The sequence below is a fragment of the Helianthus annuus genome, chromosome 13 (genome assembly GCF_002127325.2).
Source record: "Helianthus annuus cultivar XRQ/B chromosome 13, HanXRQr2.0-SUNRISE, whole genome shotgun sequence".
Lineage (NCBI taxonomy): Eukaryota > Viridiplantae > Streptophyta > Magnoliopsida > Asterales > Asteraceae > Helianthus > Helianthus annuus.
This window is the reverse complement of record NC_035445.2, coordinates 169526625-169598713: the sequence shown is the minus strand read 5'-3', so window position 1 is coordinate 169598713 and position 72089 is coordinate 169526625. Positions and strand designations below refer to the sequence as shown.

The following is a 72089-nucleotide window of genomic DNA, read 5'->3' as shown; positions in this document are numbered from 1 at the left end:
GAAACCTTCACTACTGAATTATAAAATTGTACATAAAATTTGACATCAGTTTGAGGTCTAGGTTAGGAGTTATGCTCAATAGCGTAATTAGAAGCTTCTTTAGTAATTAAATAGCGTAAATTGCATATAGCCTATCTAAACCAAAATTTTTATACAAACCTTTGTACCTACTGTATTAAAATAATATTTTGGGATTTTTAGAAATTTTTATTTAATTTTAGGCTGAGCATAACTTAGTGTTCTAAGCTTAATTCGGCTAATGCCGGTTTTGCCCTTTTGGGCTATAAAATGAGTTTTATAAATCCGATTGACTTTTCTACTTATCTAATATGTTAAATAAATTATTTTGAGCCTTCTGGAATTTTAAAAAATATCAGCTTTTTATATAAAACCCAGAAATGGATCCAAATCGCCTTTTTAAGCGTTTTTAACGCATAAGTATGTGCTAGAACCTATTTAAGCATATGAGGTTGAAACCTACTGATGTATTCAGTAAAATTTTATATTTTAAACAGTAGGAGAATATCTTAAGATCAGAATTCCAGTTTTGACCTTTTAAGCATATGTGAAATTACCAAAACGCCCCTGCAGTGTCTAGAATGATTAAGATTGATAAATTTCACATAGGATTAATACCCTACTGTTATAACTTAGTAAATTAAGTATATTTACTGATTTAATCAGACCTGTAACTCAGGTTATTATTTAAACCCTTTTACAACCTTTAAAATGACCAAAATACCCCTTCGGGGCATAAAATGGTCTTAAACTCGTTTTGGGCATAACGGAAGGTATCCTACTGATATCACAACATATTTAAGGCATATTAACTTATGAAAATTGTTCATAACTCTTATGGTTACTTGTTACGCATGTTTCGCGTTCGGATCGGTTTATGTAACTAGTTTGCATAAAATAACCGAAACGGGTCAAACCTTATCATTTTCACTTCAAAATCCAGAATGTGTTTAGTTTACCCATATTATACAAGTCTCCAAACTTTTAGGGTCTAAATCACATTCTAATACGGTCTGCGCTTAATCATGCGTTTTGAACCGTATCCTCCTTTAAAACTAACCGGTCTAAGCATAGGCTTAAATAAGACCCGTTAGGAATCTAATAGGTTATTAAAACCTTCGTTCCAGATTATGAGCCCAGTAGAAGTACTTGTGCTTGCTGATTTGATATACGACTGGAAATGAATTTATATTTAGCTCAGGTAAATATTTTTAACTTATTTTCCATTATACGGGCTTCGGATACGGTATATAAAATACCTCTTGGTCGGGTGTAGAAACCTTTTAATCGGAGATGATTAAATTGCATAATCCTGTTTTAATATGTATTGCTTGATAACAAATAACATTGGGGGTTAATGACCGTGTCCTGGATATCCTTGGCTCATTTAAAAAGTGAATGGCCACAACGTAAGCACAAGGTGTAGGCATAACACCTCCTGTTGCTTATGTAAAGCATATACTCACTCGTAAGGGTGTCTTCTTGTGAGATTATATTTGTGGTGTGTCTATTAATTTTGACCGGCTTGTATTATCACCGGCCCTAAATGTTGGACAAACATGTAAATCAGATACAAGATTTTTATTAATAAAATTATCCCAAGTTATAAAAATATTTTGTGCCTTGTGCATTCAAATCAATTTTCTAAACGTTTTCAAAATGAGTCAGTTAAATTGTATTTACCAGTAAAAACTGACGTATTTTCCAAAAAGGTTAAGTGACAGGTACTGTACGTAATTGGCTGGGAGCTCAGGGCGTCAATAGGGAATCTTGCAAGTTCTAGATGCCAAAAGTCTGTTGAACAGTTTCCTTTTATTTTGATCCGCGTGTGGATCGTTTACATACCGTTTGTAATACTTTGATATTTTCAATCGGTTGTAATATAATTATCTTTTGCTTCCTCTGTGCATTTAAATTGTGTGGTTTGACTATGATGATATCAACTACGTCACGATACTCCCCACCGGCCCCACCGGTGACACGTGGAAATTTGGGGTGTGACAGGTTGGTATCAGAGTCAACATTGAGTGAATTAAACACTAGCCTTTTGTGTTTAGTCTCAATGACACAGTAGCACATTCCTTGACCTTCTGAGTCTAGACTTAACATAGGAATACCCTCATCCTTATTAGGAAATCTATTGCTTCCAATTTTATATATATTCTGAATATGTCACCAAGCGAAGAAGCCGTATTGGAAATCCTCTACAACTGGAGCCTAGAAATGCTGAGCTTTGTACCGCGGCTAGAATGAAACGCGCATCCAGGGAGAAAACATTCAGAAATAAGGTGAAGAAGAAAACTCCTTTTGCTACAGATCGTTTCTTTAATAGTCCTTATAAGGACATATATATATCTTCCAGTCCCTTCGAGGACAACATTATTCCTTTCAAGTCCCGTTTAGGGCAGATCTGTACTCTAATTCTATATAGTGGTATGATTAACTTTAAATTTTCATGCTAAAACATGAAATATGAAATAAATAAAAATAACATTCTTTTTATAAAATCTACCATTTTAATAGAATGGCAAAAATCTAAAAAAAAGGACAAGACCTAGCCACGTATCATGTAAGGACAGGGCCAAGATGGTAGTTCCTCAATCAGATTTAGATCCTCGTTAATATCTCGAATTAGGATTGTTCTGCGCTTTATATTAAAAAGAATCTCAAAGGTGAAACCTAGCCTGCATGTCATTTCAGACCTGGCCAAGACGGTGAAATCTATCCAAGAGATTCAAATCCTTGTTAACACCTAAGAACGTGTTAGCACTCTTGACAAAAGTGATTCGAGAAAATCACAATAGTCACCCCTATATTAGAAATTTTTCAAATTTCCTGATTTGGCCTAATGATCCAGAAGTCATGGCTTGTATCATTCTATAAGATGATCATATTATAAACATCCGTTAGTGATGAAGTGCCTACGGGCTAAACTTGTTGTCCGATAAGACAACGACAGTGGTGGTCTTTACCCCCTGTCTAAAGATGTTGGATTGTGTCCAAGCATAATAGTCGGTAGGATCCATACGATCTCGACTAATAGCATCTGAGAAGATGATTATACCATAAACATCCCTCAGAAGGGAAATGCCTACGGGCTACATCTATTGTCCCAAAAGACAAAGTACAGTTGTAGTCTTCGACTCTCTGTCAAGAAAAGTAACTAACTATGTTCAAACCCTAAATGCCTCGATCCCATACGATCATGGCTTATAAATTCAAAACTATCCTTGTGATTAGGCCTTTCGTGCCATTTTAATATCCTTAATGTTTTATAACTAGGATAAAATATAATGAAAATACTAATTAAATATAATTAATAAATTAACCCATATGGTTCATATTACCATGGTTAATGTGTCAAAAAAATGATAATTCCGTAATAACCTTCGAATAAATCATTGTCAATATTTATGTAGCAATCAAGGTACATGGCTGGGTCGGACGAGGTTAACAGCCACCCGAAGGAGAACCCTAGATACTAAGTGTAAGGTAAAACTTACAGACAAAATTATAGAAACCATTTCTTCTGTTCCGTCAGAAATCTTCAGTCATAAGGTTCTAGGTGTACTCTCGCTCCTGAAGAAGTGTGTTAGAATATGCGGATGATATCTCTTGATCTCTATCGATTAAGAATACCAGATGGTATGACAAAAAGCGCCATATGAGGGTTGGTATATTTTAATAAGTTCCATAGATTGCTCCCATGCCTGATCAACATGGAGGTTTAATGCACGGAACCCCAAAGATATTCCAATAATCGTACGATACTAAAAGTCAACTAATGGTATTCAAGGAAGATACCCAGAATGGGATTGTCCAAGTAAATGTTCCCGATTAAGAAATTCGTGGACATATAACCTAAATGTGTCGCTTATTTGACACAAGCATTGATGGATGAACTGGAGCCTGAGATATGGAAAATCTCTATAACCTCCTTGTATCTTGATTATCTTTACCTAAGATTACCCTGTTTACCTCCTTAGAGGCAAGTAGAGTTAAGATCAACATCCCGCTTAGGGCTGCATTATTGCGAAATCTCCATGATGACTGGTACCATCATTGGAAGAATCGGAACCCTGATTAAGTGAGTTTTAAAATACAGGTTCATATAGCCTAACTCGATATTCTGATGTTTGATTCGGTTAAGTAAGAAAGACGGTTCATTTGCTTATACATTTGATTACCGCAACCCTATTTAGGCAACGATTAAGAATCGTCGTTAGCTACCCAGGATCGTCGATTTGTTCGACTAGCTGTGAGGATTAGCTATTCCTTAAGATTGGTTTTAAGTGGTTGGAATAACCATCTCACCTTAAAATAAGCTTTTCTATAATAGTTGTTATATAAAGGTTGCTCCTTTGGAGACCTTGTATAGATGGAATGTTAAACATCTGTTGTTAGAACAATAGATTGGTAGGTCCAATTATCAGGATCTGAAAGTTGCATTGGAAACAAAAAATAACATCATTCGAATTCATAATCATCTTAAAGTCGCGAGTAATCGGCAGAAAATTTAGGATTTATAAAAAGTTGCAACCCTCTTGAGTCCTTAATGAGGAATAAGGTTCAATCGAAGGTATCACCCTTAGAAGGGTGTGCAAAATTTTAAATTTCTCAGGAAAAGTTAAGTCCTGGATATATAGGAGCATTCGGAAATTGAATGCAACAAAGGTCAATAGCCTGTAAGCTAAAACCTATGTAAGGAGCCTAGTGGAGTTCGCAATGTGAACCACACTGATAATTTAAAGATAGGTTTCGCCGATAAGTCGAAACACATTATCGCGTAATGATAGGCAGATTAATGAACCTTATGATATAATAAGAACCCGTATCGATCAAGGATCGGTAGGTTAAGAATGCTCTAAGAGGATACATGTACCTATTAAAGAGGTCAACTTGGGTGCTTGGAGAGGCCCCAAATACGCTATGAAAATTAAGTCCAATATAAGACAGAAGGTACTTCCATTACTTTAGCAAATATCGAGGTCAAGATTTATTTTAAGGGGGTGAGGATGTAACACCTCGTAAAATCACGTCCAATGATGTATTGACGCGTGTAATAAACCCTAATAAAGTCAAACCTTGGGATTTAGGGACTAGTTTTTCGAAAAATCGAAAAACTTTAATTAAAAACAAACTAGAAGTATTAACAAAACTTAGATAAGTTTTAAATAACCTTTTATGGTTTTATATTCACAAATAAGCCACTTGTTGATCAAGTGTAGCCGTTTGTGTATTTAATTGAAAGTTTGCGCAATAAAGGGTTAAAAGCGTCAACATGTTAATTCTTACCTCTGAGTGACCTTTTAACAATCCGAGAGCTTCATGATATTTGATTATGCTCTCGGGAATGCCAATCGTTGGCCGTCCAAGGCTTTTGTGCCTTTAAGTGACGTTACGCGCAACTTTGTAAGTATAAGGGACTAAAAGTGTCAATATGTTTAATTATACCTCTGAATGACCTTTTAGGGAACCCGAAGCATTGTAATATTTAATAATACTCCTAAGAATTTTTAATATGGGTTAAATAAGGCTTCGATACTATTAAACGATGATATACGCAAGTTCGCGCATAAAAGGGGCTATTTGCGTCAAACTGCAAAAGTCTATCGATTCGTATTGTATCGGACCTCCCGGAATATGACCATGAGTTAAACATACCCTATTTATCGTTTATATATATTAGATATAGGCTTGGAGGTGTTTGGTGCGCAAAAAAAATGAACTTTTATGTCATGCAGGGACTAAAAGTGTCAAAAAGTGCACAAGTTTGCACTTTTGCGCATATCCCGCATTCTGAATATCCCCGGACACCCAAAAATTTATGTATGCACTAAAATATTTTATTTTAGTGTGTGGCATGATAAAATTCCTTTTGTCGCGTAATTTGGATCGTTTTTCGTGTCTGTTCGTGTTTCGTCGTATTTAGCCGAACAACGTGACCGTACGACCAAACGAACCGACATCCGAGATATTTTTTAGCATATTTTAAGTTCCCTATACTTTAACTTCTTTTTAGAGCCTTGAAATGAGGTTAACGGGGCTTAAACGTGTCAAAAATGCATCGAAATCAAGTTTCTGGGCTGCAGGGACTAAAGTTGACAAATCTGTCAAACTTTGGCCAGGCGGGGCGCGTAAGACTCCCATAACTCTTACGTGGGCCGCGTGAACTCCCCAGAACTGCAAAAATTGATTTCCAGCTTGTTCCAGCTGTTCCCCATGTTTGCAAATGGTTTTGAACTATCTATGGGCTGGTTTAGGGGTGCCCAAGGTATTACAAATCAGGGGGCACACTTGGACGGCTTAGATCGAAGCTCGTTTGTCGAGGAACAATCTTAACGGTTGTGTGTTTCCTATATAAACCCAACTCATTTCATTTTCAACCCACACCTTGATCTTGAATTCTCTAAGTTGGGGACTTTGTTCCTTATACCTGAGAAATTAGCATCAACCCTCCATGCTTGGACCCTTTGTAAGTGTCCTTTCGTGCCTAGTTTAAATTTTTAGCGATTATAGCCGAAAGGTCAAACATTTCGATAAACGCTTTGACTTTTAATCGGTTGAGCCATGGTTCGTAACGAACATGGCTACGTGACCGTAATTAGGCAGGTGATTAACCCTTAAAAGGGCGCCTCCTAATTACCACGTTTACTTAGTTTAATTGTCGGGTCAAATTAAAGTCAAACGGTTTAATTTAAATTAAATTCATAACTATTAGTTATCCTATTCGTTGCAAGTTTCCGTTATATGCCGAACTGTTGACCGTTATGCCCTTTGACCTTAAAACGATATTTTTGAAATTTGAGAGGATAGAAACCTTCACTACTGAATTATAAACTTGTACATAAAATTTGACATCAGTTTGAGGTCTGGGTTTGGAGTTATGCTCAGTAGCGTAATTAGAAGCTTCTTTAGTAATTAAATAGCGTAAATTGCATATAGCCAATCTAAACCAAAATTTTTATACAAAACTTTGTACCTACTGTATTAAAATAATATTTTGGGATTTTTAGAAATTTTTATTTAATTTTAGGCTGAGCATAACTTAGTGTTCTAAGCTTAATTCGGCTAATGTCGGTTTTGCCCTTTTGGGCTATAAAATGAGTTTTATAAATCCGATTGACTTTTCTACTGATCTAATATGTTAAATAAATTATTCTGAGCCTTCTGGAATTTTAAAAAATATCAGCTTTTTATATAAAACCCGGAAATGGCTCCAAATCGCCTTTTTAAGCGTTTTTAACGCATAAGTATGTGCTAGAACCTATTTAAGCATATGAGGTTGAAACCTACTGATGTATTCAGTAAAATTTTATATTTTAAATAGTAGGAAAATATCTTAAGATCAGAATTCCAGTTTTGACCTTTTAAGCATATGTGAAATTACCAAAACGCCCCTGCAGTGTCTAGAATGATTAAGATTGATAAATTTCACATAGGATTAATACCCTACTGTTATAACTTAGTAAATTAAGTATTTACTGATTTAATCAGACCTGTAACTCAAGTTATTATTTAAACCGTTTTACAACCTTTAAAATGACCAAAATACCCCTTCGGGGCATAAAATGGTCTTAAACTCGTTTTGGGCATACGGAAGGTATCCTACTGATATCACAACATATTTAAGGCATATTAACTTAGGAAAATTGTTCATAACTCTTATGGTTACTCGTTACGCATGTTTCGCGTTCGGATCGGTTTATGTAACTTGTTTGCATAAAATAACCGAAACGGGTCAAACCTTATCATTTTCACTTAAAAATCCAGAATGTGTTTAGTTTACCCATATTATACAAGTCTCCAACCTTGTCGGGTCTAAATCACATTCTAATCCGGTCTGCGCTTAATCATGCGTTTTGAACCGTATCCTCCTTTAAAACTAACCGGTCTAAGCATAGGCTTAAATAAGACCCGTTAGGAATCTAGTAGGTTATTAAAACCTTCGTTCCAGATTATGAGCCCCAGTAGAAGTACTTGTGCTTGCTGATTTGATATACGACTGGGAATGAATTTATATTTAGCTCAGGTAAATACTTTTAACTTATTTTCCATTATACGGGCTTGGGATACGGTATATAAAATACCGCTTGGTCGGGTGTCGAAACCTTTTAATCGGAGATGATTAAATTGCATAATCCCGTTTTAATCTGTATTGCTTGATAACAAATAACATTGGGGGTTAATGACCGTGTCCTGGATATCCTTGGCTCATTTAAAAAGTGAATGGCCACAACATAAGCACAAGGTGTAGGCATAACACCTCCTGTTGCTTATGTAAAGCATATCCTCACTCGTAAGGGTGTCTTCTTATGAGATTATATTTGTGGTGTGTCTATTAATTTTGACCGGCTTGTATTATCACCGGCCCTAAATGTTGGACAAACATGTAAATCAGATACAAGATTTTTATTAATAGAATTGTCCCAAGTTATAAAAATATTTTGTGCCTTGTGCATTCAAATCAATTTTCTAAACGTTTTCAAAATGAGTCAGTTAAATTGTATTTACCAGTGAAAACTGACGTATTTTCCAAAAAGGTTAAGTGACAGGTATTGTACGTAATTGGCTGGGACCTCAGGGCGTCAATAGGGAATCTTGCAAGTTCTAGATGCCTAAAGTCTGTTGAACAGTTTCCTTTTATTTTGATCCGCGTGTGGATCGTTTACATACCGTTTGTAATACTTTGATATTTTCATTCGGTTGTAATATAATTTCTTTTGCTTCTGCTGTGCATTTAAATTGTGTGGTTTGACTATGATGATATCAACTACGTCACGATACTCCCCACCGGCCCCACCGGTGACACGGGAAATTTGGGGTGTGACAATTAATTTGTGAAAAAAATAAACAATTTAAAAATTCAGGTTGAACGGGTTGTGTTCGGGTCAACCCGCTAAAATTCAGGTCGTGTTTGAGTTCATATATGTGACAAGATTTTCCGGTCAGGTTCATCTAAAATTTTCAGGTTCAGGTCGGGTTGAACCCGCAAACCCCACCCGTTTAGCACCCCTAATTTGATGGTTCTTTTTTAAACAATAAAAAGGTTAAAAGTAATACAAAGAAAAAACATTAAAATAGTTCTTTTTAAATATATTATTAATATATCATATTGTTTTGTTTAGGTCAAAAGAAATATTATATAAACATGAAGAAATTATGAATGTTTAATTTATACGATTTTACGAATATATAAATAAGAAAGCTTTATTCAACCCGTGTGATACATGGACCTGTAACATATTTACTTACATTGATTAACGCACGTTTGATCAATACACAATTTGCTCACCAACCCTTTGTTGACCCAAAAACTACTTTTACACGTGATACAGGTGAACAAGCATGAAGAGAAGATTTGGACATAGGATGAGCCTTAGTTAACAAGAAACGGATAAACGTAGTTTAGTTGTTATGAACGATGTCTCATATATTTGAATTGTTTTATTTGGATTATCTGTTTTGTGGAACATTCAATATGAATTAATGATTATTTAAACTAATAGCAAGTCATAAGTTTTGGATCAACTAATAATGCACTGATCACCTATTCCGCTACAGATAGGGTGTGACACTTGAAGATTTGCTTTGATTCCTAATACTTAATTCCTGCTTATATTTTATCTATGTTCTTGCTTGGTGAACATTTTTTTAACAATTCTTTTGTAAAGTATAGCTGTCAACCACATTACACCGTCTTGATTATTACTTTTAATAATACTTAATGGATTAAATTAATGTCAAGTTGCCAGTGGTTACTTTACATGAACATGCTTTCCCGTGTATTATGGCTGAATTTAAGCTCATCGATTTTTTAAGGCCCCCCTTATTTCCACACCCCCTAAATCTTATTTTCACATCCCTAGTGTATACGGGTCGTATACAAATATACGGCCCGTATAGAATGTTTTTGAATAGGAAAATGCGCAGAGAATGTTTTTTTATTTGATTTTATTATATACGGCCCGTATATAGTTATACGAGCCGTATACAAATGTATACGATTTATAAAAAGTATACGGCTCAATTGATTTATTTCTGAGGTTTTTGATGTTTACCAAATGTATACGGGCCGTATAACTGTATACGTGACGTATAGATTAATGTTTTTCAATTATCACGTTTTTTCCCGTAAAAACACCATCAATTAAGGGTTTCTAAACTCTTCATCACCTTTAAACAACGTTGATCGGAACACGCCGCTTAAATCGGAGGACAAGTAGAGTAACGTTATCGATCAGTCCGTTGATCAAGTAACTAGCACCTTTAAACAACGTTGATAGGAACACGCCGCTTAAATCGGAGGACAAGTAGAGTAACGTTACCGATCAGTCCGTTGATCAAGTAACTAGCAGAAGAACCCGACGCAAACAAGTTCTCCACAATTTGTTATTCAGATCTCTATTCGGTCATCTTTCCAAACTAGAACACACAATAACTTTAAACTTTATAGTGTGTGATTTGACCAGGAGGTGATTTGCTACTTTTAATAAGCTGTCATAGTTGTCAAATTCGATTTCAACAAATCTTTTCCTTTTCCTTCAATTTCTTGAACATTCTCCGTAACATGAAGACGTGTCGGGTTCTTCTACTAGTGGTATGCGAAATACAAACCCAACCGTTTTTTACTACGGAAACGGTGGCTATGCGAAATACAAACCCCAACTGTTTTTTACTACGGAAACGGTGGCTATGCGAAATACAAACCGCAACCGTTTTTTTACTACGGAAACGGTGGCTATGCGAAATACAAACCACAATCTTCTGTGACTATGGGAAACACAAGTTTTCTTTTTGAGCTTGATGGATGTCCTTATCTCAGTTGAGGCGGGCATTGTTTAAATCTCAATATAAGTAGATGTTACGTGTAACTTCATTAAACCAAGAACAAAGCCTATTTCGAAACACATGTGTTCGTATCAGCGTTGTTTATCACCCTGTGTGAGCATTGGAAACCCGACAAACAGTCTTGACAACTGTGACAACTTATCTATCAAAAGAATGCATACACAAATAGTTCTAGTGGACGAAGCAAATAGACCGTTGTGTATATGAATCACGTTTTTTTCTAATTAGCGTTGTTAACTACCTAGAAATTGATATGGTGAGTTGGTAATCAAAATCAAGATGTCAGACAACGTGCCTTTCGAGATCCAAGAGAATATAATCAAATGGCTTCCAATAAAATCACTGATTCGATTCCGATCAGTCTCCAAATCATGGAAAAACAAGGACCATTCACCTCTTTCAACCTACCAAAACACCAATCTTATTGAGTATTTTTCTAACTTTATGCTTGCATCCACCACAGTGAATGTTAACTATGAGTGAAAGAGTTTGGAAACCGTACGGAATCTACGAAGAAACTGTTGGAATTTGTGGATTTCGGTTGGATCAGAAACTTAACAAGAGAAGCAACTAAAAAAATACAATTGATTTCTCTTCCGGTCTCTTTGCTTCGTCCACTAGAACTATTTGTGTGAGCATTGGAAACCCGACAAACAGTCTTGACAAGTGTGACAGCTTATCTATCTATTTGTGTCACATCCATCCTGTTATAGTAATCGATATGACTAATTTTACAGATTTTTTTCTAATTAGCGTTGTTAACTACCAAAAGAATGCATACACAAATAGTTCTAGTGGACGAAGCAAATAGACCGTTGTTATTGTGCCTATCTCGGTTGTTCAGTACTTTCGTGATAATAAAACAAGCAGACATTGATTTTGCCAATATTGAAGGAAAGAATCTGGCCATAAGCGTTGTGGATTCTCAGCGTTATTCGAATGTAAGTGGATCGGGTTCTGCTAGTTATTCGGAATGTTTCGAATCATCACAGAAGACGTGTCGGGTTCAACTCTCCTATATCAACATACTCTTCTCCTATATCAACATACTCTTCTTCAGATTCAGATTCATGAAGCAGATGATTGGAGCGCAGGAATCAATGCAAAACCCTCACCCTCAAAATCAACCAGAAACCAAAGGAAAAAGGGCAGATAATAGTTGATGGTTCTTCGTTGAGGAAACCGGTGATGAACTTGTGCTGTAGAAACCGGTGATGAATTTGTGTATCTAAATCAGGTTCTCTGCCGTAGATCGGTCATTCCTTGTGATACATGAACGTTGTATTCTTGTCTTTCAGAAATTCCATTGTTTAAATCAAAATCAGGTTCTCAAAACAAGGATCGTTCTAATAGATTAAAGAGAATAAACCAATTTTTACCATGGCGAGTTATCTAACAGGTTTACCTTGTTAGTTTCTCAAAACATCTGCTTCCTGAATCTGAATCTGAATGTTAACTCTTTCACTCATAAACATCTGCTTCCTGAATCTGAATCAGAATGTTACCTCTTTCACTCATCAACATCGAGGGTTGTATCAGAATCAGGCGTTGGAATGATTGTAGTAGTAGGACATTGGTACCACTGTGAAAGTTGCATCAGGAAGCTCAACTTTAACGGACCGGTTATTCGACCGAGTAATCAATTGTATTTTTTTTAGTTGATTCTGTTGTTAAGTTTTTCTGATCCAACAGAAATCCACAAATTCAAGTCAAGGATCGTTCTAATAGATTAATGATAATAAACCCTCGTTTCTTCATCTTCATCTTCATCTTCAAGAACAATGATGAACATATGATGTTGGGAATTAAACGCATGTACGTGACAAAACAAGGATCGTTCTAATAGATTAAAGAGAATAAAGCAAGGATGTTGTCAATTCGCATAAACATATATTCGTTTCATAACTTCCTGCTATAAATCAACCACAACTGACAAAGAGCCTGTATTAGAAACCATCCTATGTCTTTTACCAACCGAAGAGGCAGCAAGGACAGATAATACTTCATTTGTCGATAAACCATACTGTCAAGAAACTAACATCTTTTACTCATAAACCCTTGAATCCCAACGCTTCTCTAAAAGAGCCTGTATTAGAAACCATCCTATATCTTTTACCAACCGAAGAGGCAGCAAGGACAGATAATACTTCATTTGTCGAGAAACCATATTGTCAAGAAACTAACATCTTTTAATACTTCATTTGTAACCTAAGGATGATGCAAATTTGTACGTAAAGATCTCTACACAAACTCTTCTACATCTTTTAACCAATTGTCCATCACTTAAGACCTTGAAAGATTTGTTGAAATCGAAGAAAAGAGTAACTAGCAGAAGACGTGTAAGGTTCTTCCAACAAACTGTGTATGTGCTTGTGCTGTAGAAACCGGTGATGAATTTGTGTATCTAAATCAGGTTCTCTGCCTTAGATCGGTCATTCCTTGTGATACATGAACATTGTATTCTTGTCTTTCAGAAGAGTTGGTATTGAACCAAGAATACTTCAACCATTCTAAACCCAACTTGGAAACAAACCAACAAAATCTTCTACATCTTTTAAGCAATTGTCCATCACTTAAGACCTTCAAACATTCACGAACCATAATGGACCCAGACTCATACTACTCACCCTCCCCCGAGGAAAAGTTTTCCCGACGACTCAAGACAAAGCAGTTGGTTTGGGTTCATATCACCCTGTGTAATCATTGCATTACATCTCCGTTGAAAACAAGTGATTAAAACGCTTCTCCTTACAACTCTCATCAAATCAAATGCCTCACCCTTCCTTTTATTACAGTCTTACGACACGTTTTTTTTTGTTTTTCAGTCTTTGTTACTTGGGTAAAATCTAATTTCTTTTCATACGGGCCGTATACAGTTATACGGCCCGTATACATTATTCGTTTCATTGTATACGACCAGGCAAATTATTTACACATGGTGTATACGGGTCGTATACAGTTATACGGCCGTATGGAATGAAAAAAAAACTGACAAAGTCTGAAGGCACAAACTTTGTTAGTTTTATTTTATTATATACGGGCCGTATAACTGTATACAGCCCGTATACACCATGTGTAAATAAGTTGTTACCATGTATTAATATTAGGACCCTTTTTTAATGAATATTTTAATATAGAATTTATATTAAATTTCTTACGCAATTCACATACTCATTGAATAATCATCATAAATAACTAAAATCATAAAGCAAAACAAGTAACACTAGTAACACTAGAAGAATAAAAAACATAATGACATTTAATTAAAAAGTTAGGTTAAGCGAACTTACAATAAATCGATGATAATCCGAGTTGAAGTGAGAGTGGTGGTGGTGAAGTGAATGGAAACTGTAATTATAAATATTACACGTCCGTCTCGACTAATATCCTTCACTTTCATACAAGTATTACACGTGCGTCTCGACTAATATTCTTCACCTATGCCGTTGGAAAATGGAACTGGTTTGAGTCACATTGGAGATTGCCAGTTAAGTTGGGCTGAGTCCAGCTTGTTATATAAGTCACTTAAGCCCAAACTAAAAAAAAAAACGAATCCAATCTTTAATAAAAAAAGACTAATTTTTCTTTCTACCGTATACACAAGTTACAACACAACACATTAACACAATCCAAGTCTTTTTGATATACATTCACAACCCAACCCAACCCAACCAAATCTAACACAACCCATATTTTTTTTTTAAAATAATTGCAACATATGGTTATTTTTATTGTATTAAGAATAATAATGTTAAAAACAATTATTTCTATTTCAAAACAAACAAAAGTTATTTATTTTTAATATAAAAGTTAAACGGTCAATATATATTATATATATATAATATATTAGAATATATATATATATATATATATATATATATGAATGTGTTTTTAATAAATTACTATGTTTAAATATTATAAAGTATTTGACTAAATAATTATTGCGGGAGAATTGGTAGTTAAGAAATAAAAAAAAAAGTTAAAAGTGACAAAAGAACAGGGGTAACCTCTTGCAACCTTGGGTTGCTTGGCCAACCAGGTTGTGGAGGAAAAGTGATTTTTTTTAAATTATTTGGGCAACCTAGGTTGGGAGAACGTCACCAACGGTGATAGTCTTACTGGATTATAGAATATTAGGGTAACTAAATTTAGTACTCTTTTATTATTCTTTTTTATACATAAACATAATACATGTATCTATTTTAATATTATCATACAAATTATCTGAACTTTTATTAATCTCGCATTATTAGGTTACATTTGATGATCAGTCACTAATAATATTTGTCGACCTAAACTGTTAAAATTCAACACGATTTCACTTCATGATATATCATCTTATGATAATAAAGTAGGGATAATTGTTAATTAAGTTGGGTTAATCGACTTTGTTGTTAGAACTTACATAGAAACTTTTGAGTTTATAAAAGTAAAAAGTGGTTGTTACTCCAAACAAAGTGTAATTTGGCAATTTGACTACAGAAGAGGGTGAAAAATAGTGTGTAAAAACCACCGGAGACGGCCGGTTAACTGCACTTAAATCAAATGAGACCAGGTCGAATGGTGACTAAACCAGTCCTATAGTAACTTGTTCGGTCTATGCTCCATAAGAGACATCCGTCCATTTGACTAGGGGTGCAAAATGTAATCCTTTCAGTAAAAAAAAAATTAAAATCATTGAAATAATGCAACTTTAGCTGACCTACTAAATATTTACTTTTTCTAAACTTTTTAGAAAATAAGAAAAGCTTTGATCGACTCAATTCGTTCCAATTTGAACCTCTAATAAGGCTGAAAGGTGTGGGGGTCATGATTGGAACATGATTCCCCACGTAGGAACATGAATGGAAGACTACACCACCCCTCTCCTTGATTGATGGTGGTTGGCGTGGATTAAACCACAATTACCACGATCCTCCATTTGATAACTTTGAGACAAAAATATATTAAAATAATAAAGGGGATAGTGGTTTGGGTCATGACTATGACTGTCACACCCCCAAAATCCACACGCGGAGTACCACCGCTTGGAGGCGTGACATGACCAGGATCAAGCCACCAATCATATTGAACATAGCATATAAGTGAAAGTAGTTTGTAAAATTCAGCACAATAGAATTGATGTCCAAACCAAACATAGTTTAAGTAGCGGAAGCATAGTATGATAATCCAACACAAGTCTCAAGTTTAAATAGTCATAATGTTTAACAAAGCAATCACGATCCTTGTCCACAACGACTGCGCCTCCCAGTGCAAGCTCCATGTATACCTAACGACCTGCAAGGCATGCAACAGAGAGTCAACAACTAGTTGAGCGAGTTCACAGTTGGTTGTTCAGTTATAGTAATCGTATTGTAATCCTTATGTTCGTTTCGTAATCATGTATCACATATGATTGCATCGCGGCCCTCTAGGCGTGTTTGCGAAGATTAGTGGGGGTTTCCCATGTATTCTAGACTAGGTATAGTTGTATCGCGGCCCTCAAGGCATGTTTGCGAAGTTTAGTATTTGTATCGCGGCCATACCAGTCATGTGTGCGAAGATTGGTATTAATGTCAGTATCGCGGCCATTCCAGGCGTGTGTGCGAAGTGTTGCATAAGTATCACTAGTCTAGCAGTATCTACAAGTAACCTGCCTCTCTCGAGGTCAGTGGTACATATTCCCAGTAACAATGTAAGTACAATTAAACATCCAAACCCATTCCCAACCCTGGGAATCACATGCCTTGGTAAGAGTGTGAACTCACCTTGGTTTGCTTGGTATGCTAAGTATGTGCTCACAGTCTATCAATCAAGTCCTAGAGTACGCACGTGTACATAATCAGTTTATATTCATGTTGTTCACGTATAGGTATAATCACAGTGGGTAATGAATCCATTGCTCAGCTAGTAGTAGTAACCACGTATCCAACATCATACAAGTCATGTGTATTACTTAACGGCAGTTAATAAATCCAGTTAACTTCTAACTGAGTTAAATCAAGTTACTGTGCAAATTATCTATCCGACGAAACACCCCTTTGTTTCGTCGTGTTTCCCTTGGCGAAACATGTTTGTTTCGTCATGAACGATTACGGCGAAACACCTTTTGTTTCGTCGTATATATAACCTCGGCGAAACACCCCTTTGTTTCGCCGTGAGTCCCGTTTCGTGAGCAAGGTCAGTTACGTCAATTAATCAGTTAATCACAGAAACCCTAATTGCCATCATACAGAACCATTCAGTCATTGAGTAAGTCATCGATCTCATGGATTAACGAACCACAATAGTCATCATCTAATCACAATGTTTTTCTAATCATCATCCAACTTATATTACAACAACCAACATCTAGCATGAACCCTAGGTTACGAGATAGTCATGTGCAGCCTAGATCACGATATGTGTGAATCCAATGATCATGTTCTTTAAATCGTAACACCAATGATAACATACAAAGTCAACAGCAACTAAATGCATAGAAATCATCAAGCACTCTAGAACAACATCACATACAATACAACACCATGATTCTGAATTCATATAGTTAACTAAACCTAATCTAAAACACACAAAGGCATCAATTCATAGATATACACACAGTAGGGTTTACACTAACCGATTCGAGATGAACAAGGATTCGAGACAAAAAAGTGATGGTGAAAATAGTTGCTGCCGACACACCGAGAGTTCTAGGATTGAAACTTTTGCTAAAGATGTGAAACATGAGTCTGTATACGATAATATATCCGTTTTACCGTACTGGGCCCGTAATGGGCTTCGGCGAATATATGGGCCGGCGAAACAACTTGTTTCGTCGAGTTAGGGGCGGTGAAACAAATCCCGTTTCGTCGTGGTCGTGCTCGAGATGGCGAAACAAATTCTTGTTTCGTTGTGATGCTCTATGGCGAAACAACTTGTTTCGTCGGGTCTAATCTCAACAATCATACAAGTATATGAGTTCATGTCCAAGGAATCCAACAAATCAATTTACTCATGTTAAGCACATAACATATCAACAAACGTTTCATCTTATAATTTGGTGTATAGTTACAAGTCAAATAATCAAGCAATTAAACAGTCAACGTGCAATAAATGCGAAAGTGGAATCTCGGAAACTCGAGTTGTCACAATGACCACACCCTTAGAGTAGTAGTTTTGGATGGTGGGTTAGAGGTGAGTGACATGACGCCTATGTGGAGGGTCATGACCACAACCTTTAGCCTAAATAACCATGTTGATTAGTTAAAGGTCTGGTTAAGACAAAGTGAGAGATTGCGATATCTGAGATTGCATACCATTGGAACTATTCATTTAAAGCTGCATGAAGATATTGCGTCTTTTCTAGGATTTGGTAAGAACATCTTCTTTGGTGTACTGGCTTTGGGATGCGGCACCGTTGCTATCACCACCTGGACTGGTTGTGTCGCAAGAGGTGATTCGGGAATCCTGGATCATGCAAAATGGTATGATTGATATGTGAATCTTTTAATAAAAAAATTGTTGGGAACAAACCAAGATTAGAATTTGATGGGTTAAGGTAGAGATGACAATTCCAATACACTACTTAAGAACATGTAGACTGGGGCTATCTTTTATTTTCGAAAAGGTCAAATGGGTAATTAAATTGAAAATGGCTGGAACGGGTCAAAATTGTTGGGAATCAAATGTTTATGGATTCTGGATTCAACCACATTTGTTTTTTTTTTTTTTCAATTATGAAAAATGTTAAAATCTTCCTAATAGGATTCTCTTTAGTGTTTTGACAACAAAGGCGAGCCCATTTTGTTCATAATCCATCTAGCTTTAATCCGAACCAAACTAAAACTTTACAAAACAGTCCGTTTTAACCAGAAACAAATTTGACTCCAAACTTTTAACTGACCCGACAGATTTACCACATAGATGCATGCATGGATGTGTACATACATGAATATTAGTATGTATCCATGTTTAAAACTTGTTTCTAATAGAAAAGTGGTTAGATCCTAATAAAATGTTTACATGGTACAGAAATATATACTTTTATGAAATCCATTGGGAACTTTAGTGATTAAAAAACAGGACATAAACGTCATACTATTTAAGGGTTTGCTTAAAATAATAACTTGCTTTTAGCGAATCCAAGGGGTGCATAATTGAATAAGCAAACAAATTTGGTTTTCCTATGGATGATGACGTGGGGGGAGGGGGGGGGGTAGTGCACGGTCCTCCCAACCGCCGGAGTGATCTCACTCCGGACCCGACCAAGCTAGCTCCACGGTGACTTCCCCATGCCGAGTTCTTACCCTGGGCGACATATGCCACTCCCAAGACTGAGGTGGATTGGTCTTAAAAGAATTCCTTAGTTTGACCATTGACCGGGTTGATTGGTGTAACATGTCACATGTTCAGGCACTCTTTAGAATATAGAGAGTAAAGAGGTGTTATTCGATATGTGGCTGCCAGGTTCATTCCTTAGTTTGACCATTGACCGGGTTGATTGATGGAACAGTGGTGTTATTCGATATGTGGCTGCCAGGTCAGTTAGTAAAAGTAAAAAAAGTGGCGTGGTGCAAAAAGGAGTGTGAGCGGCGTGGTTAGTGGTGTTTTTTAATAAAAAACAAGAACCAATCAAAAACGGCCAAAATCCACCAAACAATGAAAAGGCCACAATTCACTTTAGATGATGCTTTTTAATACCTTGTAAAACGGATCGGTTAGGTCGGACGGGTAACAGGTCGAAACTGGTTTTTTGAGAAAATAGGTAAAGGCCAAACCAGGTCGGTTCTAAAAAATATCTAATTTGGTTGTGTCAACCTTTTCGGTTTAATCACAAACTACACCATTATTAAATACAAAATTTAGAATCATAAAAAGGAATGCAAGTAAAATGCACATTAACTTTACGGGTCATCATGACCTCACGCAACTGGGTTGAACGATTCACAATTAACAAAAACGAATGCAAGAAAAGAGAAACATCATGTGAATAGCATTGGAAACTTAAAAAGAAAACAGTTTTATACTGGAAAAAAAAAGCAAATAAACACAAATCAAATATTCAATTATGTTTACACATAGCCAACATTACGTGGTTGCCTCTCAAACATAACTGTTACTTGGTGTTTTACTTCAACAGATTATCTATGTTTTTATGTTTTATAAGTCCATATACTTACAGACTCAATGCAAACTGAGTTATTGAAATTGTTTTCGACCTTGCTTTTTCGTTTTTAGGCATATTATACATGTAAATATGAACTCATGTGATGAGTTCATATTAAACATATAAATGTAAACAAAAAAACTTTTGTCATTATGATGCTAAAAGATCCGTCCACCGGACAGGTTTACTACTAGTTCTGGTATGGTTAGAACAAAGCAGATCAGGTTGCATTGACTCGAAAAAAAACTGTTTTGTCCATTTTTAAAAAAACTTTTATTAATAATATAATGCGTTAAGCAGGAATACAAAAGACTAAGGTTTAGACAATGCGTCAATCAGGAATACAAAAGACTAAAGGTCTAGACTAAAAAAAGGGTAGTTGCACGATACCCCTAATCGCGGAAGGGATCTCCCTTCCCAGTTCACCACCCGACAAGGATCCCTGGCGGCAAATACCCATAGCCATCAAAGAAGGGTAAGAAACATATTTCAAACCCGAGACCTCGAGTGTCCACGGTCCGGCTTTAAAGCGGGCGTCGGTGGCCACCAAATTGGCACTAATGGGAATTGAACTTGGATATCCATTGGAGAACCCAAGTCACTCCGCCACTAGGCCCCTTGTGGTGGTTCTAAAGGTCTAGACTAGTAATGTGAATATTTCGATATCACTAAATTTAGAGGATTGTATGCATTGGAAATGAACTTTGGACGGCTTTCATGCTAGTTTACCCATTACCCTTTTTATCTTTACTTTCAGGAACGACCCATTTATGGTAGAAGACAATACAAAATGAGTTTATTTGTAACTAAATGGGTGGAAATCATTTTTAAATGCAGTCGGTATATATCACCATGGAAGAAGGGCAAAAAGGGAATTCAAAATTTGAAGCTTTTCTTATTCACATGTTGCCAAAAGATGACCAACACAGCCAAAAACTAAACAATAATTTCTGCAATTGTTATGGTCAATGTTCCTTTCATTTAAATAATATCGGGCGGCAGCCAAGAGGAGTTGGTAGTCATAAAAAAAATCCACATTGATGACAATGGCTAAGGCAATATTTGGATTTATCTTTATAAATTGGTTATATACAACAACTTAAGACTTTGTTGATTAAGAAAAAAGGTCGGTCTAAACACACCGACACGACACCGCTAACATGTCATATGAGCCATATGAGAAGGCAAAAATGGTCGTATGGGTCGTATCAGAAGGGAAAGTTGGTCGTATGGGTCGTATTAAATGACACCAGATAACTAATGTAATCATTGACAAAATCATAGATAACTAATGTAATCATTGACAAAATCATACGACAAATATAACCATTTTCTTGTGTGATGTGGTTCACTTAAACAATAGTGATTGAGAGAGAGTCATATAGATTGTATGATGTGGTGCTGTGACATAAAAGTAATTGACATTGACCACTACGAAAGTCATAGGGCCCGAATAGACATTTTTACCCTCACACACCGCCCATATGATAACATCACCCGGTGTATATGGTGTAGGACCCATAGGAAAATAAGACATGATCATAATGGATTTTGGGTAAAAGCTGAAACTATAATATCTTTTTGTCTGGGTTTAAAACAGACGGGTAAAACACCATATAAAAATATAGATCAAGCACCTATAAAATTAACTTTTCTTTAAACTTCACAAAAACCACCATATAATTACCATAATACAAAATGAAGCTAAATAACGACTACAACTTGTTTTTAGTGATTACTGCAATTGCCATGTCAAATCTTTTTTTTTTTGTACTATTTTGCATGTTCTGGCCGGTAGCTATTAGAAAAAAAGAGTCGGTAGTCTTTAAAAGAATGCCACTTGTATATTTTCATAATATTTGATTGATTGCATTATTACAATGACGATGGCAATATTTTATCATATCCTATTAATAATAAGGTTAAAATTTAAATTGTATTTTTACTGTACATAATTTTTATATTATCCGTTGGTGACTAAAAAATTAAGACGCCAACTTGGAAAAAGGGTCAATTTCACATTACTTATGGATAAGCAAATTTGTATTGTATTGTATTTTTAACCATAATATAAGAACGTAGCTATAAATAAACACGTCATATAGTTCAAAAGTAGCCAAATTTATATCTTTTAAAGGACAAAGCCTTCAAATTAGTTGTAGTTAAAATATCACATTGCTAGTGAAATAACACCATCCCGAACAAATGTGTTAAGAGCTAAACATGCATGACTTATTGTACTCTTACGTTGTGTTCCCGAGTTAAGAGCCAAACATGCATGACTTATTGTATTCTTACGTTGTGTTCCCGAGTTTTTTGAAAGGATGTCAAAAAAAAGTCATGTTACATATTTTTTTAAGGAAGGAAACGGATAGCAATGAAAGAAAAACTTATTTTTATTTCATTTATTGTAAATCCTTTCAAATTGGAGAGATTTGAAAGAAAATGATTTTTAATACATTAAATCCTAACTTTTCTTTTCATTTCCTTCTAACTCAGGTTTTCTCTCCTTAATTCTTTCTCTTCTTTTCAATCGTTTATTAAACTAGCTGATACTCATTCAGCTGATCCAGGAATCATCTAGTAAATTAACCAGAGCCAGTTAAAAGAGACCTCATTTCTTAATTTCAATTTATGTTTAAAAGGATAAAATTTGTTATTGAAGTGTGTAACCTTATTGCAAGTATAATTACCATTTCATTCTTAATTTCTTACATCTGTGCTTTTCATAACTTGAGTCTTCAACTCCAGTACCCAAGTCAATTTACAATTTGGATCACACCATTACGAATTTCCTATAGAAAACAAGGTAAACACTCACACAAACATCTTATCAAACAGGTGGTGTGCATTCATTGCACTGCTTACTATTCAACTCTATTGCTCACCCTACTTGTTCTAGATTCCTGCTTAAAAAGAACAAAAATGAAACTTTTGGAGGTTGAGCACTAGCCTTTCAACGCAATTGCGAGCCTATTAACCCAATACTTAATGACAAAGTTATATTTTGGGTCTGGTTTTGTCCACCTGGAAACACCATGATTGGAATTTATAGCAGTAGCTGTGGAATCCCGAATACACGAGATTAGGATATTCATATGCCAAAAACGTTTCATTGTGAAACACCTGATGCCTTCAAAAGACTTGATTATGTGATGTAACACTTCTTTTATATGCAACCCTTACTATAAGATACGCCAACAGCTTTTCCTTGAGAAACGTCTGATTTCTGTGATGAACCCTGAGGAAAAACAGGACAAAGACGCCAACAGTCCACGTCCACAGGTTGTGTTTGGGTCTGTTTATCACTCACATGAAGGAAAGCTCCTTTATATCTTCCACACATTTGTGAATTGAAGTACCTTTATTTTCGAATCTCTTTTCATTTCGCACTAGCCAAATTTTCCCAAAAGAAGCAAGTAAAATGACATGAGTGAGTTTTTTCCTTGCACCCGATATTCGCTAACCCTCTTAACGCCTCCAGCATGCCTCTTACTGGGATTTTACACCATGTGCAAATCGACCACCACACCGCTTTTGTGTACAAACAAGAGACAAGGAGGTGGTCCGGATCTTTACTGTACCACGAGCCTCCTTTATCATTTGCCCGATTCCAAGAATCACCTGTTGGTTTAATAAATCCGCCTTTTCAGCATCATTCCACTGCCCCACATCTTTCTTCCATTGCTAATTCCAGGACACCCTACAACCCAACACTTCATACTAAGAAGCTAATTGAAAGAGACCTCATTTCTTATATAAGATTATGATTAATGTATAAAAAGATAGAATTTCATTTCTTATAATATAAGATTGTGATTAATGTATAAAAAGATAGAATTTGTTAATGGAGTGTAACCTTATTCCAAGAATAATTCCCATTTCATTCTTAATTTCTTATATCTAAGTTTTTCATAACTTGAGTTTTCAACTACAGTACCCAAGTCAATTATGGTTACACCATTGTTAATCTGCTATAGAAAATAAGCTAAAAACTCACACAGACCTTTTATCGAACAGGTGGTGTGCATTAACCACACTCCTTATAATTCAACTCAATTGCTCACCCTAATTGTTCAAGATTCTCGTTAAGAAGAAGAAAAATGAAACTTTAGGAGTTTGAGCACTAGCCCTTCATCACAATTGGTTTAATTTGTTAACCCTAAAATACTCTGTACCAGAACTGTTAAATACATATATATAATGGCAGACTTAAAAACAATTACACGCTCCTGATTGACGATTGCAGGAAGAGTCGATTGCAAAATTGTTTGCAGCGATTAATTAAAGGGTCATGCTAATTACACACGCAAAAAATAATTACACACGCAATAATTGTTTGCAGCGATTAATTATGGCCAAAGCGGGGCGCTTAGGGCGACAAAAGTTGATACGAGGTTTGAATGACTGACTGTCAGTCAGAGACATAAAGGTGATACGAGGTTTCAGTCGCCCCGTGAACCCTAAGCGCCGCGCTTTGGCCATAGCACGGCGCTTCGACCCAAAATGTTGCCTTTAAATCCCTGGACAGACTCGACATTCATAATTCGGATTGTTTTTTGTCGATCTTCTTTGCTATATTAGTTACATGTTTTGAAAAAACGATGTCGTGGTTAAGTAACTATCTTTTCGGTCAATATTCTGACGAGTCAGTTGTTCCTGATTCTTACGAGGGGACCGCTATTTCTGACTCGTTTGAGAAACCGGTGTCGTCCAACTTGAGGGAGACAGAGGTTGTATCTGGCATTCGTTATCGTGATAACACGGTGCAGCTGGATTTGAATACCCCTGTGGAGGACCCTTACGCACAACAAGGTTATTCGAATTTCGGTTACGGTGGCGACTATAGCTTTGTACAGCAGGAGTGTTATCCAAACGACAGTTACGGTTGTCAACAGAGCTTACAAGGTTATTAGAATTTCGGTTACGGTGGCGAGCAAAGCTTTGTACAGCAGGAGTGTTATCCAAACCAGAGTTACGGTTGTGAACAGAGCTTTGAACATCAAGTGTATTCGAACCTCGGTGACGATGGTGAGCCGGAGGATGTGTCTGTTGACGAGGAAGGTTGTTACCCGGTTACATTTTCGTTTGATACAACGCAGACCTTTTCGTCACGTAAAGAGTTGGTGCGTTGGGTACAAGACACGGCAAAAGACAATGGTTACCTCATTGTGACTAAGAGGTCGAATAAAAGAGGAGAGAATTACAAGATTTGGTTTCAATGTACTTTTGGTGGGGAGCATAAGAGTATAGCTACACAGAGGAAAACGAGTAGCAAGAAAATAGGCTGCCCGTTCGAGATGATCGGGTTTTCGGAATCATCCGGAAGTGTTTGGAGGATCGAGGTGACGAAGGCGAAGCATAACCACACTCCTATTGAAAACTTCGAGGGTCACGCGTATGCGAGAAGGCTTTCTTCGGAGGACAAAAAACTGGTTAAGGAGTTGGCAGAGCAAGATATTCCCAACCAAAGTATCTGGCGAACGCTGACAAAAAACAATCCAGCTAGAAAGCTTATTCTGAAAGATATACACAACGTTGTTCAGAAGATCAACGCCGAAAAAAATGTCGGTAAGTCTCCGATGCAAAAACATGAAAACATTCTTATCGAAAAAAATTACACTTATTACATGCGCACGAATGAGATATCAAACGAAGTTGAAGACGTCTTCTTTGTTCACGAAAAATCATTCACTATGTGGTGTGCCTTCCCACATGTGCTAATGATTGACGCCACCTACAAAACGAACATGTACAACCTGCCATTTGTTCAGGTCGTAGGCATGACGTCGACAAACAAATCGTTTACGGCTGCTTGTGCGGTAATTTCCGCTGAGAAGTCAGAGAACTACCTATGGGTGTTGCAGAGGATCAAGTCTATGCTGGCATGATGTATGGAACCGCGCGTGATTTTAACAAACAGGGATTTTGCGCTAATGAACGCGTGTGAACAAGTTTTTCCAAAAGCGCATAAGTATCTTTGTCGGTTCCATATTCAACAAAATATTAATAAGAACATCAAGAAGAAATTCTCTGACAAGGAGTGGAAATAATTTGTACGTACATTTTGGACATTGTGCGAGTCTACGACCGAGGAAATATACAGGTATAACTTGGAAAACCTTGAAGCACAGTTGAAAGAAGCTGACCGTGAACGTGAGTATTTCTTACATAATTATGTTCAAATTTTATATAATAACAAAAACTGACTATTTACGTTTTTTAATTTTAGAGGTTTTTGATTATTTGAAAAAATCCTGGTTGGATCCGTACCGTGAAAAGTTTGTATCTTGCTGGATTAACCAAACTATCAACTTTCACCAAACTACGACCAACAGGGTTGAGGGCATGCATGCAACATTAAAAAGTCACTTTCCAAGTCATCGCAACACACTGGATAAACTTGTACTGTATGTTGATCATGTTGGTGATAGACAATATGCCGAGATTAGAAGTAGCTTTGAAACAAGCCTCCGAAAAGTGATGACGCACCACAAGAATCAGCCCATGCTTGCATATATTCTCAGAAAGGTTTCAATATATGCGATTGAGCTTTTGAGTATGGAACTAAAACGTAAGGAAGACGGGTTGAGAGCCTACGGTGCAAGCTGTGGTTGCCAACTTTTTACCAGATGTGGTTTGCCATGTGCCTGTCGTTTGGAAAAGTTGGAAAATAAAGGTAATTAATATTTTTGACCTTTCTCGTTATGATTTTGCCACCTAATTTGTTTTCATCCACAGGTCAGCAAATCCGGATCACACCCATAGACGTGTTTTGGAAGAAGCTTGACTTCAAGCCTGCAAGGAATAACATAGAGGATATCGATGTAGACGCGGAATTTGAAAAATTGAAAAAACAGATCGATCCAACACCCCCTCAAGTGAAAAGGAGCTTCTTTGAAAAGTTTCAGCAAATCCTCAATCCAGGGAACAATAACAAAAAACCTCCTGCTGTTCTGAAGAAAACTCGTGGTCGCCCAACATTGAAAACGCAGGAAGAAAGAAAGGTTGAAACCGCTAGAAAAAGCTCTTACATTCCGTCAGAAGAAACTTGGGTCGAGGCCTCAGACGATCTTCCCCGTCACAGCTCGTACATATCAGCCGAAGATTCTAGAAGAGAAAAGAATACCAAACCGCTCAACCTACACCCTTATTTCCCGAATACCAAGCTCGGTCCTAAGACGGATATAGCGATCCGCAACTACGCATCTCAGATTCCCAAAGTGATCCATCCATACATCCTTAGAATAAAGGACGTGAAACCTAGATGGTCATTGTGGGTTTCGATCGGTGGCCGTTGGGTTAGGAGTGAAACAAAATTCATATTTGATGATCCGGGAACAACTTCTAAAGGAGTTACGTATGAACGAATCGCTTTGGAGGCAGGTTTTTGATCCAGAAAACGTAGGACATCATGATGCGCTGGTTACACGGATCGATTTCAATGGGGTGGGACGAGCAGGTATCGAAAATTACATGTCGATGGCTGAGACGGGGTTTCTTATTGCCCAACGATACGGTGTGATTGTTCACACCTTCGACATTCGTGGGAGCGATACAATTTTCCCTCTACTGGGCGGGCCAAACGAAGCTGAGGAACCTCACCTGGTAGTTGCGGTTGTGTTCGTCGACAATGGGCATTTCATACATGTAGAGCTTGGAGGTTGTTATCCAATGCCTCCCCCAAACCTACTCTAGACAGCGAACAGAACAGAGCGCGCAGCAGCCTGGCATACATTATACAGGGATCAGATCAACGCGTACGAAATGCTTACGTATCGTGCCCCTGACCTTAATGTAACCCCATATGTTCACGATGTATCTTAAATGTGTTTAATAATAATCACGTTTGTGTTTGTTCAATATACGCGTTACATCACGTTAAAAACCGAATGTCACCGACACGACCCAATCAGATTCAATACGCACTTGTACGACCCGAAATGAAAATATACATCATAATACTACAATTAATGAAAAAATACGTCATGTTCATGTACGGTAGGCGGCTGATACACATAACACTTCTCACAGGAGTACTTGTGCTTTCAAACCTAAATGATACGAGATAACGGAATAAGACATCACACGTAACCGATTTGATCCGGAACTTGCACTATAGTCCATATATATTAAAAAATGATGTATAATAGAAAAAGCGGAAAATTTAGACTATTTATCGATGCGTTTGTGAATTAAAAACAATTTTAAAAAATTTAAAAAATACCCAAACAGCCCCGCTATGGTCATAACGCTGCATTTTGGACCCAAAGCGCCGCGCTATGGCCATAGCGGGGCGCTTCGGTCCCTCGTTATACACTGAAGCGGGGCATCTTCTCCCCCACTTCACCCAAACACAAAAACACACACTAAGGTGCGATCTCACACAGTCGAGCCGGATTCGGAGATATTTCGAGCTTTCAACCGCTAAAAGGTGCGATCTCAAACCCTTAATCGTTTCCTTATACTATACAAGTTGATTGTTGTTTTGCTTGTTCGGTATGATCGATTGTTCCTGGATCTGTTCTTCAGAATGAAGAACCAAAGCGCCGCGCTGAGGCCAAAGCGGGGCGCTTTGGTTCATGTTTATTTTTTTTATTTGTTATTTGTTTAATTATTATTATTTGTTTAATTATTATTAATTGTTTAATATTATTTGTTTATTAATATTTGTTTAATATTATTTGTTTATTAATATTTGCTTAATATTATTTGTTTATTAATATTTGTTTAATATTATTATTTATTTAATATTATTTGTTTAATTATTATTAATTGTTTAATATTATTTGTTTAATTATTATTAATTGTTTAATATTATTTGTTTATTAATATTTGTATAATATTATTATTTGTTTATTAATATTTGTTTAATATTATTATTTATTTAATATTATTATTTGTTTACTTAATATTATATGTTTAATATTATTTGTTTAATTATTATTATTTGTTTAATTATTATTAAATTATTTGTTTAATTATTATTAGTTGTTTAATATTATTTGTTTATTAATATTTGGTTAATATTATTTGTTTATTAATATTTGTTTAATATTATTATTTGTTTATTAATATTTGTTTAATATTAGTATTTGTTTATTAATATTTGTTTAATATTATTATTTGTTTATTAATATTTGTTTAATATTATTATTTATTTAATTTTATTATTTGTTTATTTAATATTATTTGTTTAATATTATTTGTTTAATTATTATCATTTGTTTAATTGTTATTAATTGTTTAATATTATTTGTTTATTAATATTTGTTTAATATTATTATTTGTTTATTAATATTTGTTTAATATTATTATTTATTTAATATTATTTGTTTAATTAATATTATTATTTGAACAACGTGCAGGGATGGATTTATCCGATGAGGAGATTGAGCATATGGAGGCTGAGGGAGAGGTGGGGGACGAGGAGGAGCTGGCATGTCCGTATCTGCAGTTTCCGGTGGGGTCACGGGCGAGGGGGAGATGCGCTAGGTTACGCACCATAGAGATTGGGGAGCATGTAGGGATAGACTGGGAGCTGCTGAGTACCGTGGGAGAGGTCGAGCGGGCGCGTGATATAGTTGGGCTAGATACTCCTTGGTCGCGCCTATTTGAGCTAGCGATGGAGGACTCGTACCCTGAGCTTACGGTCGAGTTTCTTTCCACGTTTACATACGCGCTGCATCCGGCGGATTACGTGGAGGACCCTGCTTTTCCAGTCCACGAGGTTACATTCCGTCTCGCCGGTCAGGAGTTTGAGATGAGTGTGCGGCAGTTTGCTATCCATACAGGTTTGTACACTGAGCCTGAGCTTGATACTGATTTATATACGCAGGCGGTTACGATGATGGACAGGCAGACGCTTATCAGTTTCTGGAGGGCCATTTCCAGGGTTCCCTTTGGGAAATCCTGGCAAAAGGCCACCACAATTAGAGACCCCTTGTACCGATACCTGCACCATGTTATCGCGTCGACTATCGTGTCACGGGGTTCCAGCAAGGAGAAGGTCAACCTCAGTGACCTTTTCTTTCTATACTGCCTACTACGCCGCCAGCCCTGCGATCTAGCACCCTGCCTGGCATATTACTTTTCTACAGCATACCACCGGCAGCTACGCGGGCAGCTGCACACTGCACACTGGCTCATACATCACCGCCATTGCACGCTCGCTAGGGATCGTGCCCGAGCATGATCCGCTGCTGTCCGATCCGATCCCGTCATCCAGGTTGGGCCGCGCATCAGTATCTAGCATGCAGATCACCCATACCTTTGATGTCGGTCTGAGGTTCAAGGGTGGTAACGGGCTGATTTGGCAGCCGGAGGTCATCCCGGTTGTTATTGAGGTGAGGCCTGTAGTGTTAGCCCCTCCTGATGTTCAGCAGGCCGCTCGGCAGGCTCAGCTACAGGCTCTGGGCATCGAGCAGCCTGAGGCTCAGGCTCAGGCTCAGGCTCAGGCTCAGGCTCAGGCTCAGCCTCAGCCTCAGCCTATATTCGAGGATCCGGCGCAGGAGGAGCACGTCGAGAAGATCCCGGTACCACCTGTTCAGCCAACTCCTGAGCCGCCACAGTACCACCTGTTCCTCCGGCAGCGCGTGAGGTAGGGGTGTTCAAAAAAATCCGAATCCGAAACCGAATCCGAAATATCCGAAAATCCGTATCCGAAATATCCGAATTTTCGGATATCCGAATTTTCGGATATCCGAATTTTCGGATATCCGAATTTTCGGATATCCGAATTTTCGGATATCCGAATTTTCGGATATCCGAAAATCGGATAATCCGAAAATTCGGATTCGGATTCGGATAGTGATTTTGAGAATTTTCGGATAATCGGATTATCCGAAAATATCCGAAAATTTAATTTTTATTTTTTTCGGATATCCAAATATCCGAAAATATCCGAAGTATCCGAAAAATATCCGAAGTATCCGAAAAATATCCGAAATATCCGAAAAAATATCCGAAATATCCGAAGTATCTGAAAAATATCCGAAATATCCGAAAAAATATCCGAAATATCCGAAAAATATCCGAAATTTATATTCGGATATCCGAAACTATCCGAAAAATCCAGTTCTAAATATTAAAAAATAATAAAAAAATAAAAATTAAATAAAAAATTGGATATTCGGATATCCGAACGAGAATCCGAAATTTCGGATATCCGAAAATCGGATATCCGAAATTTCGGATTCGGGTTCGGATGTCAATATTTCACTATCCGAAATTTCGGATATCCGATTTTCGGATATCCGAAAACCGGATTATCCGATCTTGAACACCCCTAGCGTGAGGTGGCTCGGGACTTCGACCGGCGCCTAAGACGTCAGGGCGCACGCATTGACTGGATCGTCCAGACGCTCGTTGATCTACGAGAGCTCGCTGGTTGCCTCCACTACCCCTCCCACCATCCCCACCGCACGAGGATTAGTACATTACTTTGTTTGTTTAGTGTTTTGTTATGTATTATGTACTCAGTTGTACCTTTTTGTTATGTATTGTATGTACAAACTGATATATATATATATATATATATATATATATATATATATATATATATATATATATATATATATATATATATATATATATATATATATATATATATATATATATATATATATATATATTGCATGTAATCTTCTATACGTTGGTTCTGGATTGTTTACGTTTAATTCTTATGGCTTTCTGTACATTTTATTTAACGTGTTCGTTTAATTTAACAAAATAAACAACGTTAAGAACTTATATTATACACATTCTATAAAAATAATGACGTAATGATGTAATTATAAAACAACTATGAATTATATGTAATAAAACTAAAATAAAAAATGTTTCCTCTAAAAATCTCTATCAAACTAATTCAACCAAAAATCCCTACCAAACTAACCCACAACAACCCCAAATCAACCCCAACCAATCTGTTTAAAAATGCACATCCAAAGCGCCCCGCTTTGGCCATAGCGAGGCGCTTTGGATGTGCAAAAAGACAACAGGCGTGTGCGAATAGACCAAGCCTAATTAAATCAATCAATTTTGAACGGGCTGTGAAATACAATTTGGAAACTGTAAACTGATTTTTTCTTCGTTTCTTTTTTTTTTTTGGCTCAGTTATGTTCTATTAATTGTTAACCTATCAAACTGGGCTTGAAACTAATGACCCAACTTTCCATCATGAAGAGAAAAGGTCCAAAAAGGAAAACTAATCAGTTTTTGTATTACCTTGATATTAAATTGGGCTTGAAACTAATAAGCCAAATTTGAAATTTCTTTTGTATTTTCTTTTACTCGATATAAGTCATAGCTTTATATAAATTATAATTTTCTTTAGAGTAAACTGCCATTTTGGTCCCTGTGGTTTGGTCATTTTTGTCATTTTAGTCCAAAACTCAATTTTTTTGCATCTGGTTTCAGTTTTATTGCCATTTTGGTCCAAAAATTGAAATCAGGTCATATTATACATCACGTTGGTTCTGGATTGTTTACGTTTAATTCTTATGGCTTTCTGTACATTTTATTTAACGTGTTCGTTTAATTTAACAAAATAAACAACGTTAAGAACTTATATTATACACATTCTATAAAAATAATGACGTAATGACGTAATTATAAAACAACTATGAATTATATGTAATAAAACTAAAATAAAAAAATTTTCCTCTAAAAATCTCTATCAAACTAATTCAACCAAAAATCCCTACCAAACTAACCCACAACAACCCCAAATCAACCCCAACCAATCTGTTTAAAAATGCACATCCAAAGCGCCCCGCTTTGGCCATAGCGAGGCGCTTTGGATGTGCAAAAAGACAACAGGCGTGTGCGAATAGACCAAGCCTAATTAAATCAATCAATTTTGAACGGGCTGTGAAATACAATTTGGAAACTGTAAACTGATTTTTTCTTCGTTTGTTTTTTTTTTTTTTTTTTTTTTTGGCTCAGTTATGTTCTATTAATTGTTAACCTATCAAACTGGGCTTGAAACTAATGACCCAACTTTCCATCATGAAGAGAAAAGGTCCAAAAAGGAAAACTAATCAGTTTTTGTATTACCTTGATATTAAATTGGGCTTGAAACTAATAAGCCAAATTTGAAATTTCTTTTGTATTTTCTTTTACTCGATATAAGTCATAGCTTTATATAAATTATAATTTTCTTTAGAGTAAACTGCCATTTTGGTCCCTGTGGTTTGGTCATTTTTGTCACTTTAGTCCAAAACTCAATTTTTTTGCATCTGGGTCTCTGTGGTTTCAGTTTTATTGCCATTTTGGTCCAAAAATTGAAATCAGGTCATTTATCCTAATTTGGCTATATACAAAACTCTCATTTGGAATAAATATAGATGAAAAGACCTTATAACTAGAAACTATTGATAAGATGGTCGGGTTAGGTAACGGGTCATAACGGTTAAACCCAACTGTAACAGAGAATTTCATACCAGTTAAAGTAAGACTAAAGATTGAAGTTTGTCCTTTTCTAGTGTATTATACAAGAATACAGAAGATTAAAGTTTGTCCAAGCGTGTGGCTCATTGAGACGCTTATGTATGTCCATTACCTATGCCCTGTATAACTATAACTGAATAAGTAACGAAAGTAATGGAATCTTTCGGTTTAACCCTTTTTAGCCCAGTTGCAATATGTCTATTTGCTCCATATATGAGTGTCTGCTAAATCATGATCAACTCGGTATCACCAGCTGTGTGAAGATTAAGCGTCATTATGTGCTTTGCAGTTTTGTTTTCATTGTTCAGCTTGAAAATATAGCAACTTAACAAAATGGAAGTAAAGATCTTCATCTGCCTATAAGCGAATTCTCAGGCCCAAACAAATTCTTTGTCCTGCTTGTGTTTCTACATCAAAACAGTAAATCATGTCAAAACCGTACTCGGACAACATACATTTTATGATAATCTAGATACTTTTGCATTGGTCAAATGACATAGCTTGAAGGTTGAGTTTTAAACTAGAGCACATAGTCAATATGGTTTGTATTGTACTTACATTAGAAGCCTTAAACTTAAAGGAGCTTTCTCAAAAAAAACAACAATTTGATGAAACCATTTTTTCTGAATATCCCCTTCATTCACAACATAACCACCAGATACATCATGCATCATCATCATCATCATCATCTGTGAAGCATATAAATTATGCATATGATGGTATTATCTTATCCTAGTACACAAGAGCATATACGCAAAGTTGCAACATCTGTATTACTTCACTTTTTTATTTCCTTTTTAAGATGTAAAGTTACCCAATGTGTTTTTTTGAAAAATAAAACCCTTAAAATCATTTTGGTACAAAATTAGACTATCGTTGAAATAATATTTCTTTAGTTGACACGCTAATTATCAATATTTTTTATAGAAATTTAGACAGAAAGAGCTTTTGGGTTGACCCAATTAATGTGTACCATTTTGAACTTCTGACTCCAATTACTACTAAAGGGTAGATGCACGGTACCCCCGACCGCGGAAGGGTTCTCCCTTCCCAGTTCACCACCCGACAAGGATCCCTGGCGGTAAATACCCATAGCCATCAAAGAGGGGTAAGAAACATGTTTCGAACCCGAGACCTCGAGTGTCCTCGGTCCGGCTTTAAAGCGGGTGTCGGTGGCCACCAAAGTGGCACTAATGGGAATTGAACTTGGGTCTCCATTGGAGAACCCAAGTCACTCCACCACTAGGCCACTTGTGGTGGTTGACTCCAATAACTACTAGTACCCATGTTGATTAGTTAAAGGCCCAGTTAAGTCAAAGTATGAGAGATTGATGAAGATTTGAGATTGCATGCATACCACTGGAACTGCATGAAAGAGTCTTGAGAGTTTCGTTAAAATCTGCATTAAGATACTCCATCTTTTCTAGGCTTTCTTCACTCACACTGTTTGCAAATTCTTCAACATCTGTGACTTTGGATGTGTGTTGTTGATATGCAGAAACCTTGCAAATTCTTTCTTCAACTGCAGTCAACGGTCAAACAACCCACTTTGACATTAGTGGCCAATTAAACCCATTGCTTTTCAAATTAGTTTAACAAGAATATAATCAAAACACATAACTTCAAAAATCAAATCCAACATGAATAAACCCTGTGTTATATCATGAATGCCAATAGTCAAAACCAGGTCATTGTATTATGCACTAGTCGTATCTTTTTTTTGACTGAAAGGAACTTACACTGCTAAAATCTCTCTTATCTCAATTTTTTCCTGGTCAACTGTGAATGTTCCATCACCTACAAGATCCTTTAGGATGTCATGGTCTTAAGTCCCTGCAAAATTTTGTTGTAATATATAAGATACTCTGTTGTTCCGCTATAGAGAAGCTTCTCATCTAAGCTAACGAGGAAAATGCTTAACTTACATGTTTACCAAAATCAAATCAGCTAACGTAATTTCCGTATTGAAATGTAATCATTGAACATACTCAGTGCACCAAGCTGCAAAAAGGATAATGAAAATGTCTAAGATAAAAAAAAGTAAAACGAAATTGAAAGTCAACTTGAAAATAAACAGAATCTTTCACCATACATTCTATGCAGCAATATATATATTAGTTTAAACTTATGAAAAGTGATTACTGTGAAGCATATAAATTGGGCATATGATGGTATTGTTTTATCCTAGTAAACAACATATGATAAATTGCAACATCTGTATTACTTCTCTTTTTTATTACCTTTTTAGGATGTAAAAATAATCCAATGTGTATTTTTGAAACATAAAACCCCTGAAAATATTTTAATAAACAAAATTAGACTATCATTGAAATAATACTTCTTTAAAACTAATTATCAATAACCTTTTTTTTTTCTTATTTTTTTGACAAAAAGAGCTTTGGGTTGACCCAACGAGATCCATTTTGAACCTCTTACTCCAATAAATACTAGTAGTAACCATGTTGATTAGTCAAAGACCCGGCCAGTTAAGTCAAAGTATGAAAAATTGATAAAGATTTGAGATTGCATACCATGGGAACTACAATTCTTCAATATCTGTGACATTGGATGTGTGTTGTTGCTATGCAGAAACCTTGATAGAATGTCTTCTTTCTTCAACTGCAGTCAAGGGTCAAACAACACAATTTGACATTAGTAGGCAAACCCATTGCTTTCAAATTAAAAAAAAAAAAACAAGATTATAATCATCACATTCTAAACACTATTAAAAGAAAGTTAGACTATTATTAAAATTAGTTTGTTTTTTGCAATCATAGTTAAAACATTAACTAGAGATAAGGTTAAAAGAAATTAAAAATGTTTGCATGTCAGTCCAAGAATCCAACCTGACCCGACCGATTTCAACCCTACTAAAAAAGTAACTATTTTTCTAAACCCAGACCTCTTTAGACTCGTTCCTCAACCCACCAATGATTTTTATGGTAAAAAAGTATCCGCTTACTAGAAATCATCTTGTCCCCTGTTCATTTGTTGAGTCTTGGTCTAGATCAGCTAATAAACAAACTCATCAACCACTTTGATCTTCATGCATTTAGCTTAGCCTCTGGTGTGATATTTAAAAATTCCTTAAATTTCCTGGTTATGCTAATTGCTGTCAAGATCAATTCCCAAAGCAATTTTGAATGTCAAATAATCAAAACCAGGTTTATTGAAAGGAAGTTACACCGCTAAAATCTCTCTGTTCTCACATTTGTCCCATTCAACTGTGAATGTTCCATCACCTTGAAGAACCTTTAGGATGTAATGGTTACATGTCCCTGCAACATTTAGTTGTAATGTATAAGATTATCGGTTGTAGTACTGAAAATGGCTAAGGAAAAAAAAATAACACACAAAACTGAAAGTCAACTTGATATTAATTACATTTGTAATAAACAGGAATCTACAAGTGAAAAGTTAGTATTTTGTAACTTTTTGGAACTTTTTATAACTTTTCAAAACACAATTACATAATTACACCCTGCCCTAAGCTAATCCACCCATAAACTAATCCAAACATTTTTTTTTAAACAACTTATTAACTTATTGGCTTTTCCCACCCCATAAGCTAATCCAAACATTTTTTTTTTAAAAAAAACTACTTTTTAAAAAGTCGTAAATCAAAATAATGTTTGTTGCTTCTTTGATTTATTATTGAACCTTATCTTGAATCTCAGGATGTTTGCAGAGCATGTAAATGAACCAAATTATGGAAATAGATGTAGCCTTCTTTCCACCAATTATGAAGTTATTTTGGATGTGTGTTGTTGATTTGTAGAATATTTTCTTTCTTCAACTGCAATTAAAAAACTTCAAGGGTCAAACAATACACTTTGATATTAATGGCCGAACTTGTTTTGACTCGTTATCCAACCCACCCATAATTTTTATAGGAAAAAAGTATAAGCTTACTAGAAATGATCTTGTCCATCATCAAGCACTTTGACCCTTTCCTTTAACTTAGCCTCTGGTCCGATATTTGACAATTTCTTAAGGCCTTCACTTTGAATATTGAATCCAACTGATTTTCATGAATAAATCCTGTGTTATATCATGAATACTAATAATCAAAACCAGTTTGTTATATTATGGGGTAGTCAAATGTTGTTGACTTAAAAGGAACTTACACTTGTGTCATCAACACTGTCTTTTATTAGCTGATTCATCAGTAATTATATGCGCGAGTTTTACTGCACTTTACTCAAGATACTTTCCCTGAAAATTCACACCTTGAGACGTTTCTCTGTTCTTGAATTTGACCTGGTCAACTGTGAATGTTCCATCACCCAGAAGATCCTTTAGGATATGTTCCTGCAAAAGTTTAGTTGTAATATATAAGTTATTCACAGACTTCATATCAAGTATTAATACAATTAATCAAATTAGCTATGTTTTTCTTTATCATAACTCCGCAGTAAACAAAATGCAGATCTAAACCCTGATTTGTATCTTCAACTTGTGAATCAGATTCAACTTTGTAATGAGACTCGAAGTAAGTTCAATCAAATTTCATTATCTATTACTATAACACTTCAATAATTCCACAAACCACCCCAAAACCCTAACTAAAGTCAACTCACATCCATCGCATAAACTAGCAACCGAAAAACAAAATTAACCGTAATTTAATGTACACATTGTGAAATGAGTTCCAACGTATGATGCAGCTACATAATAGTTTGAACTCATGAAAACTGATTGCAACATATAAATTAATGTCATCGGGAAAATTCAATTTTAGGTTTTGAGCAACAAATCCTATATATTCCAACAAAAAAACACGCACATGATGTCTGAGAATACCAGTTTATCATATGGAAATCAGAGGGTATTTAATTAACAAGTACCTGCTGTCCATGTAGATGAAGGGGATATGAGAGATGAGTGGCCAGTAGTGGGAGCCTCTTCCTTCACACCTTTCTTTTAATTTTGGGCATTCACCATATATTCTCAAACTCAAAAGTGAAGGTAACAGCGTCTCTGGTAGATCGTTCACCTTTGGGCAATTGCTAATTCTGAGATGTTGAAGGGATGTGAGGTGTTGGAGTCCCGTTGAAATGGATTCCAGATTACCAAATCCGATTATTACCAAAGATGTAAGAGAAGAAGGGAAAAGGTGGGACAATTGACTGAAATTACTCACATCAGGTTCATTAAATAAGCTTAGGTGAACAAGGGAAGCTGGGAAATTCTGATTGCCCCATTCTGAGATGGGCTTTTTCAACCCCCCTGTTTCAAGGGAACACAAATTGGGAGGCCAAAGCCCACGAGGAAAGAAAGCATCAATCATTGGACATGTCATGATACACATATCTTTTAACATGGCGAGATTTGATAGCTGAAGGTCAGGAAATGACTCTATATTTTCACAATTATCTATGCTCCACCTGATTAGATTTGGCACCTGCAGGTCACCAAATGCCTTCATGTTTTTGCAACGTACTATGGCCAGATCTGTGAGATTTGGAAGCTGGAGGTTAGGAAATGACTCTATGCTTTTACAACCTTCTATGTACAACGAGGTGAGATTTGATAGCTGATGAAGATCAGAAAATAACTCCATGTTTTGACAATTGTATATGGTCAAAGAGGTGAGGTGAGTGGAGTTACTCAATTGATTTATTGATTTTAGATTTCCACAACTCCATATAGTAAGTGACTTGAGATTCTGCCCTCCTCCACCTGTTGTTGTTGCTCTTGGGAAGGAGACATCTCTAACTAAACTACACCAACTGATGACTAAACTCTCAATGCTATTTGGACAACACAAACGCTCCATACTTTCACATGAGTGTATATTCAACATCCTAAGAGATGATAGGAGGTTGCTCCCAATGTTATCCTCATCCTCCTCTTTCTCTCCTAAACTCACCATTTTTTTACATCCAGATACCTCCAATTCCTTTAAATTTACAAGAACTTTACTTGCCTCTGCATCTGATTCCCATAGGTATCTTATCTCATCACAATTTTGTATGAATAGCTCTTCAACCGCCCCAAAATTCACTATGACACCTCTCCATACCTCATCCGTAAGCCCTAAAATTGATCCTATTTCCAGTTTAGTGGTAGATGAAGCTGCTTTAACCAGACTTCTCAGCACACTTTCACCACATCCCTCTATCTTCAAAACTCTTAGCGAAGGTAATGCTTCAAGTGAGACATCACTCAAATTGGGACATTTGATTATTTGAAGCTCTCGAAGGCGTGGAAACATTACCTCGCTATTGGTTGACCATACCTTCCAACTAGACATATCTTCAAACCTTAGAATTTCAAGTGAAGGGAAGGTAACATCAGTAGTCCTACTTAACTCCAAACTGATCACTTTAACGTCATCCATTCCTTGAATCAACAACTCCTTAAGCGAAGGTAGCCGTCCAAGTGGCGGAAGAGATGTACATTTTCTACAACCATGTAGCGACACCTGAACCAATTGATGAAAAGACGGATCCCCAACCCAATTTGGAAACTCTATTCCCTTATAATACTTAACCTCAAGCATCTTCAACTTATCACTATGGGGCTTTAACTCATTGAGAATATCCTTCTCAAGTGTTTCCCTTCCTGAAACATCATCCCATTTCAACTCTAACTTATTAATCGCTTTTAAAGGTAAGTTCGCCTCTCGTGCATGCATTGAGCTTTGTACGTTGTTCAACCCCTCTATGGAAATTTCCCCATGGAGATCGTTTAATCCCTTAAGCTCAGTAATTGCAAAGCCATTGTTTCCTTCAATGATAATTTTAGTGAGAGTTTGTAGGCTTTTCAACTCACCAATCCCCAAGGGCAATTGACATGGAGTATCTCTCATGTCAAAATGCCTCAACTTTTTTAGCTTTAAAAAGCTTTTAGGCAACTTGGTCAAACTCTCACATCCAAAAACTAACAATGTTTCTAAATTATAAAGATTACCAACATTGTCCGGCAACTCTTTGATATTAGTTTTAGATAGATTAAGATACCTCAGGTGCTTCAAACTACCAATGGAATTCGGTACCTCAATTATACTAAAACGACTCAAACTAAGAACCCTTAATAACGGTAACTCAGGAAGTAAGTCAACCAAAATCTTGCTGGATAAGTAGAACTTGTCCCAACTTTGATCGACCCCAACATATACCGCTAACAATGTTCTCAAACCTTTAGCTCTCTTGAAGGCCTCAAACTTGTGGTAAGCTACATATTCATCACGAATAAATGACATGTGCCGGTACTTTGCTAAATCTTCCGTCGCCATCCGATTGTCATCCCTTGAAAAGAACTTTCCGGCAACAAATGTGGCCAAATCATTCATCAGGTCATGCATCACAAATAGCGGTTCTTCATTTGGTGATTGTTGAAAAAATGACCTTGATAACAACTCTTCAAAATATTCATAACCAAGGCATTCTGGTGACTTGGCTGAATTTGATTTGTTCAAAAACCCTTCGGCCAGCCACAACAGGACTAACTCTTTTTTGTCAAACAAAAAGTCCTTAGGAAACAAGGAGCAATATGCAAACAACCGCTTCAAATTTGCAGAAAGTTCATGGTAGCTTAACATAAGGGCAGGAAAAATCACCTTCCAATCTGCAGAAAGATCACCAACACTTTTTGAATCCCATATCTTACTATTCAACACCTCATCCCATTTTTCTTCATCTGTTTTAGCTCTCAGCAGCCTTCCAATTGCCTTTAAAGCCAAAGGCAAACGACCACACTTTTCCACAATACGCTCACCCTTTGGTCCGAGTGTTGGGTGTGAATCAAAGTTGTCTACGCCCAATGCATGTAAAGCAAATAAAGACAAAGCATCTTCAGATGACAAAGTCTCAAGATGGTCTAGATTATCAAAACCTAGCATCTTAAGCAATTGCTCCTTGCGAGATGTCATGATTACCTTACTTCCACGAGCCCCTGAATGAAATGGGAGCACCAGGTTTTCCCAATCGTTAAAGTTTTCACTCCACACATCATCTAGTACTAGTAGAAATCGCTTGTCCTTAAGTTTCTCTTTAAGAGCCACTTGAAGCTGATTTAGATCAGCAAATTCCTTGTTTTCGTCGGACACAGCTTGAAAGATGGTTTTGGTTATCTTAGAGATATCAAAATCATCAGAGACACAAACCCATGCATGGAGTTCAAACCGACCCTTCACTTGTGTATCATTATACAAAAATCTAGCTAGAGTGGTCTTACCAACCCCACCCATACCGACTATGGGTAAGATGCTGAAGCTTTCCTTAGATGGCCCATCCTGCAACAACTTGTTGAGCAATTTCTCTTTCTCACTTTCTCGCCCAACAACTTCAGATTCTAGCAAAGATGTTTCGTTTCCTCTATTGTTATTTTTTGGCTTTTCATCTTTCACAATCAAACCTAGCCCAGCTTTTGCCTTATACAGTTGTTGCAACTGGGTGGTAATACTATCTAACTTGGGAGTCAACCTATGACTTAGTGAGAAGTTTGTGCAGCAAGTTGGGATGAGCTTTCTTACCATACTGGTGCTTGCTTCTGATTCCTGGGTTAGCTCACGATGCATAGCTTCAGTAGCCACATCATCGAGCACGTCATCGATATCGTAAGCCAGATGTTGGAGACTATTGAGCCATAGTCTGACAGATTCATCAGTTATTTCCTTGTGAGAAGCATCATTAAGCAGAGCTTGGATCTGGGACAACGTGCTCCCCAGTTGCTTGAGCTCTGAGTGGATATTCTGAGAGCGCGCATATTTCTTGAAGGCTTCATCGACTAGCTTGTCAAAAATGACTTTGACGAGGGCAGCAGCAGCAGCTTCAGCCATTGTTAACAGTGAAAACGTAAACTGGAAATTGGAATGAGAGTAGTTTTTGGTTTGGTTTGTATGGTATGAATGTATGTAGGTAAATAAGATAACATGAATGGAGATAATTTGGGAGTGGTTTATTTGAGACAAGATAGGAATGGAGACAAGAAAGAAGTCTTTTTAACGAATTATTTTATAATTCCTATTCATAATGGAGAATCAATTATTATTATTATCAAATGAACGTATATTATTTTATATTAAGGTGCCAGCACTAATTTTTAATAATTGTGTTTCTCTCAGAAAACAGTTTACTATTTTTCAAAATTGAGTTCTTTTATTTAATTTAAAAATTTGGTTACTTTCATTTGTCAATATCCTGTACTAGCATATGCTTATATATTATACTCAATAATAGTTAACTTCAAGTATCTCAACCTTTGATGTCTCAGTAATCATCATAAACCCCCTAAACATCACTCTTAATTTTACAATAATCACAGCAACCTTTGATGAGCAAATATGAGTTTTCTAAAAATGAAACACTGCACCAAAAACAAATTAAGGGCAAATATCAAAGAAAGTGACATAAAAACAGCACTTCTTAGTGATGGAAACCAAAGACTTTCTATTACACCAATAATAAGATTAAAAGTTAGTTTTAGTAAATTAAAAAGACCGTTATCGGTTTTAAGTGTTAAATAACTGTTCATCCAGTTTACCTCTGTTAGTATTTTTGTTGACATGACATTCTAATTTTTGTTGATGTGGAATTCCACATCATCAACCAATTGGTCAGTGGTCAATGATGGTGCACATCACCATCCATGTGATTTTTTTTTTTTTTTTTTTTTTTTTTTTCTGATGTGAAATCCTGTGATAAGCACCTTAACATATATTTTTCTAGGTTATAAAAGTTAAAACAATGGCTGCTATGAATTGGAATGAGAGTAGTTGGTCTGTATGCTATGAATGTATGTAAATAAGATATATGAGTGGAGTGGTTAATTAGGTACAAGATATGAGTGGAGACAAGAAAGCAGTGGACAAAACAAGGATGCTTACATTTCAACAAATTCTTTAAATATTCTTGTGCATATTCCACAATTAATTGATATTCTATGATGTCAAGTTGCAGACGTTAAATTTACTAATTACCACTTGTGTTGCACTTAATGTACATTTTACTATTTTTTTAATCTGAATTTCTTTTTAAGAGTAAGGTTTTTGTATCTCTTCACAGCAGCAGTAAGAAAATTGGGTTGCTAAATGTGTCAAAACTCTTGACTTAAATCCCTGTATCGAGTTGACAATTGTCGGACAATAGTGGTTGTCATATGGTTATAACATCCAGAGATTTGTCGATTTTCAATTAACAATACTGTTTGTTACATGGTTCCGCGTTAAACAGCATTCGCAGATCCCGTTGAATATGGTGTTTTTATTGTAAAGGCATATTTCTTGATCCAGTATCGTCATTTTGCTCTGCTTTTGTTTTAATTTCTCTGACTTATACATGAGTTCCAGCAACAAAACCCATACCAGTGTTTATGATTTGACATAAAAAGAAATCTTCGTTTTATTGTTGTGTCACACCCATGGTCCGATAAAAGAAATTGTTTATTGAGCTTGAATGAAAATAAACTAATATGAAGTTTGTATGACTAGAAAACTTGACCATTCATTTTATTGAAGTTTGTAAACGAACACAATAGTATAGTTTTATACCACCCCCCTTGATACATATTACAAAAGTAACCAATTTGAAATGCCAACGCCCACTAGGAAACAAAGCATGCAATGCTTGAACAATGTGTGATTTACGGATGTTTTAACAATGTGAGATATGATAGCTTCCTATCTTTTCTAACCAAAGCAAACTTTCTATTTGATCCTCATGTTTTTATTTAAACATCCTATATAAAAGTCCATTGTTAGTCCTCCTATACCTGATACAATTTGGGCCTACATGGGCTGAAAACGGGAAATTAAGTGGCCATTTGCCTATGATAGATAGTTGTTGTTGGGCTTAAACCAGCAGCCCAAATGTAGTATATATTTTTAAAAACAATCACAGTGGGCCGCTTGCAATTGTTGTGTGTGCGTTCGAACCACCACTTTTCCCCGTAATCACGCTCCCAAAAAGTAATTTATGCCTCCGTTTTAGTTGCTGTTTTGATTTCAATCGTTGCCCCCTTTGTGGGTTTTTTTTATTGTAAATTTCTGCTATTTGCGACTAGTGTTTTCCTGTTGGTGTTTTTTTGCGGTTGATTTATGAACTAGAGGGTTTTTACGTAGATGTGAAATTGGGAATGTATGTTGCGCTCTTGTATGTTTGTTGGTTTTGTTTTTGCTTGTTTTGGAAGGGATTTTAGCTATTGAGTTTGCATGCACACCAGGTGTTTGGTTTAATGCCTCAATGAAAGTTGCCTCTTTTTGTTACAATCTTTTAAATGACTTCGTTTTCAGTGTGTAACTATGTGGCGTTTTGGAGCGGGTCTCAGGTTGTTAATTTGTTTAGTAAATCAGATGACGGCTTTGGGTATTTTGTTCTATTCATATCTTCTAAATCATAGATGTAATTAAACACTTGTAAAATGAATTAGTTGAGCTGGCTTCTTATTTGAGAACCCATATAAAGAAATTAGCAATTACTCGATATCAAATAGGCTTACATGTATATCTGAATAAATTAGAATATTTCTTGCTCAAAACATTATCCCTTTGACCCGTTTTAACCAACCCGTTTCTGGCCTCCACCGGTGTATAGCCACTTTTTGTTTGTTTAACAAGTGTAATTCAGAAAAAAAAAATTCAGTTATCTAAAGATGATTTTTTTATGTATATAAATTCAGTTGTGGGGGTTTGGAGAACATGCTTGCTTGCCATTTCACTCTTTCTAAGCTTTTATAAGTTAATATTTTTTTTAGTTTATAATTTATGCATCATTTTGATAGACAATACATTCTTGCTGAACTGAGGGAGCATAAAAACTCTTACACTGACTTTGACTATTTTTCAACTTGTTTTACTGCTTTCATGCTATTGGTTCAATCGACTTCAGTGTGTATGTAGTGTTCTATATTCTTGGGGAAACAAGCAGGAGGATGCTTTCCAACTTTTGAAACAGAAACTCTGCAGTTGCACCGATCTTGTCTCTACCTGAAGGTACCGAGGATTTTGTGGTTTACTGTGATGCTTCTATTCAGGGACTTGGTTGCGTGCTGATGCAACGCAACAATGTGATCGCTTATGCTTCTCGACAACTGAAGGTTCATGAGAGGAATTATACGACACACGACTTAGAGTTGGGAGCCGTGGTGTTTGCGCTCAAAATCTGGAGGCATTACCTGTACGGTACTAAATGCACTATTTTTACTGACCAAAGGAGCCTATAGCATATTCTCGACCAGAAGGATTTGAATATGCGACAACATCGTTGGGTAGAACTTTTAAACGACTACGATTGCGCAATCAAGTATCATCCGGGTAAGGCTAACGTTGTGGCTGATGCTCTCAGTCGGAAGGAATCGAAACTGTTGGTGCACTTGTGTCTGTACTTTGTCTGTTTTCGGTCTGTATGAAAACGATGTCCTAAGTCAGTCTGTAAATTGACCAAGTCAACTATCCTCCTAGTTTGACTTGGACAATAGGTTGTTTATCTGGATCGAAGGATACCTCGAAGGATACAACTAATCCTTCGAGATGCTCGAAAGATATGGTTCGACCATGGTTCGACCTTTAGACATCGAAGGATGATCCTTCGATGTCCATGCTGATCGTTCGAGCTGCCTGTTATCGATAGATGATCCTTCGGACCATCTATCGAGTCCTTCGACCAGATCTGTTATGTATGGGTATATATACCCATGCAGTGTGTTAGTGTGAGACAGATGCACATTTGGAGAGTTAGAGAAACTCTGCTGGAAAAACACACACACACACTTTAGAGAGTTTGCAAACAAGATTGTAAACATTGTGCTTGTAACCGTGAACCTTCATACGTATTAATACAGTGGTGTTAATCGGTGAACTTTGTGTGTTCTTGTGTTTGTACTTGCATCATCCCGGTTTGCCTCCTAGCTTGGATTCCGCACTCGCTAGTGGGTTAGTATAACAAGGTTTAGGTTTGTTCTCGATCCTCCGAGAGGGACCTACAAGTGGTATCAGAGCCTCGCTCTTTACCTTGTTTAAAACCGGGTTTGTTCAAGTTTTGGTGTGTTTGGACACTTGGTTTAGCACCCGTTTTTGTTGGTTTTCTTGCTTGTTTAAACTGAAAAACGGTTCCTAAACCTTCGGGAGTGTTCAAGGTTGGGTTGGGTAACTTGAAAACTTGTTTTTTAAGTGATTTTGAATTTTCCGGTCAAATTCCGATCAAGGTTTCCGGTGACTGGTTTTAGGATAAGGTTATCCTTTTTGGGCAATCTTTTCAAAAGTTGGTGGGAAAGTTGATCTGACATCCCCTTTGCCGAAAGGTTGACCTTACCAACCTGTCACCTTTTCACCAACCTTTCACATCAGATCAGATTGTGTCAGAGCTCTCGAAAGATATCTTTCGACATCGAAAGATTATCCTTCGACATCTGTCGATCAAGGAAGGATCGAAAGATTGTTATCCTTCGACCCATCCTTCGAAGTCTGAATCATAGCTTTCGAGAAAGGAATCTAATCGAAAGACAAGTGTCCGAAAGATAAGGATTTAGCTCGAAAGATAAGGATCTTTCAAAGGAGAATCCTTCGAGCTCTTGAATCTTTCGAAATCATTGTTCGAGAGTCAACAGTAATCTTTCGAATACTGTTGATCTTTCGAACAATAATCGATCTTTCGACTGTGGTCAGTTTATTGTTAACAAGTTTCTGTGATTTCAGATCTTTCGACCAGGATCTTTCGGTTGTGTTATCTTTCGGATCATTCTTACTTAGCATTTATTTTGCTTATCAATCATGAATCCGAATTGGTGGAATCCGGCCCCCGACAACGGTAAATATACAAGTTCTGGTTCTACTCCTTCATGGTGGGGTACACCTGCGCCAGACAGTGGGAAGTACACGTCTACAAGCCTATCGCCTTCATGGGCCGAGTCTCCGGTATCTACTTCTTCTCAGGGAAATCAGTGGGCGTTGGTATCAAATCAAACTCCGAGCATCCAAAGTATTCTCTTAAGCGAGAGTGAGACTGGAAGTTTGAATCGACCTCCAAAGCTGATGCATTTAAATGAATATCCGGGTTGGGCTGATCGTTTTCGTACATATGTTCTGGGTCAGAATACAGAGCTGTGGATTCGTTTCACCACAGATTTTGATCAGGCTATTGAGGTTGCTGCTTCTTCAACTGCCACATTTGCAGATCTTCCAGAGGATCAGAAGAAGACTTATGATCTGGAGAAGAAAGCTTACGCCATTCTCACTCAGGCATTAAGCAAAGATATATATCATCAGTTTGTCAGCTTCAAGACTACCAAGAAGTTGTGGGACGGTTTAAAGACCAGAGGGGTAGGGAATGAGGCAACACGTCAACTGCGTCATGATCTACTCAAGAAGGAATTTGATGGTTTCGCATGCTTAGACAAGGAGTCTCTGGGTGATATGACAAGCAGATTTTATCATTTGCTTACTGAGTTGAACAACTTTGGCGTGACCACAACTCAGACAGAGGTTGTGAAGAAGTTTGCTGATGCATTGCCTCCCCAGTGGAACAGTTTTCTGGAGATCTTAAAGTATAATGGGGTCATGGCAACTACAAACATCAACGACTTCGTGCAGTTGTTGGAAAACAAGGATCAAGAAGAGACCTTGAAAGCTAAGAGAGTTCCAGTGCCGCAAAATCCAGAAATGTATTATGGAACTACTAGCTCCTCTTCTTCAAGAGCCATAGTGCCAAGCAGCCAGCATGCACCTCTGCAGACAGCCTTTGTCACAAGCACTGATATGTATGGCAATACAGTGCAAGTTCCTGTCAAGCCTCCTCCAACCACTGATATGTATGGGAATCCAATACAGCCACCTCCTCCTCCTCCCGCTCCAACACAACGTGCATGTTATGGAGGAACATCATCTGCTGGTCAACCAACAAAACCAAGTACAGTGCAGCTTGACACTTCAAGCTTTTCTAAAGTCAGTGTGGAAGTAGCTAAAGAACACATGGAGCTGCTTAACACCGTAGTGAGCGCGTACTGCGGGTTGATAGAAGGTCAGATCGGGAACATCAATCTGACACAAGAAGATTATCGGCAGATTGATAAGGAAGAGATGGATCTGATGGATATCAAGTGGGCCTTTGCGAGTGCTGTAAGAAGAGCAAAGGATTGGATGGAGAGCACTGGAAGAACCAGCTTGGAAAGTAAGCGAGACACCAAGTATGGGTTCGACAAACAGGCTGTGAAGTGCTTCAACTGTGGTGAACGGGGTCACTTCAAGAGAGAATGTACAAAGCCAGTCCAGCATGGAAATCAAAACCCCTTCAGAAACCAAGGCAACCAGCAGAACAGAAACAATGAGCGTACATTGGTGCCTGTCAACAATCAAACCAACCGTGCTCTTGCAGTTCAAGTGGATGAAGGTTGTGACTGGTCAATCCAGTTGGGTAGTGATGCACCCGATGGAACAGCATGTTTTGGTCAGGTTGTGAAGGAGCTAGCTCACACCAGTGGTGGAGAATCTTCCGCCAATGGTGGTGACTCATCTGAAGATGAAGACTCCTCGGGGTACAGCAGGAGTGTTGATGAAGAATCATCCAATTCTGGTGATGATCATGTGGGTGAGACATCAAATGCAGCAATTGATGCAGAAATTGATGAACTCTTGGAGGAAACTGCAGCAGACGCTCAAAGAAGATCTATTCTGGTGGATCAAGCTGCTTTTACTTCGTCTTCTCTTCATTCAGCCTTTATGGCTAATGTCGGCAGTTCATCAAGTCAGGTATGTGTCGATGAACCCACTGCTGATAATTGTGTTAACTGTGTTAGCTTGAATGCTAAGTGTGCTGATTTGGAGGGAAACATGTCTGAGTTGCAAGCCAAACATGATGCTTTACAAGCTAGTTTGTTTGACTTGCAAGACAAACATGATTCCTTAAATGCTGAGTGGTGTGACTTGCAAAGCAAGCATGAGGCTTTGCAAGAGAAATATGATGTGACATTCATTCACAATCAGAAGTTGACTGTGGATCTCTCAAAATGCACAGAAGCCAACATGTTTTATGAAAACCATGAAAAGGAATTTAAGTCAGTAATTGAAACACTAAAGAAAGATAAAACTGAACTGACTAAAATGGTTTCACGAAAACAAACTGATATCAATTTATATATATCTCGACTTGAGATTATGCAAAAAGAGATGGCCTGTGTAAAAACAGAAAGTGATGCGATCCAGCTCAAGCTAGACAGTTATTTGAGTTCTAGCTATGTGTTAGATCACATCATCGATGTTCAGAAGGAAAAGAGAGATGTCACATGCATAGGTTATAAGAAGTGTCCACCACCAGTTAGACACAATTATGATGCCATGCCAGATGAGGAGCACAGAGTGTTCTTTGAACCTTCTGTGCCCCTAGATGTAAAAGAGTTTGCTGCTGGGCTCGGATACCAAAAAGAAGTATCCTCAGCTTCAGACGTGTCAGCAGATACGAGTGTGTCTTCTGCTGAACTGAATCAGGATCCTCCTATCATTGAGGATGCTGATTCTTCTGATGATGAATCTGATGATACTGTCACAGCAAAGTCTGATGCGGTGGTTAAAGATGAGGACATACCTCTTGAGAATTACATTCTATGTGATCCTCCAGCAAAACCCGCTAAGACTGTTGCAGTCGGGCCCGTGTCTGAGAAAGAGTCGGAGAGTGTGAATTTGCTGTACACTCTGGTTGGTGATGAGAAGATTTATTCAGACAAAGACTTTCCGATTAAAAACGTTAATCAATCTTTAATCAGTAAAGTTTTTGAAAATTCGACGAGTAAGTTCTTGGAAAAGGTAGGACCTAAAGTTACAGTTACACAGTGTCCTCCTATTCCAAAAGCTGAAATTCGAAAACAATTTGGCAACAAGAAATTACCAACAGTGCAAAAACAGCAAAATCACACCAAGCCAAAAGGCAAATCACCGGCTCAAGCTGAGAAGAAGCCGAACCAAAAGAAGAAGAAAAATGTTAACTTTGTGAAATCGACGGGAACAGACAAAATAGAAAAGTTTGAAAATCAATCTAACTTAGATTTTGTCAAGAAAGCTTTCGTTGAGAAAAGAAATGAACCAAGCAGTTCAAAACCTAGTACCTCGGGTTCACAAAGTTCTATATCATCGGCTAGACGATCACATGATACTTCGGGGTTTGTAGAACGAAGATCATGTTTTGAATGTGGAACCATTGGACATATTATTCGTAATTGTCCATATCTTCATAAACAAAAGGAAAAGGTTGATGATCCCCGTGGCAAGACTGACCGTAAGCCATCTGTTTCCACAAAACAAGATCCCCGCCTTGTAAAAGAAAGGGAAAAGAAACAGAAACGCCAACAGGTCAAAAGAGTTGAAAAAGCAATTAAAACCGATGTGGTTCAAAAACAACCTGTTTGTGTAAAACCAGATAATTCAAAAACTTCTAACAACAAAGAAGTTAAAATTTTAAAGAAAAATACTGGTGAAACAAAACAGACCTGGAAACCAAAAACGGTTGTTAAATCAGGGGGACCATCACAATTCACCAACCATCAAAGACAAGAAGTTATTGTCATTGATGAAAATGGAAGACCCAAGACCACAATGGCTTGGGTCCCCATCTCCAACTAATCATTTGAGTTCATGTGCAGGGTGTTCCAGGAGGAACTATCAGTAGTCACTGGATTGTTGATAGTGGGGCATCCAGGCACATGACGGGCGACATGAAGCTTCTTTATGACGTAAGATCTATTAGAGGCGGTTATGTTGCTTTTGCTGGAGATAAAGGTGGATATATTACGGGTGAAGGAATGATATCTAACGGGGTTGTCAGCTTTGACAAGATCAATTTCGTGCAACAACTTGATCACAATCTTCTCAGTGTTTCTCAAATTTGTGACAAGCAATTCTCAGTGCACTTTGATGCTAATTGATGTTATGTGCTGAAACCCGGCTTCAAAATTCCAAAAGAATGGATTCTCTTGTCGGCTCCAAGGATAAATGATTTGTACGTCCTTGACATGAGCCAGGCTATTACTACGTCTGCACAAGCAACATGTTTCGTTACAAAAGCCACAGAAAAAGACACAATCTCCTGGCATAGACGTATGGGTCACATTCACTTGCGCAAAATGAATCATTTGGTTTCAAATGAATTGGTGAATGGTGTTCCCCTCAAAAATTTCCATCTTCAAGACGTCTGTGTTTCGTGCCAAAAGGGTAAACAAACGAAGAAGAAGCACCCTACAAAGAAGATCAACACGGTGGCAGTTCCCCTTGAACGTTTGCACATGGATTTGTTCGGTCCTGTGATGCACAAAAGTATTCGGGGTGATCAATACTGTCTCGTTGTCACAGATGATTATTCAAGATTTTCTTGGGTCGCGTTCATGGCACACAAGAGTGAAACCTTCGGAATTATCAAGAACTTGATTGTTCAGATTGAGAATTTATATAAATTGAAGGTTAGGCGGATACGTAGCGACAATGGTACTGAATTCAAAAATCATGCCATGACGGAGTTTTGCACGGAAAAGGGTATTCTTCACGAGTTTAGTGCAGCTTATACTCCTCAACAAAATGGCGTCGCTGAACGTAAGAACCGCACATTGATCGAGACTGCTAGGACAATGTTGGTAGAGTCGCAGCTTCCTATTCCATTCTGGACTGAAGCTGTGGCCTCTGCATGCTATACATTGAACAGAGTCCTTACAGTCAAAAGGCACAACAAGACCTGCTTTGAGCTTATCAACAAACGGAAACCAGATCTGTCTTATCTTGAACCGTTTGGTGCTCCTTGCACAATGATCGATCCTAATGGAAAGTTTGGGGCAAAAGCTATTGAAGGATACTTTCTTGGATATGCCACCCCTAACTTACGTGTCTGGAATCTAGAGACAAGAAAGGTCGAGGAATGGTCTGAAGTCAGAGTACAAAGGCACACCTTGCCAGTCAAATGTCCTGGTCAACCTTGGATGTTTGAGTACGATGACTTTTTCAATTCGATCAATGTTGAAGCCGTTGAAGAAAATGCTGCGGCTAGGATGTTTTTCGAGAGTGACAATGCAACAGTTTCACCGGTGGTTCGTCCAATTCTTGTCAATCAAGAACCATCTTCTTCGGTGAACAATAATACTCTCAACAATGAGGATTTTCATGATGCAACCGAGTTGAACGAATCTTCAGAGGATGATGAATTTCTAGATGCAGATCAAGAAGCTCCTACTACAGCAGTTCATGGTACTTCAGAAGGTACTCCTCCAGTGGATACCACCAGAACAGCTGAAGCTACTGCATCATCCTCTTCGTCAATTCCGGGTCTTGAATTGGTTGTTGATCTTAATCTCAACAACTTGGGTATCAATATTCCAGTTAGAGATAATCCTGAAACAAGGATTCATAATACCCATCCTCAACAAAACATCCTCGGTAATGTGCAAAGTGGCGTTCAAACGAGAAACATGTTGCGAAACAACAGCAATGCAGGCCTGTATGCTACAATCAGAGAATCCGGGCAACAAAACGATTGGTCTTTCGCGTGTTATGTCTCACAGGAAGAGCCAAGAACTTGGAAAGAAGCCTTGAAAGATAACTCATGGGTGGAAGCTATGCAGGAAGAATTGCAGCAATTCCAGAAACTGGGTGTCTGGAAATTGGTAGAGAAACCTCCTGGATACAAGAAGATTGGTACCCGTTGGGTTTTCAAATGCAAAAAGGATGACCGCGGAGTTGTTATCCGAAACAAAGCTCGTTTAGTCGTTCAAGGTTTTCGTCAGATTGAAGGCATCGACTACAACGAAGTGTATGCACCAGTGGCACGTCTCGAAGCAATTCGAATCTTCTTAGCCTATGCGTCCTTCAAGGGATTCAAGGTTTATCAAATGGACGTGAAGAGTGCATTCTTACATGGTGTGGTTGAAGAAGAGGTATATGTCGAACAGCCTCCAGGTTTTGAAGATCCTATCCATCCCGATCGGGTTTGGTTGCTCAACAAAGCTCTCTATGGTCTTCATCAAGCACCGCGAGCTTGGTATGCAACCTTATCACACTATCTGCTGGAGAACGGTTTTCGACGTGGTCTTATCGACTGTACTCTCTTCATCAAAGAACAAGATGGAGATCTTCTTCTGGTACAGGTATATGTTGATGATATTATTTTTGGTTCTACTAATGATGTCTTGTGTAGGGAATTCGAGCGCATTATGCAGGAGAAATTCGAGATGAGTGCTATGGGGGAAATGACCTTCTTCTTGGGCCTTCAAGTGCAACAAACGGAGTCTGGGATATTCATCCATCAGACTAAATATGTTGGTGACATCTTGAACCGGTTTCAGATGTCTGATGCAACGCCCATTGGTACCCCATTGCCAACTAATCACGGGATTACTCCAGATTCGAAGGGTGAAGCTGTTAGCCCCTCAAACTATCGTGCAATGATTGGCTCTCTTATGTACCTCACAGCATCAAGGCCAGATATAATGTTCCCAACGTGCCTGCTTGCCAGATATCAAGTTAATCCGAAGGCCTCACATCTTGCTGCAGTTAAAAGGATTTTTCGTTATTTGAAGGCTTACCCGGACACCGGTCTGTGGTACCCTAGGGATAATAACTTTGAACTGGTAGCGTTCAGTGATTCTGATTTTGGCGGATGCAAGATCGACGGTAAATCCACAACGGCTGGATGTCAGTTTTTAGGAAATCGCCTAGTCACATGGCAGTGCAAGAAGCAGACGTGTGTAGCTACCTCAACATGCGAAGCTGAATACATTGCTGCCTCAAGTTGTTGCTCCCAAGTTCTTTGGATCCAACAACAATTGCGGGACTACGGTTTTGAATTTCTAACTACTCCTATATACGTTGATAATTCTGCTGCTTTAGATATCACTAGAAATCCTGTGCAGCATTCAAAGACCAAACACATCGAAATCAAGTATCACTTCATACGTGATTGCTTTGAGAAAAGATTAATCGATGTTGTTAAGGTCCACACCGATGACCAACGTGCCGACCTATTTACCAAAGCTTTTGATAAATCAAGATTTGACTTTTTATTATTGGTAAACGGCATTAAGGTCAAGCAAGAGTAAAACCAACATCGGAAAATCATTTTTGTAAATATCTTTGTGTTTTAAAATTTATCTTAGTTTATTGATTTTAGGGGGAGTAAATCCAAAAATCTGAAAATCCAAAAACATCGAAAAATTTCAAAAACACAAAAACAATAGAAAATCAAAAATGAGTTTCCTGGCGAGAAAAAGAGAACGTGATAGTACATCAGTGGTCTATCCAAACCTCTTTAAAACTTAAATGAAAAACGATAAGCAGCTCTATATAAGATGTATCGGTAGGCTTACAATCAGTTTAAAGTGTGCAGGGTGATATAAATCTTAATCCGACTAAAGACCAGGTGGGAACCATTCATTGGCATATGGTCTTAGTACCGAAATTTCGTTTGAGAGATTGCCGAGGTTCTGAGATATTCGGTCTTTATGCTGCTTATCATCTGGGTATCATGGTTGCTTCTATAAATAGACTAAGTCTAAGATCTTCCATGATACTATACATACGTGTACATAATACATACTGCATTCGACCTCAATAAGTGATCAACAATCACATGTCCAAATTCTAATAAGTGATAATATATCACATTATCCGGGTGTCAAGTTCGTCTCTCTGCTGTACGGAAGTACTGACCTGTTCACGGACTTGCTCCTGTGCCCTCATGCATATTGAAAATCAAGTTCCTCATAAATAAGTGATTCTATCACAAAGGACTTGTTTTCAAATCAAAATAAGTGAGAATCTCACATCATATACGGTCAAACAGATGATAATCGGTATACTCACCGGTAAGATGAACCCTCGTGCATACCTTGATACGGGAATGTGTCGTGATGTGGATGAACACCGGTCGGTAAGTATAAATCAAACATTAACGTATCCTCTAAACACGATTACATCTGATAAGTTGAGCTTAAGTGGACAACAATACCGATAATTGTTATAGGATGCTTATCTTAATGTTAATTAACTGAACAACAAGAGCGTTATGGCATGATCGTACACTGATATGATTCTCTTACCCTCGAAACTCACAAAAAGAATGTCTGTATATATTTATTTACTGCTTTCAGTCTTTACATTTAAAAAAAAAAAAAAAAAAAAAATTCAAAAAGCCAAAAAGATTTTATTTCTTCCTTATTTTTGATCGTACGATGTTGGAACTCTGAGTCTTCGTTGCCTGAAACCTGAACGAAAACCGAATTGACTAAATCTTCATAAACGGTCGAAATTTGCATGTGTTGAAAGTTTGAAATTGAAAATGATAAATTTATTAAACTTTCAAACTGTCGGACGGTGTTTTGGTTGTGACATGGTCATAAGTGTGTCATTTGTTTATGATTAACTATATTCCAAGCAGTTGTTCTCATTACGCGTTTAGATTTCTTGCATGTGCAGATTCTAAAGGTTAGGAGAACATGGTCGATGACAAAGCTTTGGAATGAAGACACTACGTGAAGGCGCTCAACGAATGAAGATGAACGAGTTGCCGCTGCCCATCATCAACGCCACAAGGATCTCACTTCATAAAATTAAAGTTTTTCACGAGCATAACTCAAGGGGGAGCTTATGTTAAGGGGGAGTTTGTCAACACACTTCCTACATGATACGGGTAGTTTGTTGATACACTCTCTACTTTCAAGGCGTGAAGACTTTGAAGATCCTCCGACAATGAAGACTTGAAAGGACATCAGAGTTTTGGAAACTCGAAGACCAAAGACCATGGAAGATCAAGACAAGATCAGTATATAGAAGACAAAGACAAAGCTACAGCCAAGGGGGAGTTTGTTGGTGCACTTGTGTCTGTACTTTGTCTGTTTTCGGTCTGTATGAAAACGATGTCCTAAGTCAGTCTGTAAATTGACCAAGTCAACTATCCTCCTAGTTTGACTTGGACAATAGGTTGTTTATCTGGATCGAAGGATACCTCGAAGGATACAACTAATCCTTCGAGATGCTCGAAAGATATGGTTCGACCATGGTTCGACCTTTAGACATCGAAGGATGATCCTTCGATGTCCATGCTGATCGTTCGAGCTGCCTGTTATCGATAGATGATCCTTCGGACCATCTATCGAGTCCTTCGACCAGATCTGTTATGTATGGGTATATATACCCATGCAGTGTGTTAGTGTGAGACAGATGCACATTTGGAGAGTTAGAGAAACTCTGCTGGAAAAACACACACACACACTTTAGAGAGTTTGCAAACAAGATTGTAAACATTGTGCTTGTAACCGTGAACCTTCATACGTATTAATACAGTGGTGTTAATCGGTGAACTTTGTGTGTTCTTGTGTTTGTACTTGCATCATCCCGGTTTGCCTCCTAGCTTGGATTCCGCACTCGCTAGTGGGTTAGTATAACAAGGTTTAGGTTTGTTCTCGATCCTCCGAGAGGGACCTACAGAAACCCAAACGTGTTCGCGCCTTGCAGCTCACCATTCATTCTAATTTGCCTGACCAGATTCATTCTGCACAAACCGAAGCGTTGAAAGAGGAAAACATTGAAGCAGAGTACTTAAGGGGCATGGAAAAACGACTTGTAGAGAGATCTGATGGCATTCTTTACTTTATGGAGCGTATATGGATTCCCTTGTTTGGTAACCTTAGGGAGCTTGTGATGGATGAAGCGCACAAGTCTCGATACTCTGTTCACCCGGGTTCGGATAAGATATATCAGGATCTCAGCGTCATGTATTGGTGGCCAAAGATGAAAGCTCACAACGCGACATATGTTAGTAAATGCTTGACGTGTTCAAAAGTCAAGGTGGAATACCAGAAACCGTCTGGATTACTTCAGCAACCAGAAATACCCATATGGAAATGGGAGCAGATAGCAATGGATTTTGTCACGGGCTTGCCGTGAACTCAAAACTGAAACAATATCATCTGGGTGATCGTTGATCGTCTTACGAAGTCAGCGCACTTTCTATCACTCACGAAAACGGATAAGTCCTCACAGCTAGCTGCTGTCTATCTTAAGGAAGTGGTTTCTAGGCACGGGGTGCCGACCTCTATTATCTCGAATCGTGATCCACGTTTTATTTCGGATTTGTGGTAATCGATGCACAAATCGTTTGGCTCACGCCTCGACATGAGCACTGCTTATCACCCACAGACGGATGGTCAAAGTAAGCGAACCATCCAGACACTTGAAGACATGCTGAGAGCGTGCGTGATTGATTTTGGCAAGGTTTGGGAGAAACACTTACCTTTGATTGAGTTTTCTTATAATAATAGATACCATACCAGTATCCAGGCAGCTCCATTCGAAGCATTGTGCGGACGAAAATGTCGTTCAGCTCTTTGTTGGACCGAGGTGGGTGACAGCCAGATCACAGGTCCGGAGCTTGTATTTGAAACTTCAAAAAAGATTGTTCAGATCAGGAACCGTATGGCAGGAACCGTAAGGCAGCAGCGCGCGACCGTCAGAAAAGCTACGCTGACAAGCGTAGGAAGCCTTTGGAATTCGAAGTTGATGATCGTGTTATGTTAAAGGTCTCACCCTAGAAGGGTGTGGTGCGTTTTGGAAAACGCGGCAAGCTTAACCCTCGTTATGTCAGGCCATTTAAAATTCTGGGGCGAATTGGTAAAGTGGCCTACAAGTTGGAGTTACCTGCTGAGTTGGGTAACGTCCATGATGTCTTCCATGTCTCCCAGTTAAAGATGTGCTTGTCGGATGAAACACTCGTGGTACCGTTTCAAGAGCTGAAAATCGACGAAAAGTTCCAGTTTGTCGAAGAACCAACAGAAATCATGGACCGGGAGGTCAAGGTCCGTAAGCATAGCCGAATTCCGATCGTGAGGGTTCGTTGGAACTCAAGACGCGGACCGGAGTTCACGTGGGAAACGCGAGGATCAAATGAAGCTCAAGTACCCACATTTATTCCCAGATGACAAGTCCAAGTCTAGCAAATCTAAATCTGATGCAACCAGTGAATTTCGGGACGAAATTCCCATTCAAGTTGGGGATTATGTGGCACCCGCTAAAAATACACATTCATCTTGCTGAAAATACACATTCATCTTGACCTGACGCTGTATTATTGTGGATTGCTTATCAAATTTCGGGACGAAATTTCTTTCAAGTTGGGGATGATGTGACAACCCAAGATTTCAAGCCCGTGTTACTGGTTCGTAATGCTGTTTGGCAACTAGTTTTATTTTGTGTAGCGTGAGATTGATGGAAAGATTAGAGTTTTGTTAGTTAGTGAACTTGTTTGTGTAATTGTGTAATGTTACTGATTAATGAAAGAACTTGATAACTCACTAGGTGTTTAAAGATCTTTGTCGCTAGCCCTTAATGACGAATAATGACTTTCGTCATCTTCATGTTCGGCGAAACATGTGTTTCGTCGGGGTGAGTCTTTCGTCGTGATGGGCTTTCGGCCCAAGTGAAGCCCAGCTTTACTCGGCCACATTCACGTTATATTATTCGAGAACCATAAGTCGCGAAACCCTAGGCACTCTTTTCCTCTCCCTTGCACTCGACGGAAATCATCATCCTCTTGAAGTTCTTGGTTGTCCCATCTCACATCCGGTTAGTTGAGATAACCCGACTCGATCTACTTGTTAAGTTGTTTGTTTTGATCTACTGTGAACGTAGGGTTTTATTAGAAACCGTAATCGTATGTGGTGATTAATTAAGGTTTGGATACATCGCTTGTTAATCGAATAGATTAGAACATACATGATAAGGATTTGATGGTTTGCAATCATTCATGATTCACTGCGCGATTCAATGATCCTGTTTACGAAATTTTCATTGTGTTAGCTATTGTATATGATTAGGTTTATGACATTATGCATAATGAATTGTTTATGTTTGATTCAAAAGGAGTTAGGGAACTGTATAGTTACGAATAAATAGAACTGCAAGTGATTAGGGTGGTTATTGTTCATGGCGAACTGTGAGGAAGAAGGCCCTTGACCAAAGATGTTGTGTTTCGTCAAAAAGGACTTGACGAAAGATGTTGTGTTTCGTCAATTTCGTCACATGTCAACTCGACGTTAAGAAATAATAAAAAAAATTGATTAACATGAAATCTTTTGTTATAAGTTAGATTAGACGTCAAATGGCCAATGCTTAAAAACGTTATTTTATTGTTGTGTCACCCATAGACATAGTCCGGTTAAAGAAATCATTTGATTGTGCTTGAATGACTACAAACTAATATTAAGTTTGTTTATGATTGGCAAACTTGACCGTTCAACATTGTTTTAGTTTCATTCAGTGTTTTAATGTTAACTGTAATTCAAAAGGCATAAATGGCATTCATTATTTGACTTGGTTTAGTATAAACGAACACAATTGCATAGTTATACCATGCCTCCTTAATAACACTACGGACCCGAGCCACTGTTGACCCGTTACAAACAAGCTTTACTTATCGTACTGGATCTAACAACTTATTGTCAACCATCTTTAGGTGGTTACGTTTACAACAATAATTTATGCATGTGCTCTTATCCATGGTGCTAAGGACTGGTGTTATTAAGTCCGTAAGGTGTCCCTTCACCCACCCACCAGATAGGGGAAACTAGATAATAATTTGAGATGGCAAGATGGTCGCATGGTTGGGTTAGGTATCGGGATTGGGTCATAATGGATATGAGTTGGATCTTAATAGAAATTTTGGTATTGTTAAAATAGACCAGATCAGGTTGAGTTGACTCGAAAAACTATTTTGTCCATTTTCAAAGAAAAAAATTGTTAATAATATAATGGATTAATCAGGAATACAAAAGGCTAAAGGTTTAGACTAGTAGTGTGAATATTTTGATATTACTAATACGGATTAGGATCAAATACAAAGGATCCTAATTGTAAGAAGTGTAAAAATGATTTATAGAGTGACAAGTGTCCAATAACCTAAAAAAACCCACTAAAAAAAAAAAACCTTAAACATCCACCACCACCAAAAACCTAACCCCCCCCCCACACACACATCACCCACCCTAAAAAAAAAAAAATATATATATATATATATATATATATATATATTTTTTTTTTGCCGAGGGGGTGGGGGTGGGGGTTTAGGTTTTTGGGTGGGGGTGGGGGGTTTAGGTTTTTTGGGGGTTTTTTTTGGGAGGTATAGTTTTTTTTTGCCCCGGGGGGGGGGGGGTGGGGGTGGGTGTTTAGGTTTTTGGTGGTGATGTAGTGGGTTTAGTTTTAGGTTATTAGACACTTGTCACTCTATAAATCCTTCTTACACTTCTTAAAATTAGAAGACTTTGTAAATAACTTGACCCTTACTAATACTAGTTGACCCATTAACCTTTTTGCGTTCAATTTCTGGTTTGACTCATTTAAGGTAAAACATAATCAATAAAAAAAAATTGTTATTAACTAAACGGGTCGAAATCTATATCTATGATCCGTTTTAAAAGCATTCGGTATATACATGCATGGAAGAAGGGCAAAAAGGGTATTCAAAATTTGAAGCTTTTCTTATTCACATTTTGCCAAAAGATGACCAACACAGCCAAAAACTAAACAATGATTTCTGCAATTGTTATGACAAAGTTTCTTTCTTTTTTAATAATATAGTGCATGTTCTCGCCGGCAGCCAAGAGGAGCTGGTAGTCACACAAAAAAAATTCCCATGTGTATTTTTATAATATTTGATGGATGACAATGATGAAGACAATATTTGGATATATCCTTATAAAATGGTTATATACTATAAGTTATAACTTTTTACAACATGTTGTATGAGATGGCGAAAACGGTCATACGGATCGTATCACATAGAAAAATGGTCATACATGCCGTATACGACACCAAATGACTAAATGACTGATGTGATCATTGACAAAATCATACGGCCCGGGTGACAATTTGCTCCCTATCATATAACTTGTTTGATGTGGTTCAGTTACACTAAAGTGAATGACTTTGACTACTAACAAAGTCATACAAACCAACTGTATGATGTGGTGCTTTGACAATAATGCGATTGACATTGACCGCTGACAAAATCATGAGACCCGTATAAGACATTTTTTTCCTCATACACTAGTCACTACCCATATGATATCTAGTGTATACGTAGTAGGACCCTTAAGAAAATAAGACATGATCATAATGGATTTTGAGTAAAACCTGAAACTAGAAATTGTTTATCCGCGTTTAAAATGAACAGGCAAGACACATATAAAACATACAGAGCACTTATAAAATCAGTTTTTCTTTAAACATCACAAACGTCGCCATATAATTGCCGAAATACAAAATCAAACTAAACAACTACAACCGTTGTTTGTTTGTGATTGCTGCAAACGCTATGTCAAACTTTATTATTATTATTATTATTATTATTATTATTATTATTATTATTATTATTATTATTTATATTATTATTATTTATATTATTATTATTATTATTGTTATTATTATTGTTATTATTATTATTATTATTATTATTATTATTATTATTATTATTATTATTATTATTATTATTATTATTATTTTGCATGCCCTGGCCGGCAGCTATTAGAGAAAAGGAGTAGGTAGTCATTAAAGGAAACCCACTTGTATATTTTCATAATTTTTGATAGATTGCATTATTACAATGACGATGGTAGTATTTTGTCACATCCTAATAATAAGGTTAAAATTTAAAATGTATTTTTATGGTACATATTTTTATAATATCTATTGATTATTAAAAATAAAGACGCCCCTAGGCCAATTTGTATTATATTATATCTTTAACCATACTATGACAAAGCAGCTACAAATAAACACGTCATATAGTTCAAAAGTTGCAAAATTTATATTTTTTTTAACGGATAAAGCCTTCAAATCAATTGGAGTTAAAATATCGTATTGCTAGTCAAATAACACAAATTTTGTAAACCATCTCGAACAGATGTGTCAAGAGCTATAAACATGCATGACTTATTGTACTTTTATAGAGACCTTGTATAGCTGATCCAGGAATCATCTAGTAAACTACCCAGGGCCACTTAAAAGGACCTTAGTTCTTAATTTCAATTTATATATAAAAAGATAGAATTTGTTAATAGTAAATTACAATAATTGTCTTTACGTTAACATCAGATTGCAAACTATATCCTTTATATTCAAAAAGTACAAAAAAATATAGTCGATGTTTACAAACCATTACACGTTACGTCCTTTGACTCTAACTCAGTTGATTTTCATAGTTAAATATGAACAAGTGGACTTGATGGCAAATTAGCCTTTTTTACCCCTATATTTATATAAAACATTTTAAATATATATTTTAGCTATTTATTCAATTCTATCTCTTTCTTCCACCTCTCTCACACACACTCACCATCACTACTACCACCACTAGCCACCCCACCATCATCAGATCTAACCACCACCACCCACCACATCCACCTGCCGCCATCAACCTCTCCCACTGCAACTGTCACACAACACCACTGCACCCATCACACCACCAGATTTAACCATAAAAGCCCATTATTCAAATTAAAAACCTAAATATGAAAACCCACCATGAATTATTTGCTTCGGTTCTGAGTTAATTACGCAACTCAGGATCTTATGGATGCTGGAAACTCAGGGGTATGTGCTTGGGAGCCTCCTTGCTACTGGTCGCCTATTCCACCTCCCGAGTTAAGAGGCGAATCTTTGAAAGATTTGAGCACTATCTGAGGATTCATATCATTTGGTATTTAACTGAGCTTGATAATCACATTTTTAATGATTTAATACTCATTCTTTACATGACTACATATCATAAGGCTGGACAGTATGAGGTTAGTTCTCGGTGCGTCTAGGGACGGCGACGGTCCACACACCGTGCCGCCCCCCTCCTCCTCGTCTTGACCGTCCGACTCTAGCCGTTTCAGACAATCCACAAAATGACAAAACATTGTGGGTTTCGAGGACTTTTGACCGTTTGATTAAAAAAATTTCCAATTTCAATTAATAAACAGCCATTTTTTAAATTTATACCAAATTCACTCCAACTTTTATAAACACTCACCACTTTTACACCATTTTTCACACTTTTTCACCCACTACAATCTCATATCTATCTCACATTTTATAAACAATCTTCCCTTTTTATATAAACTCAACATTTTTATACCATTTTTTACCCACTACCACCCCATCTCTCTCTCAAAATTTACCATGGCTTCACCTTCTTCCATTTCTTCATCTTCTGTCTACGTGGAAATTATTTTCCAGTTAGGTTGGGACAACAAGATTTGAACATGTTCTCTCTACGTAACGAGTACACACATCATAATCTACAAGCGGACTTGGTGGAGTACATTTGGAACAACGCTCAAAACGAACCAGACGACCACATGCAGGACGAAGACTAGTAGCTTTTTTTTAATATTTATTGGGATTTTTTTTAAGTTTATGCTTTTTTAATTTATTAGGATTTTTTTTATAAGTTTATGTTTTTTTAAGTATATGTTTTTTTTAAGTTTATGTATTGTGTTTTAATATTAATGAAAATATTTTCTTAATTTATTTGTTAAATGTTAAAAATAGTGGAACATTAAAAAAAATAGTGGTGGCGTATGATTATCCTCCCATTTCCACTAAAATTGTGGGATTGACTATCCTCCCAAGGATGGTGATGTGGCGATGACGTGGCGAGTCATCCTCCCTTGAAGGATCATCCCCATACCATCTAGCCTAAGAAAACTAGTTGAGCATTCTGGAAATATCTACACTTTAATGCATTAGTATATTATCATGTAAAGGTAACATTAGAGGGTGGGGGGGGGGGATATTCCACGGTCCTCCCAACTGATGGAGTGATCACACTCCACAAGCTAGCTTAGCCCCATAGTTGCCTGGGGTGAATACCCAACCGAGAGCGAAAAGCTTGGTTGTGGAATGCAGACACCAAGATTCGAACCCGGGACCTCTAGGGAGAGGGTGGGTGAGGACTGACCAACTGGGCTACCCCAGCTGGTTGTAGAGGTAACATTAGAGTCATTATTAATCAGCTAATTTAACCGAAAATTCCTATTGGATTTGGGTTTTTAATTTGAAAAGGGGGTTTTATCACGGCCCCCGGCCCGATTTGACCCGTTCCAGGAGCCGCGAGACAGAAATCCCATCGTATCTGAATTATGAGACAGCGGAAGTCTTTTATTACAGAATCTTTTCACCGTAAAATGCTCGTTTACTATATTACACAAAGTTTTTAGGGATCAAATCCCATAGTTTACAATCAGTTGATTTCACACAGAAATCATTATTTTTCCAAAACATGTTTTATTTATTTATTCACAATGAGCCACTTCTCTGAGCTTGTAGTGCTTTACTGCACTTTTCCTGGATCACACAGATCACCTGAAACATGTTTGAAAAGGGTTTTGTCAGCGGGGAAATACTGAGTGAATCATTCCATTTTCTAAAACGACCCGTTAGTTATAAATTACAGTATTAAGGGGAATTACAATGTTTCTGATATCAAACCAACTACCCACAGTACTCGTCACTCGACCAACCATTGGCTAGCCCATTTGTCCAATGGTGTCTGTGACTGTGGTCAGATCACCCCTTGGCCACCCGTTTGTCCAAGTGTGACGGGAAACAAGTAATGTATACAAAACCCCACATACCGGCTGTAATATGGTGATTACATAGACTTAATCCCTGTAATTATAACTTTGAAAATAACTTGGAGTTTTGTGATACTTACTCACAAACTGTGAGAAAACAGTTAAAAAGAAGAATGACTCACATTGCAGATTAACGAGCAATAGATAAGCCTACTGATTAGCCTCGATTAACCTAAATTAACACAATGCACACACAGGCAGGTTAGTAACTAATACAACAGTTACGTCAATTCACGAGATTAAACCCTCACAACGATTAATCAGTGCGATACTCGATAATTCAATCGGATTCACAACGAATAACAGAGCATAGTCCGAATTCAAACAGCACTCTAATATTCAAGTTGAAATCACGACGAATAATCAAAGTACAAGCTCAATTGAGCAGCACCCGGATTATTGTTGGATAGTTATAATCGATCGGACGTTGAATCGTAATAGCGATCGAGTTATTACCCTGATTGCGGCAGCGTCTCGTGATCGTGTGTGTGTTGTGGACTGAATTGCATGTAACTCGACGTATACACAGAGTTTTCACGTCGTTTTAAGTTTCCAGTTTAAGTGCCAAGGTCGGCTATTTATAGCTGAAATTTCGACATGCTTACGGACCGTATGACCTGACCCTTACGGTCCGTAAGGAGACCTGATAAGCTTACGGTCCGTAAGGACCAACCTTTACGGTCCGTAAAGGTTGCAGCCTACTTCCTAGCCTAGCTGAGTTCGGTTGTAGCCTTGGTGAATCAATAATTTTAACCAATCAACATTTAGCAACGGTTTAATTTAGATAATTATCAATTAGGGTTTGCCCCCCTCGAGTTTTAGGGGCCCTGATCCTGATTCCGATTGTTCCGGAAATTTCAGGGTTTATGCCAAATTACTTGGGTGTCTTAATTAGGGTTTTCTTATTAGATAATTATTATCCTAATTACGGGTTTTAGTGACAGTTGTTACATCCTCCCCACCTTAAGAAAAATCTCGTCCTCGAGATTTATTGGAATAGATGAGGATATTTTCGCTTCATTTCTGATTCCAGCTCCCAAGTATATTCTGGTCCTCTCTTTGAATTCCATTTGACTTTGACTAACACCAGTCGTTTATGTTTGAGAAATTTGACTTTTCGATCTTTGATCGCCAATGGTTTCTCTTTGAGTTTCAGCTTTTCATTTACTTCTACATCATGAAGAGGGGTTACCAGGGATTCGTCTGATAAACACTTCTTGAGATTGGATACATGGAATACATCATGTACTCCAGCTAATTCCTCTGGTAATTGTAAACGATAAGCTACTGGTCTTATTCGTTGAATCACAGGGAATGGTCCAACGTACCTCGGACTTAGCTTTCCTTTCTTACCGAATCGTACTACTCCTTTCCAAGGAGAAACTTTTAAAAGTACTTTATCTCCTACTTGGAATTCTAAAGGCTTGCGACGATTGTCTGCATAGCTCTTCTGACGATCTCGAGCCGTTTTCAGTTTTTCCTTGATCTGAGTTATCTTGTCAGTAGTTTCTTGTACAATTTCAGGACCTGATAATTGACTTTCTCCGATTTCTGCCCAACATACTGGAGTTCTGCATTTGCGTCCATACAGTGCTTCGAATGGTGCAGCTTCGATGCTTGAATGATAACTATTGTTATAGGAGAATTCAATTAATGGTAAATGGCTATCCCAATTACCGCCAAAGTCAATTACACATGCTCGGAGCATGTCTTCTAGAGTTTGTATTGTCCTTTCACTCTGTCCGTCTGTTTGTGGATGATAAGCAGTACTTAGATTTAGTCGAGTTCCCATTGCTTTCTGAAAACTTGTCCAGAAATGAGAAGTAAAACGACTATCTCTATCCGATACAATGGAGAGCTGAACTCCATGTAGGGATACCACTTCGTCCACGTACAGCTGTGCTAACCTTTCCATGCTAAAGGTTTCTTTCATTGGTAAGAAATGAGCTGACTTGGTTAATCGGTCTACAATTACCCAAATCGCATCATTACCTCTTTTGGTTTTGGGTAACTTTGTAACAAAATCCATTGTTATGAGTTCCCATTTCCATACAGGCATTTCTAGTTGTTGAAGTAATCCTGAATGTTTCTGGTGTTCAGCCTTAACTTGTGAACAAGTTAAACACTTAGATACGTATTTGGCTATATCCTTTTTCATTCCTATCCACCAGAAATTATTTCTTAAATCTTGGTACATCTTATTATTTCCTGGGTGCATGGTATACCTAGATTTATGAGCTTCTTCTAAAATCTTATTTCTTAACTCTCCTCGCTTAGGTACCCAAATTCGTTTCTTATGGAATTTCCAAATTCCATCATTTCCTTGTTCTAATTCCTTTAGGTAACCTTTCATTCCTTCGGCATCGTCGTTGATTGCCGTTCCCTGAACTTCTTTGATTTGTTCCATTAAATCTACTTGTAGATTTAACCTAAGAGCACGGACACATTTCTGTTTCTCATGGTACTTATGACTTAAGGCATCTGCAACTACATTTGCCTTTCCTTCGTGATATTGGATATCACAGTCGTAATCGCTTAGCATCTCCATCCATCTTCTTTGTCTCATGTTCAATTCTTTTTGCCCGAATATATACCTTAGACTCTTATGATCTGTATAAACAGTAAACTTACTTCCATACAGATAATGTCTCTATATTTTAAGGGCAAAAATTATGGCTCCCAATTCCAGATCATGAGTTGTATAATTCTCTTCGTGCTTTTTTAATTGCCTAGAAGCGTACGCAATTACCTTCTTGCGTTGCATTAACACACATCCATATCCTAATTTTGAAGCATCACAATATACTTCAAAATCTTCTATTCCTTCCGGTAAAGCTAAGATTGGTGCATTCGTTAATCTATGCTTTAAAATCTTAAAAGCTTCTTCTTGTCTAGATCCCCATTCAAACTTAGCAACTTTACAGGTTAACTTAGTTAAAGGCACGGCTATCTTAGAAAAATCTTTGATAAATCGTTTATAGTATCCAGCTAAGCCTAGAAAACTTCTTATCTCCATTGCTGTCTGTGGGACTTTCCATTTCGTAATTGCTTCTATCTTAGCAGGATCTACATGGATACCTTCGTGATTTACCACATGTCCTAAGAATTGTACTTCTTGCAGCCAAAATTCACACTTCGAGAATTTGGCATAAAGCCTTTCTTTTCTTAACAAAGTTAAGAGGACGTGTATGTGTTCACAATGTTCTTTTTGGTTCTTGGAGTAAATAAGTATATCGTCGATGAAAACGATCACAGATTTATCCAGTATGGTTTACAGATTCGATTCATCATGTCCATAAATGCTGCTGGGGCATTTGTTAATCCAAAGGGTATGACTGTAAACTCATAATGACCATACCTAGTTCTGAAAGCAGTTTTAGGTATGTCTTCTTCTTGTACTTTCAACTGATGGTATCCGGATCGTAAATCTATCTTAGAGAAATACCTAGCTCCTTGCAATTGATCAAAAAGATCATCAATCCTAGGTAGTGGGTATCGATTCTTAATTGTAACCTTATTCAATTCTCTATAATCAATACACATTCTCATTGATCCATCTTTCTTTTTCACAAACAACACTGGTGCACCCCAGGGGGATGAACTAGGTTGTATGAATCCTTTGCTTAATAATTCATCTAATTGCTTTTTCAATTCTAGGATTTCGGTAGGTGCTAATCTATATGGTGCTTTGGCTAGTGGTGTAGTACCCGGAATTAAATGAATTCTAAACTCTACTTCTCTATCAGGTGGTAAGCCAGGTAATTCTTCTGGGAAAACATCTGGGTATTCTGAGACTATCGGAATATCCTGAAGTTCCTTATCTTTAGTGTCAATGATTACTGAAATCATATACACCATTTCCTGCTTTCTCGAATAACTAGCCAATTTCATTACTGAAATAAATTTCAGTGGCTTTCGAGGTTTATCTCCAGTAATTAAAATTATCTCTCCCATGCGAGTTTGAATTTCTACGACATTTTTATCACATAGGATTCGTGCATGGTTGGCTATTAACCAATCCATTCCTAATACTACCTCGAATCCGGCTAAATTCATTGGTAATAGATTTGCAGAAAACTTATGGCCTAATAGTTCTATTTTTCCTTCTTGCCAGACTTTATCTATTTTTACAGAATTTCCTTCCGCTGTTTCGACTGTGAAGATCTGCCTAAGAGTGGTTAAAGGTAACTTAAGAGCTTGACAAAATGAAGTATTGATAAAACTTTGGTTCGCACCAGAGTCAGATAATACTTTTGCAAATACGTCATGTACTAGGAACGTACCAGCTATCACATCTGGAATGAGTTCGGCCTCTTGAGTGGTCAGCTGGAATGCGCGTACATTCTTCTTGGTTGCTCCTTCAGCTGGTTTAGCTTTGTTGTCTACTGGTTTAGCTAATTTAGGACATTCGGATTGGAAATGTCCCCCTTCTCTGCAGTTATAACAAATTCTTGTTTTCTTCCTACAGTCTTCTTCACGATGTCCTTTTGCCTTGCAAAAATTGCAAACTATATTGCATTTTCCATAATGCTTCTTTTTGCAATTTCTGCAGAAAGGAGGTGATGAGGATTGCCCTGTTCCTCTTTTCTTGGTATTACCCATACGAAATCCTTGGGTAATCTTTTGCGCCAATTCCTTCTTGCGATCTTCCTCTTTTGTGCGCACCAATTCATCCGTTAGGGTATTAGCTAATTCTACAGCATCGTCAATGGTACGAGGTCTCGCAGCTTTAACGATGTTACGGATTTCACTAATTAACCCCCAAATATAACGGGAAATGAGTACCGCTTCTGGCGAAGCCAGTGTTGGCACTACCCTTGCGTATTCAAAGAATGTCGAAGTATAGCCCCGGCAATCTACCCCTGTCATACGGTGACTTAGGAATTTGTTTGCCATTTGATCTTTTTCATATTCGGGACAGAATTTTCTTTCTACAAGATTCTTAAATTCTTCCCAACTCATGGCATAGGCTATCCTTCTTCCTTTTGCCTGGAGGATCGTGTTCCACCATTCTAGTGCTCCTTCTTTGAACAGATTTGATGCATACATCACTTGATCCTCTTCGGCACATTTGCTTATTGCAATTTCTGCTTCGGTTTTCTCTAACCAGCGCAGTGTTGCAGTTGCCCCTTCGTTACCTGCAAATTCAGTGGGTTTGCAAGCAAGAAACTCTTTGTAAGTGCAACCAGATGTTGCAGCTTTTATTCTTTTTTAGAAGTGGGACTTGTTGCGGATCATGATCGTTGTGATTGCTGCCTCCATTTATGTTGTTACTGCCGTTATCTTCCAGAGTACGTTTACTAGGATTTAATTGTTGTGGTTCTGCAGGTTTGTGAATAGCAGCCACAATTTCTGGAATAGCATGGGCTATCCCTTGGGCGATAAAGTGCTCGATATCTTGTCGGGTTATATATTGATCTTCCTGTTCTTGCTCAGATTGATTTACTTCATTAATTGGTTCATTGTTAGCGTTTTCCATCTGCTAATTAGTAGGAACTATTAGTGTCTAACTTATTAATAACAAAATTAGCACAGATGAACACATAAATTATTACAACATACAAGCATAACCAAAATTGTCGATTTCTCGACTTTCATTTTGTTTTTGTATATTGCATGTGCATCCGTACACACCGTATCTTACAAAGTTTTATTGCCCATTTTACAGAGTTTTAGGTTACTATTTACACTATTATACAATATGATTTCCTGACTTTTTCGTTGGTTGACCGACAGTTCTAGTAACGATGCTCCCTCTCATCGTATTTCCAACATAGTTGCTCCCCCATTTCCCTGATCCTATTGCCTGTACCTATCAGTTCTTCACCGAACTGATGAAGTTCAGCTAGGTTTTCATTACTCATGGGAGGATTGGGGATTGGTTCTCGGTCAAATTGTGGAAGGAAACTATGAGGACTATTAACTATGCTTTGGAATTGCCAGTCATTTGTCCACCATTCTTCCAGTTCGCCAAATGGTCGGGTGTGGATTAAAGGTTCTAGAATAGTTGGTGCTACGTTTAAGGGAAATTGGACTGTGGCTGGGTAAGGGTATAGATTATTGCGAATCGGGCTTATGACATCACAGTTTTCTAGTAGGCGATCTATTTCGTCTTGGAACGTGATTTCTTCTGGTTGTTTTGAACTCTCTCCAATCTCTATTCCCTTTTGCTTAAGATCTATTCCTATTTCTTTTTCTGGCAGTTTAGAACTTTCTCCAGTTTCTATTTCCTTTCCCTTGTTCATGCTCACAGGATTTTCTATTTTAGGAAGTATCCTAATGGCTGGTTTTCTACGGCGTACTTTCCTCCACCCTACGTATCTTCTCTTCTTTTTAGGTTTAGCTTTTTCCAGCGGTGGAGCTTGGAATTCCACAGGTTCTTCTATGTCAGCAATGTAACCAGTAAAGTCGTAAGAGACTTCGATAGGCACTGGATATAAGTTGAGATTCTGAAATGCTTCCGATATCTCACTCATGCTGCATAGTATATATGCAAAATACAAGAATGCAATGTTAAAACTTTGGAACAAAGTTTAACAAACAAACACTGAAGTTTTATTGGATATTAATTTATACAGAGGACAACATAAATAAACACACTAGGACTTTATTTATTTACTGGATAGTGCTTTTCCTTACTAGCCCAACATATTAAATAGTTAAAGATTTGCATTTTCTGCTACAGTAGCTAGCATATAAAGATTTGCCCATTTCTCGTCTAGTTTGTCTTCCCAAGGTGAACTATTACCCAATTCCTGGATTTCTGGGTTAAACCTAACTCTCTTGGTTCGGGGTTTCTTTTTCTCCTGATTCTTTTTAAGTATCGAATTCCTTTTCTCTGGGGAAAGAGGATTCTCATAGTTTGCCTTGCGGACAAAGATTCCTTCTTCTAGGTTTACTGGGTTTTTAGAAGAAGATGCAATATCTAATTTATGGTAGATAGCAGACAGCTTTTGTTTACCCATACTGTAACTAACAAATAATCAGTTAATAAAACAGATAATCACAGAATGACAACTAATAGAATTAACTATTTTGTCAAATACTTAATTTAGTAATAGCCTTG

General features: G+C 37.3%; 1 protein-coding gene and 3 long non-coding RNA genes across 5 annotated transcripts; all 4 read right to left on the bottom strand.

The window, feature by feature from the left end:
- Positions 1 to 33433: 33433 nt before the first annotated feature.
- On the bottom strand, positions 33434 to 34111 carry LOC110903528. Its single transcript, XR_002572022.2, has 2 exons — positions 34007 to 34111; positions 33434 to 33855 (listed from the first exon to the last, which is right to left on the bottom strand). It is a non-coding gene; the product is annotated as an uncharacterized LOC110903528 (long non-coding RNA).
- A 700-nt stretch (positions 34112 to 34811) lies between these two features.
- On the bottom strand, positions 34812 to 35491 carry LOC118485551. 2 transcript variants are annotated; one of them, XR_004876620.1, is made up of 3 exons: positions 35382 to 35491; positions 35188 to 35281; positions 34812 to 34970 (listed from the first exon to the last, which is right to left on the bottom strand). It is a non-coding gene; the product is annotated as an uncharacterized LOC118485551 (long non-coding RNA). The 2 variants fall into 2 exon arrangements; XR_004876621.1 differs by having other exon boundaries at positions 35374 to 35459.
- A 499-nt stretch (positions 35492 to 35990) lies between these two features.
- Positions 35991 to 37217, bottom strand: LOC110900178. The gene is made up of 4 exons (XR_002570818.2): positions 37109 to 37217; positions 36633 to 36726; positions 36411 to 36560; positions 35991 to 36067 (listed from the first exon to the last, which is right to left on the bottom strand). It is a non-coding gene; the product is annotated as an uncharacterized LOC110900178 (long non-coding RNA).
- A 529-nt stretch (positions 37218 to 37746) lies between these two features.
- Positions 37747 to 42233, bottom strand: LOC118485938 (putative disease resistance RPP13-like protein 1). Its single transcript, XM_035982476.1, has 3 exons — positions 39821 to 42233; positions 38296 to 39733; positions 37747 to 37759 (listed from the first exon to the last, which is right to left on the bottom strand). The coding sequence occupies exons 1-3, from the start codon at positions 42231 to 42233 to the stop codon at positions 37747 to 37749; spliced, it is 3864 nt and encodes a 1287-aa protein (XP_035838369.1).
- Between the last annotated feature and the right edge of the window lie 29856 nt (positions 42234 to 72089).

Bases quoted from the DNA above. Each gene is read 5' to 3' on its own strand.
- LOC118485938 (XM_035982476.1), bottom strand. From the start codon at position 42,233: ATGGCTGAAGCTGCTGCTGCTGCCCTCGTCAAAGTCATTTTTGACAAG. The intron at 39,734-39,820 runs CTTCGCTTAAGG...ATGTTACCTTCC, and splicing joins TCCGCCACTTGGACGGCTAC to CTTCACTTGAAATTCTAAGG.